Source organism: Lathamus discolor, chromosome 2 (assembly GCF_037157495.1).
Source record: "Lathamus discolor isolate bLatDis1 chromosome 2, bLatDis1.hap1, whole genome shotgun sequence".
NCBI lineage: Eukaryota > Metazoa > Chordata > Aves > Psittaciformes > Psittacidae > Lathamus > Lathamus discolor.
The window spans coordinates 128,117,112-128,189,200 of record NC_088885.1 but is presented as its reverse complement, the minus strand read 5'-3'; the positions used below and the strand labels follow the sequence as shown (position 1 = coordinate 128,189,200).

Below are 72,089 nucleotides of genomic sequence, written 5' to 3'. Positions count from 1 at the left end.
GCAGCCCTGCAGAGAAGGACTTTGGGGTCTTGGTCGATGAGAAAATCAACATGGGCCGGAAGTGTGCGCTCGCAGCCCAGAAAGTCAACCCTATCCTGGGCTGCATCAAAAGGAGCATGACCAGCAGGTCAAAGGAGGTGACCCTGCCCCTCTACTCTGCTCTTGTGGGACCTCACCTGGAGCAGTGTGTGCAGTTCTGGTGTTCTCAACATAAAAAGGGCATAGAACTGTTGGAACAAGTCCAGAGGAGGGCCACGAGGATGATCAGGGGACTGAAGTGCCTCCTTTTATGAAGACAGGCTGAGAAAGTTGGGGCTGTTCAGCTTGGAGAAGAGAAGGCTGTGTAGAGACCTCATAGCAGCCTTACAGTGTCTGAAGGAGCCTTATAAGGATGCTGGGGACTATTGATTAGGGACTGTAGTGATAGGAGAAGGGGTAACGAGTTAAAAATTAAACAGGGGAAGTTTAGACTCGATATAAGGGGGGAGTTCTTTACTGTGAGGGTGGTGAGGCACTGGAATGGGTTGCCCAGGGAGGCTGTAAATGCTCCATCCCCGGCGGTGCTCATTGCCAGGTTGGACAGAGCCTTGGGTGACATGGTGTAATGTGAGATGTCCCTGCCCATGGCAGGTGGTTGGAACTAGATGATCTTGAGGTCCTTTCCAACCCTAACTATTCTATGATTCTATGATTCTATAAATCTGTATGTCTTTCCTCTTAACAGATAGGGCAAACTTATTCTCACTGCTCATTGGGAATAATCTCTGGGCAATGTTATTTCCAAAATTTTGGCAAGGCAGTATATAAAAAAATCCTACCGTTAGGAACAGCAGCTCTAGAGCCAACACTGGCAAAAATAGTATAGACTACTGGTACTACATACCTTTTGGTATAAAATAGCATATCATAATTTTACAGCTTATGTCGTAGGCAACAATGTAATAATGTCTATAGTGATAGATTAGACACTCTAGACACATTGATTAGAGTTATGGGAGGCCCAGAAGCAATTTAGTTCATCCCAAGAGCACATCTACTAGTCTGTTCCCAAGGAGTTTAAATACTGTGGCTATACTAAACATATTGATGAGTTCTGTATAGTCTGTAGTGGGGCCTGGCGTGTAAGTAGATACCCCTAATTTTGGGTCAATTTTATTCCATCTAAGACATAATTATTATAAGGTTTATCTGCTTTGTGCCTAAGACATCACACTTGAGGTAGTTTTTCATAATACGAGGAGAAGCAGAATGATGTAGACTTCAGCTCATGTTTCATGGCTTTCTTAAAGAAGATAATGAATACTCTGCTTCTTCCAGCTCCTCAAATCCAACTGGGCAGGTCTGGGTATGAAACTATCTACAAGCAGCAAATGCAACAAAATTTATTCTCACGAAATAATCTGTGTTTTTTTCAACAACTATAATTCAGTTCCTTACTTTGGCTTAGTTCCTAACTCTGGGGGGAGGGGTTGATTAATATTTACTTGAAAATTATTTGAAACCTGGGTCCAGCATCTTGTACAATATTTTGATCTCAGGTTAATAAAACTAGGGGCCCAGTACAGCACTAAGCAGCACAGATCTACATATGCCCTGATACTTCTACTGAGACAAATCAAGCAACATAATCAGAGAATGTAAGCTATCACAACTTCACTGACTTTTGCAATTTATTTAAATTGTGTAAGTGGTGTGTTTGATCTTATTTCCCTAAATTGGAGGTGCTGAACACTTTAAGCAATAAAAAAAAAATTTTTGGTGGTATAATGCATCATCCCCACCTAAAACTGTTGGAGTACACTGTTTTAAACCAGCATTTCTGTGTACTGCTAAATGCCTTTACATGTTTGTCTGGATAAAGTGACCAAGAAATTCAACAGTTAAAGCCTTTGGTAGTCTTCTGGTCTAAAATTGCACATTTTTACTATTGATGATTATTCCCTGAAAGGGAATAAAGTGACTAATTGAAGGCACCTATGTGTGTAGAGATAACAGCATGCAGCTTCCATAAGACCTTGTGTACAGCTGGCAGCACACAGTAAGATTATTGTTCATAATAGATACTGATTATTAAATGATGTCATAAATTAGAATGGAAAAACACAGACAGTGAGAGAGACTGCAGCCACTGTAACAACTTAGTTTAGAAGGGGATTTGCCAAATGACTGAAGAAGACAAACAGCAGCTTCAAATAGCACAAACATTAATTCTCCCTGCACATATCAATGTGGAAAGCAGCCCTTCTGAAAATCTGTAACAGTGATAATTATTTTATATATCATACAAACTAACTCTTCTTCTACCAGTTAATACCTTATTAGGACATAGAACAGTTTTAAAAGTCCCATTGTATAAGATGATTTGCTGAGGAGGCCTTTTTCCATTTTACTGGCTTTTGATTCTGCTGTTGCTTATGAAAAGGCTTCCATTAGGATGTGTAAAAATAAATAAGAGTGAGCCAACAAAGAAACCTATTTTGATTTTGAAATTCAGAAAATAACACTGGGTATTCAAGTCCTGAAATGAACTAAATTCTTATGCAGGGTGCTTCCTAACTTGACCTAATAACTGACACCTCTGTTAGTGTGAGAATAAATGCATGAGGTTAAGGCTTATATCTTAACATTCCTGAATGTCATTACATGTTACATCCTTGAGAGTGGCATGCCAGCTTTGGGACACATTTACCCTTGTCCTATCTGCCTCTCAAATGTCTTTGATTCCACCAGAACTAAATGCAACTTCCCTTTACACCAGAAAAGCTGGTTTGTGGGACTGGGGCATAAACAGAATGCCTTTAATGAGTTAGAGTTTTAAAGGACAGCATTCTGGGGAAGGGAGCTCAAAGGCAGACTGAGGAAAATGCAGTATATAGCTGTTAACTGAAAGCATAGTAGAAAACAAATTCCAACTACTACGTTTACATGTAAAATCTAGACAGAAATCTTATCAGTCACATACTGTGTAGAGTGTACAGCACTGTCTTAAAGGACATGCCAAACCCCTTTCTATGAAAAATGGGAGATATTTCCATAAAGTAAACCAAGCAGGAACATATGTGTATAGAGTAAGACAAGATTTGCCAAGACATTCTTGTGAAGAGGGGAAACGGAAATACTTGGCAGATCACCCATCCAGGAAAATTTCTGCCTGAACTATTCTGCTGCTGGACGAAGCAAGGAAGTGTGTCTCTCTCAATCATGTACCTTTGCCACACCTTCCATGGGGCATTAAATAAGAAAATCCATATGAAAATAATCTGCTACATTGCTTTAAAGCAACTTAAAACATAGAGTTAACTCCATGGCGACAATGGCATCTGAGGTGTTTAAAAAATGAAATAATTTAATTTGTGCTTGAAAACAGAAACAATTTTTGAAAGAATAAATGGAAAGGACTAGGAGGTCCAAAGCAGCTGCTGGGGAGACTGTGGGTCTGGGGCTCAATTGAGAGACCATCTGCATGCTTGTATGTGCAACTGAAGGCCAGAGAATCCAAGGCTGGCTACTGGGTAGACTTGATGCCTAAGGCCGCTTGGTGGAGGGATCCATAGTGTGCATGAGGTGGTGGGGGTGTGTATGTATGTATGTGTGAGAAGGTCTGAGTACCAGCAACTGGAGTGGGGCTCTAGCCCTGGGGACTTGCATCCTCTGGTGCTAACAACTGAGGAAACTGGGACCCAGAAGAAGCTACTAGGTTTCTGTGTATCTTCTTAAAAATTAAATTTGTATTAATGGATGCACTATGAACAATAAAAAAAATCAATCCATTACTGAATATCAAATCCAGGAAAACAAACAGCAGGTTTAGCCCCTCTATCTATGAGCTCTGGAGGTCTGTATTCTGCCCTCTCTCAAGGAAGCTTTTCTCCTGAACTTGCCAATAGCAGTTAAGGGGAGATATCTACTTTCCTAATCTAAAGGAAATTAATTGGCTATTTAATTAATCATTTACTTGGAACATCTTTCATGGGAGTAAAATTAGCTGTCCTGTTTCAGGACTTGTTCTTTGATATTCATCCATGTTATTATCAGTTATATTGACCTTATTTTGATGTGTTAAATGTAACTGCTTAGAAAGATAAAATCCAAATCTCATACCTACTTATACTTGGGCAAATAAATCTTTTGGACCTATTTGAACAATTCTCCACTATTTCCTGCTCTGGTTCATCACAGATTTAATATAGTTGTCTTGAAGTGTTCGGCTGTCACAGATTTGCTCAACATACAAGGAAAGAGAGATTTTGCTTGGCGTGATGATTGCCTTTCCCTGGCAGCAGACAAGGTGCGAGCTGGGAAACAAATGTGTGGGAAAAGGTACAAGAGGAAATGTCTGTATTCTGTCAGAGGAAATTGGTAATGGACAATTTTAAAGGAGACATAAAACATTAGATAAACCTGTTACATAATTTTCCTTACATCTCTATTGCAACTCAAATATGATTTTTCATCTTACCTATATGTTTCTGAGCTAGCTTCACCTTTCTTGTTCACTGAGTGAAAAGAAGCCTTAGAATACCCTGGGTATTCTGACTGAAGCAACCTTTCAATGAAGTAAAAAATTAAATGGACAGTATATGTACATAGATAAACTTTCAAAGGGACCATCTTACATTGTTGTTGCAAAGTTCCATATCGACATGTTGGCAAAGGTGTTCCAAGAAAATGCATGTGCAGCTGGTACTGATTTGACTGTTCAGTTGGTTACACAGATGTACAGCATTCTTCAGTGCATCTAGATTTTATCAGTTTAAATTTTTTCATGCTCTTGCTCTGAGTACAGCCCAATACATCTTTTTAGACATATGCATACCTTTGGAATTGTAATGCTAAATCAAATGAATACCAATCTCAAGCCAACAATGTAAAGATGAATAAATTGCCATTTGGCTAACTGATTGCCAAAGTCCTAATGGAAATAATTAATCAAAAGCTATTTTGAATAAATTAAAAAAAGAAACCAGAACTTGTATAAAAAAGTTCTGAATGAATTGCAGTTATCTGAATTATTTCTCCATCACATGTATGTGGAGACAGTTCTAATATGAAAATAATATGCATCCACATAATACATCAGATTTTTAAACACATTACAGAATCACAGAATCACAGAATCCCAAGGGTTGGAAGGGACCTAAAAAGATCATCTAGTCCAACCCCCCTGCAAGAGCAGGGTAACCTACAGTACATCACACAGGAACTTGTCCAGGCGGGCCTTGAATATCTCCAGTGTAGGAGACTCCACAACCCCCCTGGGCAACCTGTTCCAGTGCTCTGTCACTCTTACAGTAAAGAAGTTCTTCCTGATGTTAACGTGGAACTTCCTATGCTCCAGTTTACACCCATTGCCCCTTGTCCTATCACTGGATATCACTGAAAAAAGCCTAGCTCCATCATCCTGACACCTACCCTTTACATATTTGTAAACATTGATGAGGTCACCCCTCAGTCTCCTCTTTTGCAAGCTAAAGAGACCCAGCTCCCTCAGCCTCTCCTCATAAGGGAGATGTTCCACTCCCTTAATCATCTTTGTGGCTCTGCGCTGGACTCCTTCAAGCAATTCCCTGTCCTTCTTGAACAGAGGGGCCCAGAACTGGACGCAATATTCCAGATGCGGCCTCACCAAGGCTGAGTAGAGGGGGAGGAGAACCTCTCTTGACCTACTAACCACTCCCTTTCTAATGCACCCTAAGATGCCATTTGCCTTCTTGGCCACAAGAGCACATTGCTGGCTCATGGTCATCCTCCTATCCACCAGGACCCCCAGGTCCCTTTCCCGTTCACTACTTTCCAGCAGGTCAACCCCCAACCTGTACTGGTACATGGGGTTGTTCTTCCCCAGATGCAAGACTCTACACTTGCCCTTGTTAAATTTCATCAAGTTTCTCCCCGCCCAACTCTCCAGCCTGTCCAGGTCTCGCTGAATGGCAGCACAGTCCTCTGGTGTGTCAGCCACTCCTCCCAGTTTTGTGTCATCAGCAAACTTGCTGAGGGTGCACTCAGTTCCCTCATCCAGGTCATTGATGAAAATATTAAACAGCACCGGTCCCAGCACCGACCCCTGGGGAACTCCACTAGTCACAGACCTCCAGCTAGATTCTGCGCCATTGACCACAACTCTCTGCCTTCTTCCTTTCAACCAGTTCTCGATCCACCTCACTACTTGATCGTCAAGCCCACACTTCCTTAGCTTATCTATGAGGATGCTGTGGGAGACAGTATCAAATGCCTTACTGAAATCAAGAAAAACTACATCTACCGCTCTACCATCATCCCTCCACCTAGTCACTTCCTCATAGAAGGCTATAAGGTTGGTCATACATGACTTCCCCCTCATAAAACCATGTTGGCTGTTCTTAATGACCCCCTCATCCTTGATATGCCTAGTGATGGAGTCAAGAATAAGTTGTTCCATCATCTTTCCAGGGATGGAGGTAAGGCTGACCGGTCTATAATTACCCGGGTCCTCCTTCTTGCCCTTCTTATAGATTGGTGTGACCTTTGCCATCCGCCAATCCTCAGGCACCTCGCCCGTTTCCCACGACTTACCAAAGATGATGGAGAGTGGCCTAGCAATGACCTCCGCCAGCTCCCTCAGCACCCGTGGGTGCATTCCATCTGGACCCATCGATTTACAGATGTCCAGTTTGCATAGCTGATCCCTAACCCAATCCTCATCTACCAAAGCAAACTCCTCCTTTGTCCTGACTCCTTCTGGGGCTATAGAAATCCGGGGCCCTCGGGGAGAGTCTGCAGGAGTAAAGACAGAGGCAAAGAAGGCATTCAGCACCTCTGCCTTCTTTATATCCTCTGTCTCCAGGGCACCCACTTCGTTCAGCAGTGGGCCTATATTGCCTCTTGTGTTAGTTTTATTTGCTATGTATTTGAAGAAGCCCTTTCTATTGTCTTTAACCCGACTAGCAAGATTGAGTTCCAAGGAGGCCTTAGCTGTCCTAATTGCCTCCCTACATCCTCTAACAACTGTCCTATATTCCTCCCAAGCGGCCAGCCCCTCCTTCCATAATCCATAGATTCTCCTTTTCCACTTGAGTTTGCCCAGCAGCTCCTTGTTTAACCACGCCGGTCTCCTAGATCCCTTACTTGACTTCCTACTCATTGGGACGCTCCGATCCTGAGCTTGGAAGAAGCGGTCCTTGAATGCTAACCAACTATCTTGAGCCCCTTTACCGCCTAGTACACTTTCCCATGAGACTTCCCTTAGCAGTTGACTGAAGAGGCCAAAGTTGGCCCTTCGGAAATCCAGAACTGTGGCTTTGCTAGGTATTCTATTCCTCCCACACAGGATCCTAAACTCCACCATCTCATGGTCACTGCAGCCAAGGCTGCCTTTGACCGTCACCACTTCGACCAAACCCTCCTTGTTGGCGAGTACTAAATCTAGCAGCGCTGCTCCCCTAGTTGGTACGTCCACCATTTGCATTAAGAAATTATCATCAATGCACTCGAGGAACCTCCTAGACTGTGAATGACTGGCTGTGTGAGTCTTCCAGCAAATATCGGGGTAGTTAAAGTCCCCCACGACGACTAAGGCATGTAGTCGCGAGGCTACTTCCAGTTGCCTGTAGAAAGCCTCATCAACTCCTTCGTCCTGATCAGGAGGTCTGTAATAGACCCCCACAACTGTATCACCCGTGCCAGTCAGCCCCTTGATTCGTACCCACAGACATTCCACTTGCTCCTCATCCGACCCCGGACAGAACTCAATACATTCTAGTTGCTCTCTCACGTAAAGAGCAACTCCACCACCTCGCTTTGCTGACCTATCTTTCCTAAAAAGGACATAGCCATCCATGACCACATTCCAGTCATGTGAACTGTCCCACCATGTCTCTGTAATCGCCACTAGATCATAACCTTTAGCCCGCACACAGACTTCTAACTCCTCCTGTTTATTCCCCATGCTGCGTGCATTGGTGTACAGGCATTTCAGGGAGCCAGTCCTAGTACCCTTTTTCCCCTGCGGGACAGGGTCTAAAGAGCTATCCTTTCCCACAAGTGAAACAAGAGATTGATAGTCCTCCTTAGCCCGCCATCCTTCAATCCCTAGCATGTTCCTCTTGGGCTTGTCCCCAACAGGCCCAGTTAAATCCCCTCCCCCCTTAATAACTAGTTTAAAGCCCTGTCAATAAGCCCTGCTAACTCCTGCCCCAAAACCCTTTTTTTTCTCTGGGACTGGTGTATCCCGCCTGTCACCAGCAAACCAGGTGTCCCATACAGCAGCCCGTGACTGAAAAACCCAAACCCCTGCCTTTGGCACCAGTCACGTAGCCATACATTAACCTGCAGAGTCTTCTTATATATCCCTTCACCCTCGCTTGCAACAGGTATGGAGGCAAACACCACTTGCGCTCCAGACCCTTTAACCAGCCGTCCCAGGGCCCTGTAGTCTCTCTTCATCGCCCTTACGTTCCTCGTAATAATTTCGTCACTGCCAACCTGAAAAACCAGCAGTGGGTAGTAGTCAGACGGCTGCACCAGTTCAGAGAGCTTCTTTTTAACATCTCTAATCCGAGCCCCAGGCAGGCAGCAGACCTCCCTGTGGGGTGGATCCGGTCGACAAATGGGCCCTTCTGTTCCCCTCAGAAGGGAGTCACCCACCACAATTACTCTTCTTTTCTTCTTGGTTGGGGAAGTTCTGAGGCATGGGGGTGAGTGACTAGCCCTGGGTGACTCACTAGATAGATTTGCCTCACCATCTCCATTCACCTGGCCCTGAATTTCCAAGACCTCGTACCTGTTATTCAAGGGCAACTGGGAGGGAGGAAGGGATTGTGAGGGTTTTCGCTTACCTCTCCGAGGAGGAACCTCCCTCCATCCATCCTTGTCCATTAAGCTCTCTCCTTCTGTCTGATGGTAGGAGGGAAGGGGATCCATAGCTTGTTGAACCACTTCCCTCTGCCCTTGCCTTAGGGTGTGGTTCCACCAATCTATTTCACTTTCACACTCTCTAATGGCTCTCAACCTTTCTACCTCCTCCCTCAGTTCAGCCACCTGCCTGAGCAGGTCATTTATTTGCTCACAGCGAACACAAGCAGTATCACTGGCTCCCTCCAATACAAGTGCCAGGCTCAGGCATTCGCTGCAGCCAGAGACCTGCACAGCTGCATGTCTGCAGGAAGGCTCAGTCTGGATACCCACATTAGTACTCACTACAGCTTTTTCATACCTACCTTTTTTTTTTACATGCTTGAAACTGTGAGCAAGTTTGTAATATAAATCTATATACATATATTCCTCACAAAAATTAATTATAAGTGAATTTTAAGTCAATATCATTTTCTGTATAGATAATTTGTAAGAGGGTGGAGATATACAAAAGGCATTTGAATTGGTTTCTTAGAATTATGTCAGTATTTATCACTGTGCAAAATTAGTCTAAGACCAAAGACACACTTCAGCCCCACCTGAGAACTAATAATATAGTGTAAGCGGCTTTGGACAGTCACATCCTTGTAGATAAGGATGAATTTCATGCACAAATCTAAAGATAAATTGATTTTGCAACACACTCATTTAGAATATGCCTTAAATCTTCTTCAGAAAAGACAGGAAAAAAAAACAGGTGCTGTGCTTTAAGCACAGAACTTATCAGTCCTTACCAGCAGTACAAAAAAAAGGGGGTTAAGACATTCTTCTTATGGACAGAAGGCATAAAAATGCCAGAAACAGACAGATGAAACAATGAGAAGCTGAATGATTTCTTCCTCTTTCTCTTATCTACAAATATGAAAAAGTGTTCTGAAATAAAAACCTAGTTTAGCTTTGGGTTTTGTTTATATAAAAGCATATAAACAGGCATGCAAGTAGTCACAAGGTAGGGATTTATGCTGAGACATATGCAGAGTAGTAACAGTAAATACCACAGAGGGCACTTTAAATAGCATTTTAAAAACAGATTCTGGGGTAGGAAAGAAAAGTTATATGAAATGTGTTTGCTTACAGTCAAAGAAATATATAAAATGATTTGGAAAACTGGTTTTGTAAAATCATCAGTGTTGGGCATTGAGTCATAATATTTGTTATGCCTTTTAACCTTAGCCATGGCATGTGAAAGGGCAAAATAAATTCATGAAGGGAATTTTGTATAAGAGTCCTTTCATTCCTCTTATGGAATGAATAAGATTTCAAGGATGGTTTAGTATATATTTCATTATTTTAAAAAGGGCAAGGGGCAAAGGCAAAGTTTCATGATTTGATTGTCCTCTCCAATCAAAATGTTCAATGACTGCAATGAAGTGAATTCTGCTAATACTGCTTTTTTTTGTTCAAGGGACAATAAAAGGACTACAGATGGTTATATTGCTTATTAAGCCCAGTAGTGCAAGCAATACAGTCTTTGCGCTTAGTGTCTAAACAGGGGTGAATTTCACCTGGAGGCAACTTTGTCCTTTTGTACTAGCAATTATATTATTATAAAACAGATTTTACAGATGAACTAAATCCCATCTAGAATCTTCACCCAGAAAAAATAGCACTACTGTGCTTTGTTCAATTTTTCTATTCCAGAGCTGGCATCCAGGTGTGTACTTGAAAAACATCTTTGATTTTACATCTACAATAAACATAACACAATTTAAAAGCATAGATGCCACAGAGCTTAATTTAGAAACTGCTGCTTTTATTAAATTTAGCTACTTTTCCCCTGCAGCTTTACATTAATATTGACTTCAAAGTGCTAGTAGCTCTCATTAAATTGAATTACTTTCTCCTGTAATTTGAAAAGTAATGAGGCAGCTACTAAATGAAGCTGTTGACAAAACAGGAGCAGAGGCTATTAAAAATTGCATGGCAAAGTGTGATTCATAAACAATGATGGTTATTGTTCAAGGGTGGTTTCTGAACAAAATTACACAAACCCCACAAAATAAAGAATTCTACCTGATTCTTTTATTTCTGTTCTGTTTCATACATGTTCTATAATGACCCTCTGGCAATTGAATTCAAATATCTTCCAGTTGTGCATTAAGTGATACAATCAGCATCTGCTATGATTAACATCTGGTTTGTGTCATTTCGTTATTTCCTTCTCCCTAGAGAGAGAAGGGGAGTGTCTTGCATTGTTGTTTTGGTGTGCTTTGGAAGTGCTTTTCCAGGGGAAAGTTTTTTTAGATTTACATATACTTATGAAATTCTACAAACCTGATTAAAAATACTGCAAATGGTATAGGAAAAAGAGGAAGAGTACGATGCACTTTCTGAATTTTCCATTGTTTCACATGTAGTGGCATTCATAGTCACTGGAGTTTTTCAAATCCTAAGACATTTATACCTGAAGCTGATATTACTGGATTTCTGTAATCCTTTGCAAAGATGCAGAAGTGGGAAACTAAGGCCCTGTCCTCTTTTATCAGGTTAGAAAGAATTGCTCACTCAAGTAAAATTAATCTGAGCATACTTTCTTTTGAATTTGAGTTTATTTCTCACTTGCTTGGGGTCAGTGCTGTTTGCTAATTTCATTCAGGCACTGACTTTATCTTAGCAAATAGTCATTTGGCTGTAGTATAGCAATCCAGTATGATGGAGCTTTTTAGCAGTAACACATGATCAATAGAACATTGGACACATAACTTTATTGAAAAGTCTTCAGGGGAGGAAATGGATGCACAAATGAAGTGACGAGTGACAGAAAAGAATATGCCCATTGATACTCTTCAAGTATGTCTCCATTTCCAAATGGTACAGGACAGAAGATTTGATTTCCTGTGTTCTTTTATGGTTTCAGGACCAAAAGTCTACATCACATTTTTACCACCAAGTAAGTCTACATCATTTGACAGTTCTAGTTTACAGAACACGTCCATAATGAGAAAATTGTTGAAAAACTCTGTGTACACATTGCAAGCAGGGCATTCTAGACAGCACTTAGGTGAATGACTGACCAAAAGGATATTCGATACCATATGACAACATGCTAAGCGTATAAAGCTGGGGGAAGAAGAAGAAAAAGGGAGACACTTGGGGTGATCACAGAATCACAGAATCACAGAATCACAGAATCCCAAGGGTTGGAAGGGACCTAAAAAGATCATCTAGTCCAACCCCCCTGCAAGAGCAGGGTAACCTACAGTACATCACACAGGAACTTGTCCAGGTGATCACGTTTCTTTTTCCAAGTAACCATTACCTGTGATGGAGTTCTGCTTTCCTGGAGGTGTGATGGGAAGTAGTGAATGAATTCTTTGGTTTGCTTTGCTGGCATGTGGGGCTTTTGCTTTACCTATTAAATTGTCTTTATCTCAACCCATGTATTTCCTTCCATTTACCCTTCTGATTTTCTCCCCATCCCATTGGAGGCAAGTGAATGAGAAGCTGTGTGATGCTTTGTTGACAGCTGGAGTTAAACCATGACAAATACAAAAAATTAATTTTTGAGAATCAAAGAAAAATACAAAAATCAAAGGAAAATAAATGTTTATTTAGATTTACTTACTTTTTATTCATGTTCTCATTAATACTAAAATTCATGAAGAAGCCCCAGTGCTCAACAGATGTAAATGTCGAGTTAATCACTCGGTTGCCTGAGTATGGATTCAAATACTTTATTTTATTTCCTTTAGAAAAAGTAAGATTCTATGTCTTTCCTTAAGAGTTTAAATTTGTGTCAGTGTATTGCTCAAAAGAAAGGGTGAGCTTCTCAGCTGGTGCATTTCCATTGACTAGTGCTAATGCACCATTAAAACCTCTTAGGGTAATCAACTCCCCACAACCTACCCCCATCACCAGTGTTCACACTATTGTTTAAATGGCCAATTTAATAACATGGCTGCCACCCTGGATCACTCACAAATACTTGAACTGAATGCGGTAATTGCTCACTATCTCTCAAAGACCTTGTCCATTAAATAAGAAGCCTGTTCATTACTTCTAAGCTTGTATCACAAACAGGTCTTACTGATAAGTAAAGTATTGCATGCTTAGTGTTTGTCTCAAAGTTTCTGAAACAGTCATAGAACAGGGAAAACATAGTATGCTTCATATTTGCTAGACTGTAGGGAGATTTACTCATGAAAAATAGTTCTTAATTATGTGCTTCATGAGTGATAGCCAACCCCACTATGAGAAAATTAACGTATATGACAATATTATTGACTCTTCTTTCCAGAAGATCATGTTGAATGCTTAGTGTAAAGCCCCATGTCTGTAGAGGGCTATGGATTAGGCAGGAATTTCAAAGATTTTTCAGTAAATGGCTTGTTAGGAAGTGCAGAGCAATAGAGCTGCACACAGCTGAATGCCTTCTTAATAGACACTCTCCAACCTTAGATCTATATAGAGTATGCTATAGATAAAGTACCAAAGAGGGGAAAAGAAAAGCTACTAGTTAAGTGTCTAATTTGCCTCCCATTTACATCACTGTCATTTGATAGCTCCTTTTATGGAAGTTTCATCAAGACTAGAGGGGTTTGCTTTATTTTTTTTAAATAACAGAGCATAAAGTAATTTCTTGAGTAACTTTACTAGGAAGAAAAACTTTAAGGGAGGACTCAATAAGAATCTAACAAACAAAACCTCTTCTGCTAGCTGAACATGACATTGACAGTAATAGGTTCTCCTGAAGAACGGCCTGGTGCAATATTTCACAAGTTTACATTCAAATAAGTAATTGCATCTCTCAGACATAATGCATTCTGCAAAACAGGACTACTGAATTTTTGTCATGATATGTATCCTCCCTATTTTCACTGTTGTAAGTCGTATCAGGCAGAGTACAGATAAAATGAAGAGAGAAAGGAAGGAAAGTACATCTTTATAGTAACAAAAAAAAAAAAAAAACCAACCCACAAAAAACCAATAAAAAAGGGAGGAAGAGGACAATGAAAAGCAAGGGGCTTCCTCCTAAATCTGTTGAACCCACCCACACTGCTTTGCTGTCCTGCAGGGGGCTAAGGAGGAAACACACTCTCACCAGAAACAACTGGCTGATGCACTGCTAAAGAAGATCTCTACTGGTGTTGCCAGGAAAAAGCAGCAGGTCATAGTAGTAGGGGACGTTACTTTGAAAGGAACGGAGACACCCATCTGTAGCCCTGACCCAATCTCACGGGAAGAGTGTTGCCTACCAGGGGCACGGATCAGGGATGTTGCAGAGAGGCTGCCTGCTCTAGTAAGTCCCACTTACCCACTTCTAGTGATCCACGTGGGAGCTAGTGATATAGACAGCAGTAGCCCGAAGTACGTAAAGAAAGACTACAGAGACCTGGGAGAGGTGGTTAGGCGCTCTGGAGCTCAGATTGTCTTTTCATCAAATTTCCAGATAAAGGGGAGGACCTTAACAAGGCAAGGAGGATGGGCCAAGTTAATATATAGTTAGAAGAGTGGTGCCATAGTCAGGGGTCTGGGTATCTAGAACATGGGACTAAGTTTAGTAGGCCAGGACCACTGGGGGCTGGTGGAGCTGATTGAGCAAAGAAGGGGAAGAGTGGTTTTGGTTGGAGGCTTGCCAGGCTGGTCAAAAAAGCTTTAAACTAGATGTGTTGGGGGATGGGTGCATCATTCCATCCCAACACACCCAGTGTGTTGCCAGCACCTATAATAAATGCTTGGAGCAATGTGGAGATATTTCAGCCATTACAGCCAATGAGTCGGCTTCATTTTGATTTTGGCTCCGATGACTCTATACAAATGCCCGTAGCATGGGGAACGAACAAGAGGAATTAGAGATGTGTGCAAGTCTACGTGGGTATGATATAATAGGCATCACAGAAATATGGTGGGATGGCTCCTATGACTGGACTGTTGGAATGGAAGATTACAGGCTCTTTAGGAAACACAGGCCAAGCAGGCGGGGAGGGGGAGTTGCTATTTATGTTAGGGATAGGCTGGAAAGTATGGAACTCTGTCTGGGGACAGGTGAGCAGTCAATAGAGAGTCTGTGGGTCAGGGTTAAAGGGAGAACAACTATAGGGGACATTATTGTGGGGATCTGTTACAGACTGCCTGACCAAGAGGGATCTGTGGATGAAGCACTTTATAGACAAATAGGAATAGCCTCATGCTCGCAGGTCTTTGCCCTCAAGGGAGACTTCAACCACTCTGACATCTGTTGGAATGACGGTACTGCCTGGCACAAACAATCCAGGAGGTTCCTTGACTGTGTGGAAGACAACTTCCTTCTGCAAGTAATAGAGGAGCTGACAAGGAGAGGTGCCATGCTTTATCTTGTGCTCACCAACAGGGAAGGGTTGGTTGGAAATGTGATGCTCCAGGGCAGTCTTGGTTGCAGTGATCATGAGATGATCAAGTTCGAGATCCTCAGGACAGTGAGAAAAGCGTGCAGCATGGGACCTGATGAAATTCACCTGCGGGTCCTGAAGGAGCTGGTGAATGAAGTTGCTAAGCCACTATCCATCATATTTGAAAAATCATGGCAGTCAGGTGAAGTTCCCGACAACTGGAAAAAGGGAAATATAACCCCCATTTTCAAGAAGGGGAAAATGGATGACCGAGGGAACTACAGACCAGCAGATTCTCCTGGAAGGCATGCTAAGGCACATGAAAAACACCAAGGTGCTTGGTGACAGCTAGCATGCACTAGGGGGAAATCCTGCCTGACCAATTTGGTGGCCTTCTATGATTGGGCTATATTACTGATGAACAGGGACAGAGCTGCTGACGTCATCTACCTGGACTTGTGCAAAGAGTTCAACACTGTCCCACATGACACCCTTGTCTCTAAATTGGAGAGAAATCAATTTGATAGATGGACCACTCGGTGGATAAAGAACTGGCTGGATGGCCACATGCAAAGAGTTGTGGTCAATAGCTCAATATCGAGCTGGAGACCAGTAACGCCTGGTGTCCCTCAGGGATAGGTGTTGGGACCGGTATTGTTCAACATCTTTGTCGGTGACATGGACAGTGGGATTGAGTGGGCCCTCAACAAGTTTGCCGATGACACCAAGCTGTGTGGTTCAGTTGATAAGCCAGAGGGACCTCGACAGGCTTGTGAGGTAGGCCGATGCGAACCTTATGAAGTTTAACTATGCCAAGTGCAAGGTCCTATAGATGGGTCGGAGCAATCCCAGGCACAGCTACAGGTTGGGCAGAGAAGAGATTCAGAGCAGCCCTGCGGAGAAGGACTTGGGGGTGTTGGTTGATGAGAAAATGAACATGAGCCGGCTTCAGTGTGCACTCGCAGCCCAGAAAGCCAACCGTATGCAGCGGAGGGCCGCGAGGATGATCAGGGGATTGGAGCACATCCCTTATGAAGTTAGGCTGAGAAAGTTGGGGCTGTTCAGCCTAGAGAAGAGAAGGCTGCGTGGGGACCTAATAGCAGCCTTCCAGCATCTGAAGGGGGGCTATAGGGATGCTGGCGATGGTCTCTTCATTAGGGACTGTAGTGATAGGAGAAGGGGTAACGGGTTAAAACTTAAACAGGGGAAGTTTAGATTGGATATAAGGAAGAAATTCTTTACTGTAGGGTTGGTGAGGCACTGGAACGGGTTGCCCAGGGAAGTTGTGAATGCTGTGTCCCTGGCAGTGTTCAAATCCAAGTTGGACAAAGCCTTGGTTGACATGGTTTAGTGTGTTGTGTCCCTGCTCGTGGCAGGGGGTTGGAACTAGATGATCTTAACGTCCTTTCTAACTCTAAATATTCTATGATTCTATGATTTATATATGGAACTCTTTTCTTAGTCTTACACAAATTATATGTAAATTTTAATAGCATACTTGATTTAGTTTCAGAACTAAAATACTTTTCAAGTTTTGTAAAATGGCTTGTAAATGGTTGTAAAATGACATTCTGTGGAAGCTATAGCAGACAGAATGGGAAAAGTCAATCTCCAAAGGCACTGCACCCATTTTTACTGAGTAATCTTTATTAAAAACTTTCTTATGGCAGAAAAACATTTAATTCAGCTTTAAAACTGATGCATTTTGAACTGCTGCTATCCATCAGCTTTTTGCCATTTCATAAGTGCCTTTAGGGCACCATCAAAAAGCTGTAATCCTTTTGTAGAAAGTTTCGATATCATTGCACCTGGGCTCTGATAAAGGCTTGCATGGAGCAGGCAGTTTTGTAACTACACTGTCACCATGCTTAACCAGACAATGCCTAATGAGAAGTCCCACAGTAGGGCTGGTCTCCAGCTTCCCACATGTCCAGCAATGGGGCCCTCTGAAAACTCTGTGAAAACTCATGTGAAAATCAGTACTCTGTTGAAACACATAATTGTAAGGAAAAAAAAAAAAAAGTAGATTTTTATTCTTTATACATATCCTAAAGGACAGATCTTTATTGCAATGTCTTCTTGTGACAACTTTTTACGTTAAATAAACTCCGAATTTTTCAAATTCACATGTATCCAGGAAGGAAAATTTTAAGACAACTGCCAGATATCAACAATTAAAATTTGACAGAACTGACAAATAAAAACTACTAGTTTCAAGTATTTCTTGTAAGAATAGGATCAGCATCATGAACCAAACTAAACTTCCAATCTGAAATAATTTTGCTATTATGTAATTTATCATGATTCAACAAGCCTCAGGCTCCTAAAATGAAAAGAGACCTTAAGTGCTCTATATTCACACCCTGACATACATCAATAGGCTATATATGCACTGCACCAAGCAGCCTGTTTGCAACTGCACTAACTTTTTGGCAGTCTTAAAGTCTAAGCTCAGGCTTCCTGTAAATCCCATTTGTCTTTCCAGGGCATACTGCAGAAGTGGGCAATGTCACAGAAGGCAGAAATACAAGAATAACTCCTTTCCTTTACTCAGACTATTTTGTCTGGCAGATAGCAGTCCTGTAATAATAATAATACAAAAATTGACGGGGTGCATGGGTTTGACTAGCCAGAGTATGTGGAGGTGCCTTGAAGTGTATGCAAAGCTGTGTCTATCCTTCCAGGTTCCTGCTGAATTTTGCCTCAGGAAATGCAAACTAGAGGTGTTTTTAAAAGATTCCCATACAGGCAAACAACATGGATTACTGGCAAATTTCATCCCAAGTCTTCTCTGACCCAGCCCACAAGAAATTCAGTGGAAATGTAACATAAGATTTTTTGCTTTAAGTTCTTAGGATATTGGAGGAGGGTTCAAATTCACCAAGTTGTTCATTTGACTGGTTTTGAACACTCAAAACAGCTGTTCTATATATTTTGCAGTCTTTCTACTGATTTCTATTTTTCTTGTCAGTAGTCTGGAAAAAAGGTAACAATTTAACCACCTTTCAAATCCATTAAGGCAGTCAGAAAAAGAAAATACGTTATCCTGCTTTGTATGTCCGCTGAGAGACTTCAGTAGCAGCAAATCAATTCACAGGAAATTGTAACTATGTTGTTATTACATCTTGGAAGGAAGAAATCTGGGAATTATTTAAAAAGATGTGCTGGAAAGCATTTGAGGGAAAAACAGGACAAAACCAAACAAAAAACACTTCGCCCCCCCCCAAAAAAAAAAACCAAAAGAAATAATTAAATAAATCAAAATCAGTTCACTTAGATTTTTTTTTTTTTAAGGGTGTGGAGACCATAGCTAAGGAACATGTTAAGAGTTTCCTGAAGGGGTTACCACCAGTAGAGTCAGGAAAACTCAGTGGGTTAATGTGTATTTATATTTTTGGAATTAAAGAAGGTCTTTCATCTCATTATGGCAGCATTAGGAAAGTTTGAACAATAAATAAAATAAGAAATATTAGACAAGGTGGGGGAAGGAAATTATTTTAATAGCAAAAGGCATTACAAAAATATTTTTCAAAATGAAAAATACAGGAGTCAAATTTTTGGCCTTACTCCAGATACAGAGAAACTAACTCATAAATTGGATGAATGTATCATAAATGCCATCTTTGCTTTTCGTTCAGATTTGAAAGTCCTGTTTTCACCTTGCTTTATGTCAGCTGTATAGCATCCTTGGATTGGTGCTGCTTACTTTAGTACAGGTAGGAAAAAAGAAAGATTTTGTAATACAGGGTGGTTCACCAGAAACCAACCAGAACCTCATGATATTCTGCAATGCCTTTTCCTCTTGAAAGTGGCGGTGTCCTGTATGCAGTGCTTTCCATTGTATGCTTGCATTAAACGATTGAGCAATGGCACAGGTTGGCCAGGGAGGTTGTGGAGTCTTCAATCTTGGAGATACTCAAAAGCCAGCTGGCCATACCCCTGGGCAACCAGCTGTAGGTGGCTCTGCTTGAATGTGAGTGGCAGTGGACCAGATGACCTCCAAAGATCCCTTCCCACCTCAACCATTTTTTGATTATGTGAAAAGTTATGGTTAGTAATTCTTATATGAATTATAGTATTCCATATACAAAGTTATTACTGATATTTAAAAACCACCTCAGTAGATGACAGTATAAATATTTTTTAGAGTGTGCAAATGGTTTGATTTCAAATAAGTAAATGCCAGACCAATTGTTAGCTTATTTTATTTATTACTTAATTAGAAAGTGCTTCTAGTTATCCATTCCTAAGGATCAGCAAGATTTCTGAAGTGAGGTGGGGAAAATCAGTAATCCTTAAGACAAGTGTTAAGCTGCTTCAAGTATTACATTGCATGAATCTCTGAGACAGAAATAAAGGAAAAGAAAAATCAAAGCTGAAGAGAAAGGGGAGTCAGATTCCCAGCTGCAGACTGCACTCAGGAAAAGCAATACCCAGAGATAAAATTCTGCATAAAACCCACCTGTGAGAGCCACAAGAAAATGCTGACAATCTTTCAACTTTCTGAAATTAATGGACAGCCTCCTGGAACTGATAAAACATATAAAGAACCTTTTATTTTTTTTTTTTTTTTTCATTTTTTCATGTCTGTCTCTCAAGCTACTCAAGCTATCAACCACTTTGTTTATCTTAGTATTGTAACATTCATATTTCCTTGTAACAACATTTCTTCCTGACCTTAAGGGTGATGACTGGCATAACTATAGACACGCTGTTCCTGGCTAAGAGTTCTATGAAACTGGCCCACTGGCTGTGTAGCCCTGTCCAACTCACCTCAAATATCAGGTCAACCTCCTGTAAAGGTTATTCATGCATGCACAGCAGTTTTCAGGACTCCTCATTATCCTTCTTTTCTGTTGTCTCTTTGACAAATAGTCGCAGAGTAAAGATACAGTGGAAAGTTGGAAAAAACAGAAAGACCAAAATTTATCTGCAAAATACCAGTAGAATTCCTGAGAGTAACAACCACAGTTACAGAAAAGCATGATCAGTTTGTGAGAAAATATAAAGCACAACAATTATCACACATCTTTTAATTTAGAATTAATATTTCTAGTACATAAAAGATATCTTTTTTTCTCTTTCCTCTTATCTTCTTTCTTTCCCACCCTTGAGTATTTTCTGCATAGATATACATGCTATTACCAAGAAACAGAAATATGCAAACAAGACAAGCTGACGGAAATGAACAGGAAAAAAAATAATTATTATCACATTGCTAGTTTCATTACTGCAGTTTAAATGTGTTCATAATTTTGTGTAGATATTTTTCCCAGAAGAATGTATTATAATATCTAGGTTTTCAAAAGATCTCTGATCTCAACTAGTGCCTTTTACAAGGGACAGATTTTCGAAAGGACTAAGTGCTTTAGGTGGTGTTTTATTCTGATACTATATCCTAACCTGCAATTTCTAACACCATAGTCCAGAAATCTGACTTTTTAGAAAATTTGTCCATAATATAAGCTTGCAATATAAAAACAAAAACAGATGACTACCTATTTAATTAAAAAAATCACTATTATTGCTTCATTAGGTTCAGTTTGGAACATTTGCGTCATTGGATTGTTCTCACCATAAATAGGAAACGAGTTGTATAAATTTTTGCCCTCTGAGTGTTCCTGAAGCATTGCTAATGAGAGAGGTTTAGGGTTTGCAATGCCATACATAATCATAGGATGTAACCTATATTCCACCTAATAAAAGCAGAGAGTAAATCCACACAACTAATTTAAAAAGGCCCTTATTCAGAACCCATAAATATTCACTAGATGCAGAGAAAACATCAGAACAGTCCCATGGGATCTGGGACACTTTTGGTTATATTGAAGAAAATATCTAGAACTGACTCAACATGAGTCCCATATGTCTATAAAAACAAGTATCCATTAGTTTGTGTGAGACTGCTCTAAACAGCCGGCTTTTTACATTATCCTTGATTTTTATTGTGTTTAGGTTAAATTCTGTCCCTGCATTCAGCCTGCATAAATAGGCTGTGTGCTGGGGGCTCTGCAGAGGTTGCCAAAAGAGCTCAGTCAAAGAAAATTAATGACAGTAAAATTGCTTTGCAGTGCAGGCTGGAGTTTCTCTCCCATCCATGCAGCAAATCCAGTTCTCTCCTGCATTGTTCCCTGAAATCTTCATGCTGCAAGAGATATTCCATTGTATAACCAGGTATTCATGAAACATCTATTTCAATAGTACTAAATCTTTTAAAATAGCATCAATTTTAAGAGAGTCTTGTTTGCTTCCTGCATTAACATTTTGTGGTTTTGACCAGGAAATGAGGCTGGGAAAAGGAAATCATACATGCTCTGTTGTATAAGTTTGTGGAGGTGACAGACTATGAAATCAATTTAGATGTCCCTTTAAGAAGCTTTGCCAATGTTTATTTCTGTTGTTTTTGAAGAATGCAGACTATACCATCAGCTTGGGTGAATTAGCAAATTTCCCTTGAAATCAAGGTTGTTGGCCTGATTGATGCCAGCTGAAAATCTGTCTTGAGCTTTTAAAAATAACTGTGATTAAATGTTGGTGTTATTTTTTTGACTAATATTGTTTGCCAAAGTGGAAAATGAAGCAAAAGCTTCCAGGATAGAAAATTTTCAGCTATGTATCTCAAAGGCAGCTAAGACAATGGGCCATTACATGTAGTTTCTTCTTCCACATGACAGCAAATTTAGCGGATTTTATTTTCCTAAAGCTGTGTCCCTTAAACCAATAAACCCTATTTATATTTGCACTGGCAGAAACGGGTCAAGGGAACTGTCAGCTGTGTCAAGCATAGAGATTGTCCGAAAGCCAAAGAAACTGTAGCTTCACTCCCAAAAAATTCAGGTATGCCAAGTTTGAGAGCAGCCCACATAAGAGAATGCCAAGCTCAAAGCTCATCTTGGGCAGAGAGGCCCATTGCAGAGAGACCATTCCCATGCCTGCACTTTTCCTTTGGGTAAAGTAAATTCTACCTTGCTTGGAAGAAGATCTTCCTATGCCTTGTTGTACTAATGTTATTCATAGGAGTCGGTGGCACCAAGATTAGTCAGCTTGCTGTGTAAAAAAGCTGGCATCCAGAGGGTTATACCCAACTGGATCATAGCCTAGCACTCCAAAAAGACATGGGGATAAGACTGTTGAGAAGATGTGTGCAGTGGAGGGAAAGGAGCAAGATCTGAGAAGACTAAGTTTACTCATGGAACTATAAACAGTCCTACTCAGGCTGTTTGAAGTAAAATGAGAGCCAGTCATTCTTACATAACTGAGAAGCAAATGATCTGCCTCTGAAAGAAGCAGTTTGAATAACCTGTATACCCCTTTGTTAGTATCTTTTTCCTCTGAAATAATCTCCCATTATTGTGAATGTTCTATAATTCATGCTCTTTCCCCAAACATTTCTAACCCTGAATGCTTCACTTCCTCTTTTCCATACAGAGCTGTTCCAGTGCAATCAGGCAAAGAACATTTTCTTACATCAGTTCATTCATCACACTCAGATCTCTCTGTTTTGTTTATGGAGCTAATGTAGAAAAATTTTGCTTTTACAGAGTATTATCTCCTGGTGTTGCAAGGCTTCCCACCTTTACACCTACTCTTCTGAGTCGAGCCGTCAGCTGATGTAAATAGGCATTAATAGACCAAGCATTTTAGGTCTGAAAAGGTCTGCCAATAATTACAAGACAGAATAACATCCATCTGAAACAGCAAAACTAGCCATCACTTTCAGCAGATTTGCTCATTTAGTAAAGGACGTGTTCTCAGGTAGGTTTTTCAGCTCCTACAGTGGAAATCTGGGACATTGTTTAGAGCTAGATGAAGGTCAGAGACGTATACCCAGCTTGAAGAGTCATACGATGAGGCTGTAAGTTTTTTATGGAGAATAATGTCAAAATATGACTGCAGTATAACATCAAGAATAGTGTTTGTTAGTGTGTGTAGACTGCCCCATCTAAAGAATGAGAAACATCAATTAATGCCTACCAATCCCTGTATTAAACTTCCTGATCCTGCAGCCACCATTCAAGCAGATTATTTGCAGACTAGCAGGAAACACTACAGGCAAGGCACAAAGAAGGTACTTTCTAGCAATAGATCGACACTGTTTCCCTTAAGATCCTCACAGAGAAGCTAATGAGTTATGTCCTTGATGAACAGTGAGGTAGATGGTTAAAAACTGAATGGCCATACCCAGAGAGTTCTGATCAGTGGCACAAAGTCTAGTTGCAGGCTAAAAATTAGCAGTGCACTCCAGGGGTCTATACTGGGTCTAAGCCTGCTTAACATCTTCATTAATGATCTGGACGAAGGGAAAGAGTGTACCCTCAGCAAGTTTGCTGATGACACAAAACTGGGAAGAGTGGCTGAGGTACCAGGAAGTCATGCTTCCATCCAGAAGCTAAACAGGCTAAAGAAATGTGCTGACAAGAATTCATAGAAGTTCAGGAAGCAGAAGTGCAAAGTCTTGCAAGTGAAGAGGAAAAACTCTGTGCACCAGTGTATGCTGGGGACACACAGCTGGAAAGCAGCTTTGAAGAAAACAATTTGGGGGTCCTGGTGGACATCAAGTTGAACAAAAGTCAAGCAATTTGCACTTATGGCAAAAAGGGCTACCATTATCCTGGGCTACGTTATGCAAAGTATTGCCAGCAAAGTATTGAGGGAGGTGATTCTTTCCTTTAACTCAGCACTGGTGATGCCACACCTGGAGTGCTGGACCAAATTCTGGGCTCCCCAGTGTAGGAGGGACATGGACATACTGAAGAAAGTCCAATGAAGGGCCACAAAGGTGATTAAGGCACTGCAGCATCTCTCCTATGAGGAAAGGCTGAGAGAGCTGGGAGTGTTCACCCCGGAGAAGAGAAAGCTCAGGGGGATACTACCAGTGTGTATAAATACCTGATGACAGGGTATAAAGAAGATGGAGCCAGGCTCCTTTCAATGGTGCCCAGTGACAGCACTAGAGGAAATGGGAATAAATTAAAATACGGGATGATCCATCTGAACATCCGGACACACGTTTTTACTTTGACGGTGACAGAGCACTGTCACAGGTGTCCAAGGAGGTTGTGGAGCCTCTGTCCTTGGATATATTAAAAACCTGTCTGGACATGGTCCTTGAGCAGCCTGGTCTAGGTGGCTCTGCTTGAGCAGGGGGCTTGGACCAATTGACCTGCAAAGGTCCCTTCCAACCTCAGGTGTTCTGTGATTCTGTGACCACCCTACACTTGAATGTCCCAGTGATATGGATTAGCTACCTTTTTATAAAGATTTCTTCTTAAGTCACTCAGTACCAACATGTTGTTGAGAACAGGCAATGCTTATCCGTCTTCCACTAAAAACATCTGGCACACTGGTATAGTTAATCTGGCAAAAACTTGCTTCTTACAGAAGTATTCTTACAGTTAGGAAAAGCAAAGCTATCTGTACTTGATTTTGAGGAGCATCACAAATGGTGGTGGGATTATTCTTTTATATGATTTACACCAGTTTAACTGAAAAGATAACTCAACCTTCCATTTATCATATTTTGCAGCATTATATCTAGCAATTAACAGCTTGACTACTTCACAATTACAGTCTGCTAAATTTCCCAGTGCACAAAACCTGCCTGTTGTCACTGCTGTTACTGGGCTGAAGATGCCTTTGTTATCATGCTTCCTTGTGCATGTTCATGGTATGGTAAGACTCCCTCCCTCTCCTCTCTGTAATTTCACATGAACATTTCCAGTGACAGAGCCCTGCAAGGAGTCTGCCATCCCTCTAGCCCCGCTGTGCAGTGCAGTATCGCCACAGACATCCTCTCAAGATTTTCTCTTTCTTTGTAAATGCCACCTTTGACTGGGAAGGAAAAGAGGCATTTATGCTCTTGCTGAGACTCAAAGCAGCTGGGTTAGGTGGGAGGAGAGACACTACCTCTGTTTCACAGTCACTTCTGTCAGTAGGCATGAGCTATGAGTGAGAGTTGGGTAGCAACTTCAACTGTGCAGATGCTTTTAGTAACTCCAGGGTCAAACCTAGAAGTTGTACTGAATAAGTCTTTCAGCTAACACATACCATTTAGTCGGAAAAAGCTTTTTAGGGGCACAAACTGCATTCCTCATGAGCAGACTATCTTGCTTACACTGTGAGGATAACCCACATATTATTGTTTCTTTTGTAACTTTCTTAGCAATGCAAATTCTCTGATTTTTCACTTCTAACACACTGCTATCTAGCAATATGTATGTATGGAGAGTATTGCTGACCAATGAACTGGTAGAGATCTTCAGTGAACTATAGTTTGGAAGAACAATCAAAGTTGAAAAGATTATAGGAATTTCAGTTCATTTTTAAGTTCTTAGTAATTAATAAAAAAAAAAAAGGGTTGGCATATTTATCTACAAATTTAAATAATTAAATATCTAGCTGTAGAAATTAAGAGAAACTTGATGATTGTTCAGTTTAGAAGACACAGTAAGATGCACTTTCTAGCTAATCTAAGCAATTTGGGGAACTTTCTGCATCAAAATTGTAAAACAAACCACCCTCCATTGTGCCTTCTGCTTTAGTGAATACTCTTCTGAATTTGACCTTCATGATCCATCATCTCCAGATTCTTTCAGCAGTTCTAAAAGGTACCAGTTCCCAATAGTTATTATTTCCTTAGAGAATACTAAGGGGAGTAGCTCTGTATTATAAGCATTTTCAAGCATAAATACGTATTTCTGACATACAATGGGGAATATTTCTTATTTCATCTTACAGCTATCACTAAATAGAGCCGTATCTGCAAAAACTCAAAAAAAAAAAAAAAGATCAGTTTTGTCTGCCTGTCCTGCAAAACAGGTAAATGTAACATAAAAGGACACCAATTTACGTGATTTGTTTGCACAAAGAACAAAGCTTGCTAGAAAGCTGGTCACAAAGAGTTTGGGTGCTTGTGAATGAACTTAAAACTTGCATCAGATTTTTGTGCATCAGTATACCTTAGAAAGCTCTTATTCACCTACTAGTCAAACTACACACAAAGTTTCCTTCTCAGCCCTGCTGACCTCAGTATTTGCCTATTTTTACACAATGAAGAAATACAATGAGCTTTGAAATGTTATTTGAAGGTTATTTTGTTTGGGGTAGTAAACAGACAGTACTGAGATCACTCTCTATTAAGATTTATTCTTTGTACTGTAGCAGTAACAACCATTTCTACTCATGAACCATGTGACACAGGCATGTAAGTTTGTCTCCTAATACATCAAAGTTCCCTGCTTTCCTTTAAAAGGCATTTCTTGCATTCTGAGACCTCAGCTATTCTAGCTTTCAGCTGCAAATTAATCTCACCTTTCCTGTTAAATCCTGATTCTTCAACTGACTACAGATGTTAAGTTCTTCAGCATATTACAAGGGGCAGTGAGTCTTTTGCCTATGCTTTTGACTAGTGCTAAATAAGAAGATGGGTTGGAAACTCAGCCTTCTGGAGAATCATAGACTCCAGAGACTGCAATTTCTATAGCAGTGATACTGAGTTGTACTGATGTAAGATAAATAAGCACTGAATGTCTTCTGAGAGACCGTTGTAGATATGGTGGTTTTCCTGAAGTATATTTTAGGTGTTTCGACTGGACTGTACTTCTCCATTGATTGTAAAGAAAACTACAAATTGACTTGAAGTATTAACTGAAGTCCTAAATCAAAAAACTATATTTTTATTGTGTAGGAGATGCAACAGCACATCTCATTCAAGGTGTGACTTGTTCATTTCTAGGACAAGTCTTCAAACCTTTACACATTACAAATTAACACAAAAAAAAAGATGAAATAACTTCTAGAAAACGGCTTTAGAATAATGTGGGCTTTGAAGCTGCTGGAGCAGAAGATTTCTGAATATAAATTGTTCTAATATTACTGCCAAGGGAAAAAAAAAATCACAGTGATCTGCACATCACTGAATGTGTTTGGTATAACATCAATGAATGTGTTTGGCATAACATGCTTAAACCTTGAGTCAGTGGCAAAAGGGCAAATCTTTATCAGCAAGCCACGAAACCCATCTGTCTAGTTATTCCTTTTATTTAAAAATACAAACTGATCTAATCTGCCCCATAATTCTTATTGGGTAAGACAGAAGGGGTCAGAGCTTTTCACAAAACTATTCCTTGGCTCAGTTATAGCTCTCCCAGAGTAGGACTATCACCTCCAGTACAGCAAGCACTAAATCAATTCATACAATGTCCTTCTTTGTGTACTGAACTGGGCTATATCCAAAATCTGAAACTAAGTCTTTTTGCACAAAACGATTGCTCTGTTTCTGTGCTTAGTGTAGCCTGCAGCCCCAAAGGTCTTAGAATCGTTCTGACACAATAAAAGAAATGCTTATTCAGAAGACATGCTCTTTCAGTAGGGAAAGAACACACACCACCACCACCAAGAAACAGATGGATTTCAGAAGATAAATAGGGAATGAAGACTGGACTGACTACGGGGAGATTTATTTAGCAACTGTTGCCAATTTATCTTCGGGATGTACAGTAGCAGCAATTTATGAGAAGTCAAAGCCAGCTTGCTATTTACATTGCATATAAACAAGCCTAAGTGAATAATTATGCAACTGAAGTACTTGTTTTTCAAAATGTAGGTTAAGTCTGGAAGTATTATTAACTCCCTGGTCTTCTTGTTTCCTTAGCACCCTAAAGTAATTAGTATTATTACAAATTATTAGGAGTCTATCAGCTTTTGGAAGTAATTGCAAACAGATATGCAAGCAAATATAATGCAAGTGCTTGTATTTATTCTAAGATACTCCTAACAAGGATTTTGTCTTATAAAAAACATTCTTGCAGAAATAACTGCAAACACATCAAATAAAGCTTACTGAACTGCATAAATAAAATTTGAAGGAGACTATTGCTAATACTGCTGGTGTTAGCTACAGCAATTTCTGTTCAGCTGAAATAAATGGGATTTCAAACAACTGAATTTCTTACTAAAGAGTTATCATGTGCTGACATTTTTATTTTGTTTTAAGGCTTATGCTTTAAATGAAATTAGGGAATTAAAAGACCAAGAGTTATTGCCATTGGCAACTGCAGTCTTTTTTTCTGCCTATTAAAAGACATAGTATTGCAAACTTAGTCACATTGTTTGGCCAGCGTATCTCAGTTCTTAACCAACAAATTTGCTGCTAGCCTTCAAACACTCACCCCATTGTTAGTACAGACAAAACCAATATTGCATACAGCACTGGGGGCTGATACTAAACTGAATAACTAGGGTAATTATTGCAGAAATCAATGTGGATAGTAAGACATGGAGCACCATGACTGCCTGCCTGGCATTTTCTTTACTTTCCTTCTTCAGTCAGTTGCATTTTCATGTGCTTTATTATATTGAGTTAGTTCAACTGGGGGACTTTTGCTAGCTTCTGAAAATTTAAGAGTCATTACTAGTACTTTTTACAAAGTGCTATGAAGGCTTAATGACGTAGGCATCTGTCTCCTAGCAAACAGGCTAAGATGGACAAGATATTTGACACAGATCACTGATGGCAAATTTCAAGTGTCACATTACTATCCTGTGTTAACATGAAGTAGGAATCACATTTTATTGTATTTTCATTGTCCCTTAGCACACACCAAGGGCTCATTTAATAACAATAATATTAGTATTATACTAGTTCCATCATTTATTCCTGACAACAGAGGCAGGCTAAAGCTAAGGCTGACAGCATGGCTTCTTTTCCCGTATGCACAATGTCTGTCTTTATAAAGTCACATGCAATTTTCTGAATACTAAAGTACACTAACATTTGTATATCTAAAGCTCTGTAAGATGCATATTATACACTGAATGAAACAAAACTCTTCAGGCCTTTCATTCCTTGTATAATTCCCTAGAGTTCCACAGACGCTATAAAAACCCTTAAGACACAGAAATGTGACAGTACAGTATTTCATACAGTATTTATATAAATTTTCAAACAGAATATTGCACTGTATAAATAATCTTTGTAGCTTCCAAATATTTACAGTTCTAAATCTGACCCTTTGTATGACTAAAGGAAATAAACCTCCCCTTGTGTATTCACAGGAAACTGGGTTATCTGACTTTTAAGCAAATTCAAAACATACTTTAAAAGCAATTGCCACACAGAAGACACTGTTTATCTGAGTAACTTGGTGACACATCTGCCATTTGAAGTAAAGTGCTGTGCATTTTCCTCAGCAAATGTATCAATACACACAAAAGCTGACGTTCCTTTTCTTCTTTTAAATTTGCTAAGAATCCATAGACAGCTGACAGTCTAGACGTATACATAAAACCTGAAACTGAGTACTTCATCAGTTAAAAGCCTGTAAATCCACACACATTATCCCAACCTGTTTCAGGCTTGGTTCCAAAAACAGTCTATGTACAAATTCTAGATCAGACAGTCCCCTATGCAGAAATCAGACACAAGGAAGTCTGTAAACCCCATAAAACTCAGTATCCACAGAGTTTAGGAAAAGTTTCTTAGTTTCCGAAGTTCATGTCCAGCTAGATCTACAAGTCATCTGCTGACATGAGTATGCATCCCAAGTTCCCTAAAACTAAAGTATCCACATACAGCTATCAAAATGGTGAGATACTGTTAAAAAATTATCTGTTTGGATCTGACCACTTTCTTTCATACTCACTCTTGTTTAGTTATGAAATTAGCTACTCCAGCTGGAAGAGATGCAGCATAGCAGACAAATGCCTCCTTACTGAAAAGCTCACCAGGCAAGGGAAATATGCTTGACAAATACTTGAATCCTCTCCAAATGATTCCTATACTTTTCACTTGAAAAGATTCCTCATGGAGCAGGTCATAATGGGAAATACCACAGGATTATGGACAAAGGTTCATATGTACTCTTCCTTGATTCACACAAGCTTTTAAGGACCTACTGTATTTAGTGGGTTTACATTCCCTGATATTTTAGCCCTTTCAAAAGGCTTTGCTTTCACATTACCCCCCCTTTTTTTTTTCTGATTTCAAGTTGAGAACATAATTTTGTAACTGCTCAGTTAACTTAATGATTCTTCAGCATTTTAAAGTTACTTTCTGCTAATTTTTTTTCATTAGACTTCAACAAGTTTTCTGATACTGCAAATGAGTGCAAGTTCCTACTCATCTGGTCTTTGTGTGAATTAGTTTTGACCATCTGGCATACAGTTGCTTCTGGTGCAGACAAAAATACCAGTGTGTAGGTCCCAGTCTACAACTGCTTAGAAATGTCTACTCACTGACTCATTACTTACAGTAAATACATGACAGAATTTCTCATAAAGCTGATGCTGGCTGGAATATATTATAACAGAATAGCATCATTGCATGTGGAAAGGCAACAGGAGTCCAAAATTTATACAACAGATGTGGAGAGAAAGAATTGCTTGCCTCTCATTATTCATGTCACTGTGCTGCTTATAGAGCTGCTCACACCAACCATCCACACACACTGATGTTAGCCCCCACTTCTCCTCCCAAAAAGAACTAACTTGGTTGTTAAAGCACCAAGGATCCACCCCTGCCCCCTTGCACAGGAACTCCCAGCAAACGTAGTTTGGACTTTACAGATGAGAGAGGACAAGAAGCAAAGATATACAGAACAAAAAGGTATCAGGAACAAATGTGGGGAAAAGGGAGAATTTTGGTGCAGCAACTCTTTCTGCATGGGACTCCACTCACCCACCTAGCAAAAGTGAGGAAGGTGTGCTTATGACTGAAGGTGTGACTGTCTTGGTCTTTTCCTCAGCCCAGGCTCTGACCTTGCCAAAGAAAGGCATTCACTCTACTGCCTGGTCATCAGAGCCAGGCTCTGCAGCACCTTACAGGCTTCCCATGGGCTTCTGAGGCAACCGCTGGGACCACGGGCCAGGCAGGGGACATGGAGAGCTGCTGGATGGCAAGGCCAGGATGCAAGAAAGTGTCTTGCCTGTGTGGAACACTACTGCAGCAGTTACACTGTTTTTTTTTACAAATGTCTCCCTCAGCAGTTCTTCATGGCCTTAATCTCAGCCTTTACTCCATTTTATGTTCTGACAATCCCAGCTGTAGGTACTGCAAGGCCTTTCTGTGTTACTGCCTTGGCGCTTTCAAGAAAAGGAGATACAAGTCTACCTCAAGCCTTTGACAAAGATTCCTACCACAGTCAAGGACTGCTTGCACTTTGCTTTCAATTCTTCAGAACAGTTAATGACAGTATTGCAAAACCTATATAAAGCTTCTTTCAATGGCCCTCTGCCACCACCTGCAAAAAAATGGGTTATACATCAAAGACTCCTTTTCTCCCTCATCAATTAAACAGATTTTCCACATGGGACCCTCAAGTTGACCATGAGTCTTATGAAGCAAAAAAAGCACGTGTAATATAAAAATCTGCTTCTTCCCAACAAATATAGGTAGGAATGTTTGCACACCACAACAGGATAGAGCTGCACAGAATAAAAGGTGGTGAATTTTTTATAATCACTTATGACACAGCATTAAATATCCCATTAAAATGAGATAGCAATCTGTTCCTAAAGACCTTGGTCAGGACTTGAAAAAAATGAGCAGAAGATTTATCCATGAAATCCCCAATGTAATGAATGGAAGTTATGTGCCTAAATTGACTTTACAGCTTTTAGAACTTCAGATTATGTCTACGGGTTGGTCCTACACTTGCAATGTTTAGGTCAGAAAAAGCAGATTTTGGATGCCTGTTACTTTTGTCTTATTGAGGCAGGACAAATAATCCAAAAATAAATGCTGTCAAAGGTACTCTTACTATGTAAATTAATTTTATTCAAAACAGACTAAAAAATCTAACAAAGCTTGCCTAACTACATGAGGTAGTACATGTAGCAAAACAGAAAGCAGAATATAGTATTCTGAAATAGAAAGAATGTGAATAAGTTTACAAGTTTGAAGGAAATAAATTCAACAACAGAAACAAAATATACCAAAAATAAAGTTTAACAGCTTTTCAGTTTTAAAGCACCAATACACTTTTCATAGAAAGAAACAGTATCATCACTACACGTTCTTCATATACCATAATATGGTAAAATTAATGCACAGGGCTGTTCACCATAAATGAATTTTTTTAAATGATGAAGCAACAAATGACATAATAGTCACTGGGCTCCGTACCACTATACTTCCTGGCCTGCAGGAGTATTTGCCAGGTCATAAGGAGCAAGACTAGCCTTTGTTTTTTGAACATTTACCCTCATATTAATGTACAGTATATGGATACCATGCACAGCTTAAGGCTTCAAGCGTGCAATTTTTATGTGTACAATTCTACATTTTTGATGCAAATCAATTTAGGCAAATTGAAGGAATTACATGGCAAAAATAAAGCATGTATACGTGCAGAACTGCATTGCAGAACGGATGGCTTATTCCTTAATTTCAGGTTACTCAGTATGAAAATTTTCTCAGATCTTTCAAGATTATGTATATCTATCTTTCACTTTCCCATTCCAAGACAGATCTGTGAAGGACTGGGCTATAATGAATCGGTTATTCAAACTAAAGAGCTTAGCAGCATCAAATAGACATTTACGAACATATTTCAGAAATAATAAACATGAATGATCCAGTCTAATAAAAATATTTTTGTGCGAAACATGCTAATATGACCCAGGACTTCCCTATATTTTATATTTTCCATTTTATTTCAAAATAGGTGTTTGTACTTGTCATGATTAGTGTGAAATTGAAAACAGTCTATCTCTTCGTTTGTGCTTGCACAGCTAATGCTACGGTAAATCATCAAAAAGTTATATATATATTTATTTTACTTTGAGGCATGATTTATTTTATTGAATTATTTGGATGGCTTCATTTATGTACATTGGAAATAAAAACTCAGACCTCCCTATGGTGTAGCTTTAAGGTCATTGTTAGTGGCATATATAAAGCACCATAGAATAATATATTCAGATGAAGAAAACAAAGGACATTTATGAGTTATGAATTAACTGTATAGGAGTAACTGCTAAGAAAATATAGCAATCTTTAACACAGGATTCCAAATATTGTTATATATCATTATAGATTTTAAAATGAATTTTTCTCCCATGTTTACTTTTACAGATTTTTTTCATTAAGATATATATATGTAATTTAAACTTTTTGGTGGAAAGCAGTATACATCTTCTGTACAATAATGTTACAGCTTTATACAAATTTTAGGAATGATAAGAAATGGTCTTCATTGCTCTCTTCTAAGTGCTCTGTTTTCACTTGCCTGTTTTACATTTTACTTGCCAGACTCAAACAACAGCAAATACTCTGAATGCCTTGCTTCCTGGAGGATTCTGTAAACTGAAACATAAAAACATGCCTGATGTTATTTTTAAGACTGCAACACTCCAATGACATTTCCTTTTAATTGTTAAAGACAGTTCTAGAATCCTGCGACTCTTCTTGTGACTACTCATAACCTCAGCTAAGAATTAAAAAAAAAAGTTACAAATAAAAATTAATTTTTTTTCCAAGCAGTTTATTATAAACAAGTAATAGCATAAAAGAATTCAAGTGATCCTTTATGATGAGATTTTCATTTAAAGAATAATGCTCTATAAAACAAAATGCTAAAAAAAGGTTTTTAGGAAGAAGAGAAGCCATCTATCTTATACTCACTATTCTAATAACTATATTCAGAGAGCGCTTGCAGACCTAAAAGAATCACTTGTTAGTTGCTTATATGATGAACAGATTTGTATACAGAATTAATATTTTACAAAAACAAGGAAATTCTTCTGAATGAAGATCTGATTTCAAAAGAAATGAAACTGAAGAACTCTACTACAATGAAATTTCGTTAGAATAAATATTTTTTTGTCTTACAAACTGAACTAGTATATCACATTTAATGTGCCATTGTTTTCTCCTTTGCAAACTCTGTCTGAGGCATATCTGGGAACAAAAGGGAAATGGAGGTGAAAGTAAGGAAGGGCACAATGAAACAGGTTGACTGCAAGGGCATTAGAATGAAACCATCATTTGAAACTTGCATGGGACTGTTTCCCAAACCGCTGATGTTCCTAACTTTACCCAAATAGTAAACTACAATAAATGACTAAATTTGCATCTCTTTTCCCACCTACATCTCTACTCAATAAGGAGATTAATATGGAGAACAAAAGTGTCAGTAAGGAAGCTCTCTTTCCGAGGTAACTGGAGGGTCATTGGGAAAGGTCAAAGAATATGTAAAATTAAGTCATTCACTAAGCAAAGGAAATCTGTATTTCAGAAGTTTCCAGGCCTGTTGAAAGGTTTGAGGGAAAGAGGCAACACATTCTCCCACCCTCAATGAAAAATAAGAAAAAAATACTCTTTCCCTACTTTCAAGTTCTCTACAGAAACTTTGAGGTTTCTTCTCACTCAAATTTCTTGGAAAGCCTACAGTTTTAGAAGCAACAATCACTCCCAATTTCACAGGACTAAAAGACTGGTGCAAGAGGGATTTTTTAAAAATGTAATTTCTCTTTCTTCCTTTACAACCTGGAGAACTCTTTCGGGGTTTAATTTAGCCTGCAGCATGCACCATTCATTATCATCAGAGAATGCAATACACAGCATCATCTCCATGTCTTTCAGAAAAACACTGTTAAAAATAGTTAAACCATTAAACAAAAAAGTTTGAATGATAGCAAATGTCGTAGTGGATTATAATGCTTTTTAATATTATTTATGATTCAGGCCCACTAATTCAATACTATGGAAATCACTAATGAATTTCATCATGAACCTGCATTAGCTCTTAGTAGCTACCTATTGCAGATCCTCTAACTTGGACAGAATAAATCACCAATGTTAATTTAAAAAACATCCCAAAGAAATCAAAGGCAATTTGCTTATCAAATATGTTAGTTGCAACAGAACCAGCAAAGTAAACAAGAGAGTTATTTTATATCATAAGCAGCTTTCTAGAGTAATGATTTATGAGCTTAGAGGAGGCAGGCAGCTCTGGTACCACAGCTTCTCCAAAGTCACCACAACTATTACACAAGCTCTGTAAATCACCCATGTTGGCCTATTTGTTTTCTAGCACTGCCCAGGTACAAACAGACACAAAGCAAGACTTTGTAAATCTTACTAAGGTGAAGATTAAAATGTAATCTTTGAAACTGGGCTCTGTACCTTTCTGAATATATCCCATTTTGAAAGGAAGCGACGTACACCTTTCTTTTGTCGACTGGCATAACATCAACATAACCACCCTGGTTGCGGACTACACCAGCATGTACTGCTGCCCGGCAGATACTGGATATCTAAGAAAGAATGAGGAGAAGATTAGTTTTCATTCATCCTTTTATTTTAAAATTGTTTAGAAGAAACTAATAAAGACATTTAAACCAAATTCTAGGAAACATAAAATAATTACATTTATTGCATGATTGGTTTTATTAATCTTACAGTATTTAGACTTGTTTCATAGGAAATAGGCCAGTTTATAGGAATACAGACATTGCCTCTTCAAAGATCTCCTAAAAAATCATTTATTTCAGACTGTTTCAGTTCAAAGATCAGGGACAAGTTTGAATTCTTGAGCCTTCCAATGAAAGGCTCTATCAGCCTTCACTTCAACAGCAGAGAGGCAGTGAACTCCAAACCTTAGTCAATTGTTATAGAACAGGAGATTCAGTTTAATCCCCAGCCAAAGCTGAACAGGAGAACTGTAGAAGAGCAAAGGCACATGCAGTTATGTTTCTAGGAGAATGTCCTACCCCAAAGGTGAGGGACTGACTGAAATAATTCCTTCTTTAGGTACATTACCAAAAGATAGGCTCCTATTCATATAGGTGGACACATAAAGACAGATTTTAAGTAGAGACAGGCTGAGAAAGTTGGGGCTGTTCAGAGACCTCATAGCAGCCTTCCAGTACCTGAAGGGGGCCTAGAGGGATGCTGGGGAGGGACTCTTCGTCAGGGACTGTAGTGACAGGACAAGGGGTAACGGGTTAAAACTTAAACAGGGGAAGTTTAGACTCTATATAAGGAGGAAGTTCTTTCCTGTTAGGGTGGTGAGGCACTGGAATCGGTTGCCCAGGGAGGCTGTGAGTGCTCCATCCCTGGCAGTGTTCAAGACCAGGCTGGATGAAGCCTTGGGTGGGATGGTTTAGTGTGAGGTGTCCCTGCCTATGGCAGGGGGGCTGGAATGAGATGATCTTGAAGTCCTTTCCAACCCTAACTATTCTATTATTCTATGATTCTATGATATATGCATACATGCGTACATACATACATTTATATATATACATATGCATTTTTGAAAAAAGGAATTTGCAGGAATGTCACAAAAAAAACCCATCTGTTTTGTGGACTCAATCCAGTAGATCACGAACTGCAATTTCAAACACATTTTCTATGACATGGGTAAAAGAATTCTCTGTATTTATGAACAAACCTGACTGTGAATACACGAAAACATGAAGAAGAGGACACACATTAAACAAATATTCTCTGTAAGTACTTTACCTGAAACTAGTTCAGTAACATATAATAATGCACAAAATACCCAGTTATATTATTTAGTGAAAATTTCAATTAGAAGTCTCTTCGTTTTAAAATAATTTAAATGTTAGCTACAAAGAAACATTGCGGAAAATTGCATAATGCTGATATCATCAATGGAAACTACTGTACAGATACAGGTAGGACACATCTGTCTATATCTTGAGCTAGATGCCCTAGAACCCTTCTGTAGGAAATGTAGAGGAATAGACATCTATTAGGCAATTCACCTCATACTGAAGCAGACACTCTGAAAAGGTCAAACAAATCCTGCGCTGCAGATGCTTTTATCTCCTTTACCACTACCCTGTATGTACTGCAAGCTACTGTCAGTATAACTTAGACAGGCACCACCAATGTAGCTACCTACCCTTGACAGCATCTGAAGTTGGTAAGCTGACTCCCATCCCTGGTTTCTTACCTGTATTATGTCCATTTTTTCCTAAAAGCAGTATGGCTGCACACATTTCTATACAATGGAGATGAATAATGAGATAGTACATCTAAAATTATTTTAAAGCATAACTTTATAATACTAATGAAAGTCATCTGAGACTTCTCAAACCACAGCAAATACATATTCTGAGATATTCTCTTCTGTAAGTTAAACAGAAATGAGTCATCTTTCCCCTACAACAAAATCTTTTCTAACTCACTGGGAAACTTTGGCTGTAGCCTTTGATTGCAATCACTGAGCTGAAAGAAAATAGTCTTCCACAAAATGGGCTTTCATTTGAACCTGTTTTCATTGCCCCTCTTATTCACATTAAGGACCAAGTTCCACATGCACAAATCAATTATCTTCCTGAATTGGAAGTACTTCTGAAACATTCAACAACATTTGTGGACAAGAGTGTTTTCAGGACAACTTACCCAGGTAACCTAACAGACATTAGTTAATTTCAAAATAATGGTGAATAAATATTTGCAGATTATTTTCACACATTTCAAAGTGATGGACAGTAGAGAAAATAACCATCTGACCCTGCTGGTTGCCACACTATGACAGTTGAAAGACAGTTAAAACATACAATATACTAGCAGAAAAGTAAACTGTGCTCTCTGCCACTGCATCCTGGCTTCTCCATAGAGAGATGACATAGGAGAGGCATAAAAAAGAATTCTCCCTTCATTCTTTCTACTCACTTCAGAACTAAATATAGAAAGGACAGGAGAAGAAAGTTGACTAGTAGACAGAATGACAAAAAAACCCCAACAAAACCAAAACCAAAAAAACCCAGTATTAGTCTGCTAAAATAATATGACAGTGTGAGATACTTTCCACAAATATATCAAAATCCTGCTGCAAATATTTAGCTATCTGCACAGTTAAGAAATATCCAAAATTTTGAGATGTAGACATTTATTCTCAGATTATAATTTTTTTTTTGGTTACTTTAATCTGACAGAAGTTTTGGTTGCATTAGGGTCTAAAGAGAAAAAGTTTAAATGAGTATACACTGCCAATACTGAAGAAGTTCAAAATATAGGTCCGGAGACTACTGAAGTTTTCAAATAACTTCCTGTATCTTCAGCAGCTAAGTACTAAGTTAAATTGAGAGCCTTTGAAAAAGAATTTTTGAGAATACTGTGTAAAAAATGAGGATATGGAGGAGAACCGGATATCTATATTATATCTTATTATCTTTACATTATAGCTTTTCACAGGGTTTTATATTTTATTACATACTACAGTGTAACTCACTATACTTACATCAGAATAAATTCGTGTTCCAATTACACGAGCATAGTGTGGATTTGCCTGCATACAGTTGCGAGGACAATACACCCTGGAATATCAAAAATAAACCACACACAGTTAGAAAGAATGATATTGGAATACTACTACATCATATTTAACATCAGCATTATTGAGTATAAATCAAGTCGATGCATACCCCTTTCCTGGGATAGAGGTTGGACTTGATTATCTTAGAAGTCTTTTTCAACCTTGCTGATTCTATGGTTGTACACATATGGGTCTACGCCAAGGCTAAAAGGCTGCTAGCTTTCAAGGTTTTGACAATACAGGTGAAAGCATTGCTGATGTAAGTTGTAGTTTGTAATGAACTGCTTGAAAACATATTTCTGTTTTCAGACAGGTCAGGTCTTCTTCCCTTTCAATTAGCAGATCGTGTTTATGTTCAACATACGTGAGGCCAGTAGACAAGGCAGTGAGAAGAAAGGCTCTTCCCTTTTATATTATTGTTTCTACAGCATCCTATATAAATTGCTCATGTGCATACCTTCTCAGGAGAGGCAGATCTGAATGAGGACCTGCTATGATGTTGATGTAGTGATGAAAGACAATTTAGGAACTTAAAATGAGGGTCAGCACTTGGTACCTGTGGCTAAACTGAAAAACTCTGGAAAGTAATGAGATTCCTGGCTGATTCTAGGATATCAGAAAGCTATTGAAAAAAAACTGTCTTTAGTCAACTGCATATTGTTAACCTTTGAGAAAACTCTCCGATTCATGCCTGATACAGCTCCAAAATGCACAGTAAAACCATGTGAAATGCTAACAGTAGTATAGAAGGCATCAAGCATCTTATTTGGTAATTCCAATATTGCTCCAAGGAATAAGTCAGCTCTAGGACTACTCTGAGCTCTTTCGTTTGAAAAATGGGTCATGCCCTAATGGCTAATGCCCACACTCCAATCAATATGTCGCCCCACTTGGGCATGCTACCGTCTTACCAGATGGGTAACTCAAACAGGCTAATGCAACTAGGAAAAAGATTTTTGTCAGAAGGAAGCAAGATGTCAGAGGCCTTCTGAAGGCCTGCTGATTAATGATTAAGGCATGAGAGGGAAAAATGAGGTTGTGCACTTGATGCCATAGCTGATTACTGCTTGAAACTACGCAGACTACATTTTCACAATTAACTTAAGTGCATTCACAGAATCTTGAATGAATTACTGTTGCTATCAAATTCCTTCAGCTGATGCATCAGAATTAGTAATTCTTAACCTTATTTTTATTTTCAGATTTTCTTAAAGATAGACCTTATTTTGCCCTTAATTAAGCTAGTTTTAGTTTTTAATGAAGAAAAAAAGATCGAATCATGAGATTGTACCCATCTATTCCTGCATTCCACTCCTTTGCTTACTTCTCCATACCTTCCAGCAAGAAACCTAGGAGTCATAGCGAAACACCAAACAAGTCCATGGACTCAAGTGCTACATGAAGGGATGTTTTCCTAGCAGTTCTGGCTTTGTACCTGCTTCCTGTATTGGCTGCAGGATTGCAATCCTGTGGATATCTCCAGCTTAGCTTGCAGTAAATCATGCTATAGTGTATTTACCTTTGACTCATCTATGGTTTTAAGAACTGTTACCGATTTCCTTCCTCCAAACATTGTGGCACAGGCTCCTTTCAAAGAGTTAAAATGTAGGCTTCAAAGTAACGGTACATCAATTAAAAATGTTAACTGATTTGCAGACCACACCTTACCTTAAATATACATACTTCACATTTTTTGCAAAGATATTTGCTCACTCTATCCTCCAGAACTCCCAAACAAATGGATAACTTCTATGATAAATACCTGTATCATATCTTTTTATTTTATCGGGTTTACAGACAAACAAACTGAAATAAAGGGTATTTTGCCTAATATGCACAGATATAATAGTGCTCAACAAAACACAAAAAGGAATTTTTCTTTGCAGTCTATAGTCTTACCAACGATGATTTCACTAAGATTTGCCAAGGGATATTTATGGGTAAAAGACAGATTCTCCAAATACAAAAAGCCTGCAGATCACCTGTACCTACCTGGCCTTCTATTTAGACCAAGGAACAAAATACCAGTAAACCATTTTACAGCTACTTTTCCCACTTTTATCAATGAAAACTACAGATAATAAGAAACTGACAGAAAATATGTCAGCACTTTATATTAACAAAAATCAGAGAATTTCACCTTGGACAGTGTGAGGCTGGTTTTTGAAATGGGCATAGTTGTTCCACTGTTGTTTCACAGGTGATAGCTTGAACTGAAGAAAGTAAAACAGAAACAAATAAATGTGTGATATTTAGAAAAAACAAAGTAGTACTGAGTTTATAGGAAATAAATGCTAACCTGTTACTTTAGAGACAGTGAAGGAGTTAGCAGACTGGTATTTTCTGAAGAAGAAAAAATAGTCAATAAATAATGTATCTCATTGGTTCCTTTAAATAGAAGAATTTTGATTAGAGAATCTAAAAATCAGCTCAAGACATTGTTCCAAGTAAGTTTTACTCACTGCACTCCCTCTCACCAGTTGCGAATCTATTTATTGCAATGACACATTTACTTTGTACTCCCAGTGAATCTGAAAACCAGGAATGCATGTTAAAGTCTTTCAGTAATTGAATCTGCTAAGAGATTAAGTGTGCTAGGAGCAAATTATGCAATCCATTTGTCCTTCAAAATGTAGCAACCAAAATCTGTGATTGGTCAGAAGCATCCATCTATCAGAAGAGATCATTCACTTCCCCCTAAAGGCACATTCTTACTAACAGCTCCAACACTTAAAACAGTTTCTCCTAGCAGTCTTTTTGAAAAAAATAATAAAATTTTACTTTTGGATCCTGTGTCTATGTTAAATTATCACCAGTATCATGAAAACCCCAGTATAACAGTACCTACAGAGGGCCTACAAGAGGGATTTTTTACAAGGGCATGCAGTGATAGAACAAGGAGTAACGACTTTAAACTGAATGATGGTAGATTTATATTTGATATAAGGAAGAAACTCTTTACTGTGAGGGTGGTGAGGCACTGGCACAGGTTGCCCAGAGAAGCTGTGGCTGCCCCATCCCTGGCAGTGTTCAAGGCCAGGCTGGACAGGGTTTTGAGCAACCTGGTCTAGTGGAAAGTGTCTGCCCATGGCAGGGGAGCTGGAACTAAATGATCATTAAGGTCCTTTCCAACCCAAACCATTCCACTTTTCTATGATAAAACACAACAGTCTGTTTTTCTCAGTAATTATGTGCTACCTGGATGTATCCATTTCCTGTTACTATAAAAAAAATCAGGTATACTCTTTCTGTTGTGAGAATTTATGAACACTTCTATTTCACAACTTCTTCTCTTCTGTTTTCCTCCTCTTTTACTTCTCTTTTAGCTCGTTGGATATGCCTCCGATTCTAGTGTTTTTCATCTGTAACAAGGAAGCTGGTGGTGCTTTTGGCACTCATGAAGTCATTGATTATTAAAAAACACCCCAAACAAACCAAACCAACCAACAAAAAAAGCCAACAACAAAACACCCCAACCCCCCAAAAAAACCAAACCACAAAACCCCAAGGAAATTATTCCCTATCCACCTTTGCAGCAAATTACTGACGCGTGCTCCGCAGCATGGTGATTTGCTTTCAGAAACTGTTTGCTTGCATTGGTTTATTTAGTTGTACAGTCCACCAATTTCACATTTGCTCATTTAGTGGCTTCCAACACGCTTTCACTGAGTTAGCTCAAATTTCCGTTGCCCTTGCATTGTCAAACACTGATTCTATCTTTGATTAGTTTGTTGTAATACTATTAAAAATGTAAAAATATAAATCAAAGGAGCTGAAGATTAGGAGACCTGTTGTATGTTGCACTGGTATTACATTTTCTGTCTTTCCGTTCTGCAATATGCATTATTCATTGAATTGATATGCAGTTTATGCATGGCTCCATCTAGAGACACTAGTGAGAGCCCGCTAGATGCAAGGTATCACTGGCCTTATTGATGGGCCTTTTGAAGGTTGAAACTTTGGTAAATCATCCTTATTTATCCCAAACCTTTGGTTTACAGATTGAATTATGAAACTGATGCCTGATCATAAAACATTGTAAATTGACTCTAAAAGGTAATATGCTAAATACTATAGGACATTAATGAAGAATTACACCATCCTTTTGCACACATAGCAGCAGGAATTTCCCGACATACGTTTATAGATAGGAAGGTACAGATTTGGTCCTTGAACAGCCTTTTGTGTATGCCATCTATTTTTAATTTTTTTTTTTTTTTGCAACATCTGAATCACAGAACAAAACCAGTAATGTTCAGCAATGACAAGATTAACCATGCCCATAGCAAACAAACCCAAGTGTTAACACCTTGTTCTGAATTCCAGCTCTCAGAGGATAGGTGCTAAATACACTCTGTAGACCAAACACTCAATACAGTTTTGCTTCATACAGCACAGAAATACAGAGATTTCAAGTGATGGGAAATCAATTCCTTCTAGCTTCATGATTTTCTACAGTTTAACTACTCCTACATTTGTTAGAAAGCTGGCTCCTAATATGTTAGTATTGATATAATCAAGATTTACTTCTCTTTTTTTCTCACAGCATTGAAAAAAAAGAGATTTGTGTGTGTCTTCATTTCTAGAGGAAGTAATTTAAACCACAGTCAGATCATCAGACGACACAAAGAAACAGATTGATATCAATAATTTAAGTGCTACCCAGGTAGCCCAAACTATAGGCCACTGAATTTAGTCTACCTGGTCAGTGTGTTTCTCTGTATCCTGGCTTAGGTAAATCTGTTGAAAAGAGAAATTATGACAAGTGTCATAGTATGTGGCATTTGTTGCACGTGAGAGCATAGCCTCTGATGATTACATATCTCCTTATCCTTGTTTTCACACCTGAGCCAAATACATCAGCAAAATTATGTTTTTTCTTAGGTAAATATTACTCCTACATTAACTGTTATATACATACTATTATTACATACATACTAATGATAGACAGAAATAAGGACAGTAATGTACAGCTCTGCAGAATATATTAAAACATAGTGAAGTGTAATTTGGAAATCCTGATAATATCTTAGATTTAAACATACAGATACTGATGTTGTCCCATCACAGGATGATTACATATGGAAACAGGCAAGTATTCACTTCTACGCCCTTTTTTCACTCGTTTTCCTTTTAGCATGTCAACAAGTATTTGGATCTGTTTCTGTACACCTGTCTTAAGGCAAGCACCTGAACGATGTAGTACACTTCCAAATGAGGCTTCCACAGTATGCAGTATTATTTCACCACTGGCCTAAGCAGAAATTGTGTAAAATACTGGAGCACAATATGTAAATTGTGGAACTGTGATGAAACTATCAAACATATTGGAAGAGTTATATTATGTACTTGGCTCATACCATTCATATGCATGGTGCCCACGGTCCAACCTTGGAAATATTACCAGCTTTGTCCAAAACAAAGCCACTTCAGTGACAATATAGAATCACAGAATAGTTAGGTTTGGAAAGGACCTTAAGATCATCTAGTTCCAACTCCCCTGCCATGGGCAGGGACCCCTCACACTAAACCATGTCATCCAAGGCTCTGTCCAACCTGGATTTGAACACCGCCAGAGATAGAGCATTCACAACTTCCTTGGGCAACCCATTCCAGTGCCTCACCACCCCTACAGTAAAGAACTTCTTCCTTATATCCAGTCTAAAATTCACCCGTTTAAGTTTTAACCCATTACCCCTTGTCTTATCACTACAGTCCCTAAAGAAGAGTCCCTTGTTTTCTACGATAAATATATACACATAAAAAATCAATTAATTTAATCCTTCAAATACTGAGAATATTTCTACAAATACTAACTTACTGCCCAAGTGATTTTGATAATCATTTCACCTTCTTTCATATCATGACTGCATCACTTTTCTGCCCATCATTAAACACTAGGCTGAAGTTTCAGAATAGATACAATACCTGCATATTCACGTGCCCTTTTACAGCATTCTTTAGGATAAAAAGTATGAATAAAATGCTATTACTGTGAAATATTTTGTATGAAATACAGACGAACAGGTGAAAAACTTTCCACATATTTTAAGAAAACTTACCCAATTGACTGAACGCCATTTCTGTAAGACTTGATAAAGTAATTTTTCCTTCCTTGCCTAGTGACATCAACCCAACCACCTTCATTATCTAGAATGCCATAATGTATGGCAGCTTTGCAAATACTGGATTGCTGAAAAACAGAGCAAGAAAAACAGTTCCACGTCAGACAAAGCCACTATTTTACTTTGAAATTTCTTTGTGAAAAACCAACCAACTAACAAACCAACCCCCACCCCCACAAAAAAACAAAACAAAAAAAAAAAAACCCCACAACAAAACACCAAAATCCCCCAGGGTTTAACCACAATGTGTCATTAAAACCTTGGTAGATAGCCTAATAAGCTTGACACTGTCTATGTAGGTATTATTTCAGACAAAGAAAATACCACTTTGCCTCTACTTGGAGACAAACTATACTCATTTCTGGTATACTTGTTCACAACAGCTATTACTTCCTACACTGTTTTTCTAGTTCTACAGAAAAAAATTACATATTTTCAGCTACCATTAAGCTTACACAAGTAGGCCTATCTTTCTTACTCAAATAATTTATGAGTGCACCCACAAATTGCTGCAGCATCTTCACATATTTACATGCAAATATGTAGACACAAAAAAATCTACTTCTGTCATGTATAAGAAGTATAAAATATATCTGGACAATATACACAGAACAGCAGATGCAAACTTAGACCATCTGATGTGATCTTAAACATTTGGTGTAGGCTTTATTTTTGGTAAATATTGATTTCTTCAAAATCCATTTTTAATATGTTTTTAACCAGCATTCCAACAGAGAGATATTTCATTAAACATTCTACTGGTGTGGAATCTAATTTTAAAATATTTACCATTTCATAATGTACACTTCCAATAACTTTGGCTTTGCTATCCAAACAGCCAGCAGGACATTCATACCTAAGAAAATAAAATACAACTTGGTCTAAAATCCTGGGATTACAAAAAGGGGAAATATTCCAGCTCACGAACAAATAGAGCTTTTAAAATAATCTCAGAATGACAACTGTAAAATTTACCATACCTATTGCAAGTTGTTCCTTTGCACTGATCTCTTAGCCTTACTTCACATGAAACAATCTGAGCTAAAACAAGCAAAAAGCAATTTCACTGCAATGAATTTGGTACTATGTAATTCAAATCTGTTGACCGCTTGCAAATCAGGTAAATTCCTTACACATTTGCTGTGTGCTTATTACTTCATTTTTCTCACTGTCATCAGTGCCTGTGGAGCCTGAAGGTGAATGAGCTCTTGGCCGGCTTTGTGTTGTTGCATCCTGGGCTTTGGATCGCTGCCGTTCAATCTCATTGGTTTCCTCTTCTGGTTCATGGGGAGAATAAGACCTTTCTGAATCATCTGTTTCAGAAAACAGGAAAGAAAATTAAAAAAAAATCTCAGGAAAAAAGAAATCAGTGTTTGTGGAATGTAAATCCTTTACCATGTTTTGGTAACATGGCTTTGTCCTCATAAAAAGGTGGATGAATAAAGCAAGAAAAGTAAGGAAAATTTTCTACTGTTTCATAAGATTAAGACCTCAAAATTAATCACACATCTCAAGTATTTCTAATGTTAACAAAAGTTAGTTTTTTATTTCTAGTACACGCAGCACAACTGAAGTATGAAAATGCTCTTAACACTCCTGTTTTAGTATCTTTATGCCATAAGAAAAGCCAAAGAACAAATATGGCATCTCTATTACACAATTGTAAGAGTTCTACCAAGCTCATAGATAACTTGTAATTAAAGAAGCTGGTTTCATAAAAACATACATCTGAAAATTAAGCCTTCTATTCAAACATAATGAAAATAATTTTTAAATACTCATCACTGAATCTAAATATCTCGCTTAAGCAAAACCATAAGGAAGGTATTTTGTCACACTCATCCAGCTCTTATGGTCTATATGAACTTTCAAAAGTTATTAAGAAGACCTGCAAGACTACTTGTACACATGGTAAACAAACAAAAAAAGCAGCTTCATTATATTTTGTGTTTCAATCCTCTAAAGTATGAAAATTGTAAGAAGTTAATAATCATCCCAGCTGACGTTTTAATTAGTAATATCTTCTAGTCTTGTTCTTGATATTCTTATAGTAATGCACATGGCTACATGCCTGAGATAACATTTGCCTATAAACAAATGACTGCACAGGCTCTCACTATAATTACAGAAAGGCAGAGACAGTCTACATGTCTGTGTACTAAAAGCCCTCAATCAGCATTTAAATCATCAGGAGTTCAGCATACTCCATTCCCTCTGGTGAGGCTCAGCCTCACATATCATAATTACATGATCTCATTCATCATAGAAAAAGTAGGCCCCTACCAGGTCTTTGGGAACATGCATAATGTATTCTATTCCACTAGGCATAATGAGGAAAGACGGCAAAATAAAGGTTGCATTTCTCTTCCCATTTATAGTTGTACTGTTGAAATAGAACATACCTTTGTAACAAAGATTTTCTCTGCAACCTCCTCCAAAACTAGGGGGACAAGCAGAACAAGGACGGCCAGGTTTATAAGGAGCATGACCCCACCAGTTACCCCTTTACACAAACAAACAAAAAAATAATTAGCAAAACATGGCTTAATAAATAAATATATTAACATTAAACTGCATTTAGTATGTGGACAAATGATGAAAACCAGCAGACACTTAGACTGTAACTTTGCTTTGATATTCCCAAGTAACAAGTGACAGTATGAGAGGAAATGGCCTCAAGCTGTACCGGGAAGGTTTAGACTGGATATTAGGAAAAATTTCTTTACCGAAAGGGCTGTCAAGCATTGGAAGAGGCTGTCCAGGGAAGGGGTTGAGTTCCCATCCCTGGAGGTATTTAAAAGGTGTGTAGCTGTGGCACTTAGGGACATGGTTCAGAGGTGGACTCGGCAGTGCTAGGTTTACAGTTGAACTTGTTGATCAGCAGGGTCTTTTCCAACCTAAATGATTCTCTGATTCTATGATTCTATACAAAATGCACATGAAGTAATTAAAAAGTCCATGCAGCAAAATCTGAAGTACTGCCATAAACTGCTGTTAAAATCCTTTTATTTATGCTGTTAAAATCTTTGGCATAGCACCTTAAGACTAAACTCCCCAACTACATGAGCTCAGGCTCTGCTTTCCTAAAAGGAATATCCTACAGAATTTTATCTTAACCATGGGCTTCATGTTACACATTCCTTAAAGTCACACTGGGGAGACAGATACATTTATTTTTCAGACAAATACCACACAAAGATTTCTGATGTTGGATGCTAAAACACAGGCCACAAAACTGAAAATCAGAGGAGTGTTTGTGCAGGCATAAGCTGCATTTGGAAACATGCTCTACTTTGTAAGAGTACAAAAACCAGAAAACCCAGACTGATTTACTTTCAGATTTCCTGTATTTTTGTGAAGTATCTTGCCCCCTCAAGATATTTTTGGGTGTCAGCCTACTTACTTAGGAGAGTAATTGCATACAAGATAGACTGCTTTTGGCCAAATCTGCCCCCAGATGTTCATGTTGTGACACAAATTAATTGCACAACCAATTCTGCTACTTGTAGCCCAAACAACCTATGGAAAAATGAAAGAGAAATATATGTGAAAACCAAAGCTGATTAACATAAAATCAAAACTGTCTCTCAACTTCAACATACAAAACTCAAATCACAAAAGTGATGTTAAATTCAACTCTGTTATAAATGGGTTGAAGTGACCTAATTACAACTGTCAAAAGGCCATTCGGTTATACCCTTGTTAGAAAGAAAACCTTTCCGTTCATAAAAATCACATACCTCTCATTTCACATAAATGGTCTAAGCACGTATTTGAAAGTGTAGCAAAATATTTACAAAACATGATCTGAAAAACTGATTCTTGGAATTACATTAATAGATAATAATGTGTTAGAAGTTAGGTTCCTATATCTTGGAGCTCTCAGTACAATCTAAGGACCCAGGAGGGGTTTAGGTTGGTTAGACTGACAGAACAGATGTTTGTCAGCAATGAAAGCAGGTAACATAAATGATAAAGCTATTCAGAGAAACCACTAATAAACCAGAAAGACTCAATACTCTGATTTTAAATTAATATGCTTTCATGTCATTGTAATCTAATGTGGTTGTGCTCCTTTATTCATCTCTTGAAACAATTTTCACTGCAGATCTCAAAATAATCTGAATTACAAAGTCTGTAAGGTTAAAATTAAGACAAATATGACAGGTGGTAAATTTGTATTAATTCAAGATAAGACAACTATGTAGTTTCAGCAAGACTTAGGAATTGATAGAGATAGGTACTGTGAAGAATTAGTACCATAAAGAACCATATATATGTATCGCAGATTTGTCATGCAGTTGATAAGTGTAATTACAGGTATTTTTACAGAAATGGTAAATAAATACATGGAGGTATTTTTGTCTTAAAACTACCTACAATTGTAAATTGCTCAAGTAAACAAAATAAATATTTTAAAATTAATCATTTTGAAGTTTTCTAATATTATATTGAAAATTATATGTGGATCATGTACTTCCAATTCACTGAAAATATGACTGCTTCCCCTCTGGAAAAATTCAGGCTAGGCATGCAGATTTCAGAATTGCCAAATAAAATGGTTCTTAAGCAATTTAAAAATCTTGCTAAGGTTAAAGCAACATGTTAAAAAAACTGTTGTTCGAGCTGAGGAATTCACCTAAGAAAACCTTTTTTCTCTTTTTAAAATGTGTGTTTCTTCAGCATACTACAGAAAGAAGTACTGACATACCAGCAACAGAGACTAGATTCTATAAAGTGCACTGAGCAGTAATACTCAGTTCAACAACAGGGCTTATGAGCTTTTTCCTTAATCCTATTAAGGAAGTGGCATTTATGAGGATGGAATCTAAAGATTTGTATGATAACCCTACTCTATGTCACGGCTACCCAATGCTTGTAACTATGGAGTCGAATAAACAAGCCCCATTTGTGCTTTAGTGCTATGGTATATGATGCAAGTTTAATGTTCTACATTGTCATACAGTAACATAACTGGAAGTCTTGACCACTCTTTTCCATAGCTGAGAAAACCCAAACCCATCTACATACCTGTGTGTAATGTGTACAAACAGGACCAGAGCATTTGTAAGGACAATATGGGTTGCATTCATGAGGATGGGGATACGTGAAATCTCTCACTTCATCATACCATGCTTGGACATGAAATGTTGGAGGTCTGTACCTATGAAAGCCAGCAGTAGTCTATTAGATCATTCAAAAGTTGTAGCTTCTATTATTCCCCCTTTAAGTAACAAGCAAATTTTGTTAGATTTCTAAAAAATATAGTATGAAACAGTATCTCAAACTACCTTCCCCAGTGTGCACCTAAATTCTGTCCAATTGATGGAAGAAGGCTTGCAGGCCCATGCTCCCACAGGCAGGTTTCAGCCCATGATTCTGCAGATCTCTCCAGTTCTGTGTCCCATGTCTGAAATTTGAAAGGAAAGAAACGTACATCTTCTTAGAAATATGTATCTCCTACTTTAAAACAACAAAACAGCATTGTCTGGTTTTGAAGCCTCTGTTACCAGCCAGGGCAGAGGAATAAATAAAAGAGTAAGACTTGACAATTGTATGGAAATTTGTGTTACATAAGAAAGAAAAAACATTTTCACCAGAAGAAAAAAAAAAGTTTCAGTCCCTTCACAGCAGTTCCTTTAGAAAGCATGCGAAGCAATGCTGCAATGAATAAAGCACAAATATGAAACTGAAAGCCTTAGTTCAACTTTCCAAGCTAAATTAAGTGCATTTTCTGTCTTGTGAGAGTTCTTTTTAGTAATAGGTACTTTTCTTAGCCAAAAGGGTGTTATCCAGCACACTTTGAACATAAGGCTTTATTTCCTTTAAACCAACAGTTTATCTGAAAGTGATTTTCTCTCCCTCTTCTGTAATCAGCTTTTGTTGAAATAATATAGCACAAACACAAAATGTGAAAAACAGAGTAAGACTGTCGCCAATTTGAGTTTTATGACAGATTGGCAGAAAAGGCATTCGTGTTAGCAAGAGGCATGCTTAGGACAAGTTAAAGATTGTGAATTATTGTTTCTCAAAATTGCTTATTCTTATTCTTTTATTCTTAAGGGACATGGAAGAATAGGCTTATAGCTGAAAGGCAAATGAAAGTTTATTTCTTTTAAAAGCATACTACAAATGTACTCCTACTGCAATAAATTGTACAATATTATGTATGCACATTTTCACTGTGCTAAGCTGCGGTTTGCTCAAAGTGGTCCCTCCGGTGCAAAGTATCCATACCACTGCTGGACTTTTAATAGATACAGTTTCTAGATACTTGACCATTTGATATCAATGCTCAGGTTAGCAAACTGAAACACTTCCAGGAAGGAAACACTTTTCCTGATAGAACCTCAATTACTTCATCATAAGTTCAGACTGAATTTCTTAGAAAGCGACTGTTATCTAAATCAACATTAATTCAGTATTTCCAAAACCAACTCTCCATGCAGACACTGAAGATCATGTCTAAGCCAAAGAATACACAAACATAAAAGACAAATTCCATGCGCTAGAATTTATTTTTCTAATTATTTTGACATGCAGTTTCTCCCCTTATTAATCAGATTACTCATTAAAAATAAATATATCCTTGGTTATGCAAGACCATGATTATGTAAAGACTTTAATATAACTCAGTTTAATCCTAGCATATCTGCTGTTGCTTCTCTTCTTCAGAAGTCTCTCATGCATTGAATTCAATTTTGTCTTATTAATATCATCAGCAGTTAAAAAATGTATAGGGTCCATTTTGACTCACAAAATGCAACATTTATTTTGACAGCATTACTCTAGCATGTAATAATGACACAATAAAGCTTTTAACAAGCATATGGATACAAACCCCACTGACTTTAAACAGTAGGAATATTCTGTTCACCCTACTGGGCCAGTATTTCAGTGTCGTAAGACACAGCATTCTTTAATCTCGTTAAGAAAATATTCTAATCTTAAATCAGAAAGTTTTATATGACAGTCTGTAGAAATCTTTTCCCTTTCTTTGTCTCACCATTATTAATAGTTCTTCTTTCTATTGTACCCACTGTAAAAACCATCAAGATTAGCACACTTTTCCACATGTATTTTTGTTTTATAAATGATAGTACAATTGCTTCAACATTCTGCAATACAATCATGAGACTGTAACATTTTGAAATAAAAGCCACTATAGTTTGTCTTTGCTGAATATATTATATGACGCTGTCGGATTAAAATCCTGTAATACTTAGATTTAGCTCTGAATACGAACAAGTCATAAAGTCAGGATATTTCCCAAACAACTGCTCTTTAAAAATGGTTTTACCAACCAGGCACTGAAATACAGATCTAAGGTAAATTAGACTTACATTAGACCAAAATATGGGCACCTGCTCATTTTTAGAAATTCCTGCCTCCAAAGCCAGCTAAAATTTCTTGTAGCTCTTATAAATCTCAGAATACCACAATCTATTCTCTGGTAAAGCATTCCCCTAAGTTTTCAACTCTTAAAACAGCAGTTGGGGTTAAACAAATTGTACTGTTGTGTTGGGTGTTTTTCTCCACACAACTTTCAAAATATTTTATGCAGCTATTTCAAAGTAAAATAATGAGTTTTTGAAGTTAAGCTAGGCAGTCAATGGTAGCTGCTTGAATCAGCTCCTCAAGCTCGTGAAGTAGTTACCTTTAACAAAATTTTCCTTTAAAGAATGATGATAGCTATGCATGACAGAGCCTTCCAGAACTCTGCAAGAATAGCTTTTTGATGAAAAACTTAAATTCAATCTTCCTGACAGATGAGCACCCACACTCCAAGGTACTGTTGTCTTTCAAAAAGCTTCTTCTGCTTCCCTGCCTTCACACACACTATGAAATATTGTCCTTACTTCCCTCTGCTTTGCCTAGCCAGAGATAAGCACAATTCCAAGTTTCTAGTCCACAACCTCTGCTGCAGTAAAGAAATAATCTTCATGACTAAGTAGATGGAATGCAGCAAAGCTCTTTGCACAAAGCAGAGCAGGAGATAATATCAACAATGAGACTGGGGTATTTGGGTATTTTTACCCATTGCAGTCATTCCTGACTGCACAAAAGGTTAGTGCATCAGCCAAGAGGAGCCGACTCCATTTTTTTTAAGAATGGGTATATGCGCACAAGATTATATCAGGTAGGAATCTGCACAAGTAATTAAGCGAAAAAGGTCATAGCTTAAGGCTCACCATGAAGTAATCACCTTATTTCTTTTTACATTAAGAGTTTTAATTTGTCCCATTAGTGCTTTCTGTGGTTTTTATTTACTACTGTTTATGGTGAAGTGAGCCTCATCATAGTGCACTTTCCTTGTAGCAGATTCATTATTGATTCTGCTCTGGTGTCCATTAAGACAGTGATAACATCATCCTTCCTTGATCACTGTGTCCATCATTATGACAGGCCTAATGACAGCAACTTCACAGAGACATCAGTTTATGACATATATGAAAGAACAACAGGAAAGAATGAAGCAATGGGAATGTTAGAGCTCAACTAATCACAATTTTTGGTAGTTTTCATTAAACGCAAAAGAATATTATTCTCCAATAGATAAAACCAAATTTTGTTTCAATTGAAATTTTTCAATTTTCCTTTCTCTAATCAGACTTTAAAAGTATTATAATAGGCTAGACAAATGTTGTTCATTGGTGCTAATCTAAAACAGCTTTAGCTAATCTTTGTAACACTGGAGAAAGAGTCTGATTTTTAAAAATTGAGTAATTCATATTTCAGTACCTTTGTAAAATGACTGTGATACTATTTCATGGGATCTGTTTCATATATCAGAATTTAAATTTAGGAATGAAAAGACAAGTTATATTTTTATAAAAAATACAATACAAAATTTCAAAGCATACATTTCATGCACTCATTTAAGTTTAATCACCTAAAATTTTGATAAGAAATTGTGAAAAAGTTTTATGATAAAAATAATCAGAAATCTTACTAAATAGTTGCTGCTGTATAAGGATTGAACTAACCCAGTCATACTGCACAACTCAAACACACAGTATCAACAAATAACCCCAAACTGCAACATGTTCTGAGACATGAATCAGATGTCAAAAGCCTTGCATATATGTATTTTGGGTTTGCAGCAAATGATGCGACTTGTCTTGCTTTCCTCCTCAATTCACACACCACACAACCAAGTCAGCTATCCATGGAATTTTCTCTCTGTGCCATAGAGGAAAGGACCCATTCATTTATTCTTCAGCCTTTAACACCTAACCCCCTTATTTTTAGTGTCACACAGAAAAACCACCTGACATGGATGCCATGCACGTACAGCTAGCACAGTCTGTCGTAAGAAAAAACTACTATTATCCTGCCAGCCAATGCTTAATTTGATCCATTTTTTTCAGATGAGGTCATGAAACCTACAGTACGATTTACCATTGTTTCTTCTTCAAGACTATGTTAGAGTTTAAAAGTACTCAAATAGAGATGAAATATAGATACAGAACGGAATATAATAATATCTCCCTAGTTATGGCCAGGTCCATAAACTTGTAAAACTGTTAAATGACTTGTAAAAGCCGTGAATGTGTGACTTGCAAGATAAAGTCTGCAGACTGCAGTTGTAAGAAGTTAAATTGTTATACACATACAGTTAGCTGTGAAAGCTGAAATTAGGAAATATTCAAAGCCTAAGTATGATATAGAAAGGAAATAAAATAATGGGATCAACTTTTCACAGAATGAAATTTCACTTTTTAAATTTATATACGCAGAAGGTTAGAAAGCACTGAACCAAAGGCTATCTTGAAAATTTTAAGTTGAGAAAATGTAGTTTATAAGACAGAAAGCTCTATTTGTAATGATAATCCTGTATTCAATAGTATCATGGAAGAAACTATGGAACTGAAGAGACTGTAGTGCACAAAATGGTGTAGCATATACCATTTTCTTAGTTTTGAATATCGTCGTGGTTTAAGCCCAGACACACAGCTCATTCATACACTCCCCCCACCCTTCTTCCCACCACTCCTGGAGGGATGAGGAGGAGAATCAAAAGAATGTAACTCACACAGGCTGAGATAAGAGCAGTCCAGTAACTAAGGTATAACACAAACCACAACTCCTACCACCAATGATAATAATCATAAGGGAAATAACAAGGGGAGAGAACACGATACCACCCGACGACCGATAATACCCAGCCCGACCCGAGCAGTGATCTAGCCCTTCCAGGTAACTCTCAGTTACATCCTGGGCATGACGTGCTGGGGTATGGAATACCTCTTTGGCTAACTTGGGTCAGGTGTCCTGTCTCTGCTTCCTCCTGGCTTCCCCTCCTCCTTGGCAGAGCATGAGGCTCAGAAAGTCCTTGGTCAGCCTAAACATTTGAGCAGCAACTAAAAACATCGGTGTTACCAGTACTGTTCCCAGGCCGAAAGTCAAAACCACAGCACTGCACCAGCTACTAAGAAGGAGAAAAAATAACTGCTACTGCTGAACCCAGGACAGATATGTATTGATCTGTACCTGTCTTGCCCTCCGGTGTCCAAAGTACAACATGAAATTCTCAAAAAAGGTGCAGATGTAAACTTGCTCAACATGAGAGGGAGGGAAAAAAAGGTACGTAATTAGGTAGCTACGACCACTCTGACATCATGATAATGGATGAGCAAAAAAACCTCCTTCTCTTTTCTCCTCATGTCTGCAATAGCTGTCTACTAGAGGAAGTAGTCTCTTCTCATTGCAAGGTAACATGTTTTGGTCTTTACAGTTAGCATCATCCACATATACAAACCAAGGGTCAAGGCTCAGTGCTGCTCAAGACTTAATTTTATCATGTACTCTGAAGAGTCTACCACTCACAAGGCATCATAGTCAGATGGCTATAGATGCTTCAGCTATCCACAACAGCATACCCATACAGCAAAACTGCTATTTTAAAAGCTATTTCACCTGAGCCACTACATGCAGCAGGGGCATTGGCTAAGTTTCCAGTCCCTGCAAACACCTATTTTACTGTAAGAGAAAAAAACATTTAGCTCTATATACTTCAGCCTTACTTACAGTAGCAGAAGTGTGTTCCTGCTTCAGCTCTGGAAAACAACTTGCATATCATCTGAGTTATTATTTATGCTATTTCTGCTGCATTTCTTAGATTTCACACTGATCTACTATCTACTATATAAAACATTCACTTCCATGTAGACAGCAGCCTGAAAACAATGCTAATCTTTTAGGCTGGATTGCAATACCACCACGACTGAACTCAAAGCGAATTAGGGTTTTGGTTTGTTTTGAGTTTTGATTTTTTATTTAATTTAGAACAGGAATGTGCTTTTGAAATGGAAGTCCTGATCACTCCCACTTACTGTGTATCACTGAGCACTCTTGGAGTACTAACTGGATCTCTTCCAGCTAAAATGCAAGTTGTGCTCCAGGAGCGCATCTAACACTTTGCAGTTGTTCACGGGTATTCAGTCCACACAGATTAATCCCAGTCGAAAATAAAAACCACTGAAATACAGACAGCATGAACGTCAAGTCCTCAGCACCAGTTCTTTTGCTCTACATACCTGCTCCTGTGGCACCACAACACTCACTAACACAGGCATCGCCTTCATCAGTATCCTATTAAAACCCAGTGTAACATCAAAGACATTCCCATAGATATGACGCTATCAGCATTTCACAAGCTTTCCACACATGCTAGATCAGCTGAAGCTAAAACCCAGAGGTTTTCCACCACCCAGGTGGCATATTAAACCGAATGGTAGTAACAGTTACCGACTTCAGCTTCCCACTCTTCTTCTACCCCAGAAGGTTACAAGTTTTACAGCAGGAATGTTGCATGCAATAAGGATCTTCTGAATGCTTCTGGTTTACAACGGACCAGATTAAAATAAACCACATCTAACACCTGTTTAGCTTTATGGACTGGACTACAAATTGTGGTATTTAACCTCTGTCAACATGGGGTTCAAGTAGCGCGTAGACTGAAACCAATGTTCTGCTTATGGAGGAGCTGATGTTTTGGTGAAGATACCGCAGATTAAATTACAATTCATCAACAGCCAAACTAATCACTCCACACAGGGATTAACCTCCCCTGAATTTAAACAGCCTTAAAGCAGATACCTACATCTGAGCTAATTATCCAAATTAGCTTTGCAGTTACATAGACAAATAAGCATCTGTAGAGGTAATTTTAGCTACCCACCTCTAATTGAGATAAACTGTGTGTTGGAAATTCTCATTTTTCTCTACTAATTATAAAAAAAAAATGGCTCAAATGAAGACATATATACCACAGACATCAAAAGCTTGTGGTCGGAGATGACTCCCACCATTTCTGTTGTGTGAGCATTAGACCAAACAAGTAAATTCTCATCCAAAGCGTTAAGTGAGCCTACCAATTATACCAACCAGTACTGCAACAGAAATGACAAGCCCAGTAGTTCAAAAAACGTTTTCCAAAGAAAAAGTAAAATATAAAATAAAAAAATTAAAATAAAATAAAATAAAATAAAATAAAATAAAATAAAATAAAATAAAATAAAATAAAATAAAATAAAATAAAATAAAATAAAATAAAATAAAATAAAATAAAATGGGTAACATTTTAATTGGAGAGACTTTCACATATATAGGAAAGAAGAAAAAATTATATGGAATGGGACTATAGAGAAAGAAAAAAAAAAAGCTAAAATCAGCTCAGGAAAGATGGAAAAGTAAGTACAGTGGGCACCACTGAAAGTAAACATTTACCATGGCATAGTATAAATACCTCATTGCTGTATATATTCTAAATATAGAGAGAGAGTGGTAAAGTAAATACCACAGTACAGTATGGGTATTTATTTACTTTTTAATAGAATCCACTGTATTCTTTAATGACACTGAGAACAAAAAAAAAAAAAAAAAGGAAAGATGAAGCATAGAATGAGAAATGCCATAAGCAAGTAAGCCAGAAATACAGTGAAGAACTAGAAATCAGCTGCAGGGCACCAGTGCAGAATGACAGAAAGGTACAACTGAAAATTACTTCAAAAGACTGATGTTGACTGTATCTATCTAGCCTCTTCCTCTAAGCCAGAATCAAATATATGTGTATTATCCATATTTTTTAAACAAAACTAACAACAGCAGTTTCAGAATAATATTTAATAATAATTTTCTTCTTGAATATTTTTATTGTAAGAGTAAAGAGGATTTCCTTGGTATGCAACCCAAACCTCCTGCCCTGCAATGCTAGTTGATGTTTTATTGCCAAGGAAAAAAGAAATCACTCTCTCTCCTGTTAACAACCTTTATTTATTTCCCTAATGAAACAAATTCAGTTGCTTCATTCCTTCACTCTGACTCCTAAAGCACATATTCTGTCTTTATAATTAATCCCCCTCATTCCTTCTAGAATGGCTAGACCATTCTTAAAAAAATGACTAAAACTGGATACTGCATTTCAGACAAGGTCTCACCAGCTTCACATAGAGAAGTCTCCCTTCAAAGACTGCTGCCTTATACTAATTTTTAAATCAGTGCGACTCCTGTATCTTCTTACTGCAGTGTTACCTCTACGTTTTATTCCTTATATTTTGCCTGTTTGATTTCTTCCTTATTCCATACCTTGCAGTTAAACTTCATCATGTTGGTTCCAAACCACTACTCCCACTTATAAATTTCTAATTTATCTTGTTTTCTGAAACAATTCTAACCTGTGCCCATATTAATGTCTTCTGCAATTTTCAAGTGTATTCTTTAAATGTATGCTCACACAAGTCATAACCCAAGTGCTTACCCAAAAAGGCATGGGCTCCAGCAGCAACACCTTCCACCATCTGCCAGTTTAACAAGAAGCTTGTCAATTTTCACTTGCAAAAACGTCAGGGTGAAGAGTGTCAAAAGCTTTCCAGGGTCAAAAATATGACACCTACTACACCCCTCTGCTACACCGTGCTGGTTAATTAGTGGGTCATATAAAAAATAGAATAGATTGGTTTGACATGGTTTCTTCTTGATGAACAGACATTGGCAGTTTTCATCAGCTTGGCCTTCAGTTATGGTTAGGTGACGTGTTTTGATCCATACCAAGGCTGCTGAATGAAAGCCATAAAAACTAATGAGAATTAGCACATGACTGAGATGCTTACTTTAAGTCATTTGAGTATGAAAAAAATGTGGCCTCTGTACTAGCTCAAGATCCCTTACAGTATACAGCAGAGTGACCACAAAAGCTCAGGAATACTGAAACACGAGACAACTCTCCTTGAATATACAAAACCAACCATAATGACTAGTACTTTTACATCGTTTAAGCAAAAACAAAGAGAATAGCTGAAATTGTTAAACTTTATACTACCAAGGAAGTTAGGCATCTATTTTTCATTGGAGAACTACCACCTGTCTAGAAATAAAATGGTAGGGACCTTACATGCTACCATGTGGCAGACTAGAGTTTATAGAACTTTAACTGGGCAGAGATTCCTGAACAGACCTTGAGGTTTCAGCTACTCCTCTGGACAAGAGTAAGAAGCAGGAAAACTGTGGCTTTTGCCTGGAAACATGAAAGTGGTATGAGGCCAAAAATATTGTTCCCGAACACTGAATACATTGCATCAATATTTAGAAGTATCTCCCTATTAGAGTTTCATGTGTTTGAGCTTTTTGTGTTCAAAAGTAAAACCAGGAATAGGAACCAGCAGACATGACTAATCACATTTAATTCTGTGTGTACTCAAAGCATATTAAAAAAACCTTGCTGGAATATTCAGCTTTCCAAGGTGTTCTGAAACAGTGCATTTATTTTGCTACTTTTTAAAAGCACTGCATAAAGACTTTCTATTAGAACATGACTAAAAATCATCTATTCACTTCTATATTTTGACACGAATGGAAAAGAAGCAAGAGCGTAAATGCTGATCTTGATTTCTGAGTTTTGTTGATTGTCAAATTATGAATTACACATATTCATTACAAATAGTAATCATAAATATTTATAGCTAATCACAAACCAACCAGAGCATGGGCCCTTACCTCAAATCCTAGTAGTGATAGCTACGACAAACCAGCTATAACAAATTGCTTTCATACAGCAGTTTTAGAGAGGCTACAGAATTTCCTGGACTCTGAACAGGAATTAGCTGCAGTATCTCAAATATGTGTCACAGTGAATTCTTTGAGAAGATGATCACTGTAATCTGACATAACTGAATTGAACTTACTGCCAGAAAGCACCCATTGATCATATGTGACTTGTTACTACTGTTAGAAATATGTTTAAATAAAACTTAAAAAAAATACAAAAAAAAAAAACAAAAAAAAAAAACAAAAAACCCCCCAAACCAACTTAATAAAGGATTAAAGGAGTTCTTGATCATTTGGAGATCCAACAGGGAATTCAGGGCAAATATATTGTGATATCTATCAGGCAGTCAAAATTCTGGATTTGATGAGTGAAACAGCCTCAACAGAAACTGTTATCTTCCTTTACTATAAAATAAAAACCGTCCTCTCTATGGACAGAAGATAGTCTTCTTAATAAATCACACTTTTCTAACTATGGGAGTGTCCTGGTTTGAGGACACTGTACTTAAGCCAAATCTACAGTTGAGGATAAATTCATATTTAGCATTTCAATGAAATTACGTTAAAAAATAAGTACTCCATATCCATTAAAAAAAAAAAAAGTTAAAGAAGATTCCTAGGCAGATATCATCATAAAGACTAAGGCTACATGGATCTACTTTTATAAATCTTATTGATTCTGTGTTCAGACTGTATTTTGTATTTACGCTTTTATACTGCTACCACTGATTAATTTTTAATAATCTTTTTGATATGGAGGATGAAGAATGCCTCTGACAGCAAAAATACAAGATGAACAGTTTCTGTCCTATGCTGTTAATTATTTTGGGAAGGCTTCCTTAAACTTTGAGACAGTGAGCCTTTCTGCTACTTTCCACTTTCAGTTTCTTTACTTGGAGTTGCTTAGTTGTTGTTGGCATTACATCAGTAAAAGTCATACCACGGACTTATCCACTTGCTTTCTTGGACACTTCACACTGCACAATCCTTTGCTAAAACTGCCAGAGAGAATAAGAGGATAAGTCAACGTCAATGTATTCTTTGATGCAGTGTCAATAGCCTTTGAGCACAGGCAAAGGAGCTGAAGCACTTCCACCAGTCTTTGAAGTGGAGCAGAAAAGTGGAAAAACAGAGGGAAAGCAGGCAGGTTCACTCTAAAAGAGGTGCTCTGTTCTTGGCACCCAAAGTGCTCTCCAGCCACTTCAGGGATTCCACAAACCAAAGTCCTCCACTCAAAAAGAACATGTTTTTTTTTTTACAAAGTGTCCCTGAAGAGTTTTGGCAAAATGGGCAAGATACGCTAAACACAGACATGAACAAGTTTTGTCAGAAAGGTCTAGGAAATTTAACAGGGCACTTCTATTCAGCATATAAAAGTTCACCAAAATGTGTAAGTGCACTACACTAAAATGTGTAAAGTACACTACAAGGCTTTCCTTTATTTTTCCTAACGCTATTTCAATTCTCCTAAGTATACTGCAGACAAAAAAAATCTCAGCTGGAAGCTGACAGATGCACAGAGAGAAAAACTTCTACCTTCAGACTTACGCCAATCATAGGATCTAAAAGCATCATAAAATAGCCAATAATTTATTTCTATCCCTGTTCAGTCACTATGATGACATGAAAGTTTCAGTATTATTCATGGAAGGCCCCTCGGAAGTCATGAGTCAGTCATGGTTTTGAAAGGAGTTACATGGTATCAGCACTTTCATCACATCACTATCAATTTTTAAAATTGAGACCTTCAGAGGTACCATAACAACACAAAGTAAGAATAAATATATTTTTTTTCTGTAAACAAAATATGGATTCAGTACTGATTCAGATACACATCCATAACTGCCCTTAAGAACCATGCAGCTACAGCAAATAAATTACTGCATTCTGAACTTTTTGAAAAGTACCTCTAGAAGACTGTATTTTCTTCACAAGGTTTGCAAAATAAAACTTTATAGAAGCAAGGCACAAGCTTTTCAGTGACATCCCTAGCATTTATCAGTAGGATCTGGCCAAAAGACAACTATAAATAAGCAAAGACTTCCTTGTTCTACAGGACACCAATGTTCTCTAATTACAGTAATTACAAAATGCAGCGTGTGGCTAATTGCTGAGAAATATCAGGTTGAAATGCATTGCTATCTATCAAAATAGGAACCTAAACACTTTTCAGCACAACAGAGGCACATGCAAGCAATATAGGTCTCACATGAGCTATCTGACTTACTCATTTGTTTGGGAAAATATGCATAAAGTCACAGAATCAGTACTAAAAGAATGATTTAAAATGGAACGCATGACATACTGTGTCCAGTTCTGGGCTCCTCCATACAAGAAAGACAAGGAGCTACTGGAAAAGGTCCAGTGGAGGGCCACAAGGATCATCAGAGGTTTGGAGCATCTCTCTTATAAGGAGAGATCTCAATAAACATATACAGCACTTATCTGCCATTCATTTTCATGACACATTGTTCATCATCACCTTAAAAAATATATTTTTTTCCCCTGTTTAAGTCATAATGTTGACAATTCAAGAATTCTCTCAGCATTGAAATAAAATGTTTGGGAAAGAATGATCTAACATGCAGTCAGAAGGTCACATAAAGCCAATGCAGAGAAGTTAATTGAATTGGTTGGACTACAGTTTCCTACAGAGGAGCTCACACAGGTTCTCTTGCCAGAATCCTTCTATACAGAGAAAGCGACAGAAGGAGAGCTGGAGGATCCGTATCAGACTTAAAACACATTAGATGGAACTGAATACATTAACAGCATCAAATTGCCAGGACCAGACAATACCCTTCAAGAATCTGGAAGAACTTGATCATGGAACTTCAGAATTACTATGTGGCACACAATCTCTCCTAAAATGGACTCATTACCACAGTAACAGAAAACAGAGTGTGAGTAGTAATATTTTAAAAAGTGTCAAGTAGATCCTGAGAAACTGCAGACTAATAGCTGACTTCCATGGAATGATTCCACAGAGAACATTAAAAAACGTTCTAAATACACAGCTAATATGAAATCCTCCCTGAATGTATTAAACTTTGAAGATGTCAACATGTGGAAGAGGATTAAGAGCAGTTAAGCTTCCTACAAAGTTCCTAAGTTATTTAAAAATTAATAAATGACTAAAATTAAGATATCATGAGTTTAAGAAAAAAAGTGATAAAAGACAGAAAACAGAGATAAGACTACAAAATAACATTTCAAATTCCCTGCAAGATGTGTCCATGGTTCTCTGCTGTATACCTTCTTCACAACAGCCCAAGAAAAGGGAATGCAAGATGGTATTCACTACTTAAGGTACGTAAAAACAAGACAGGAGAATAAAAGACAGAGTTAGGGAGCCTCACTAATAATAAGTGACTGAAAGACAAAATGACAGATAGCATTCAGTATGAACACATGCAAAATAATGAGAACGTTGCTGGAGATTACAGACAACTATTCATACACCTCTTATTCATGCATGACCTCTTAGCACACTGGAAAGATCTTGGAGTAATTGTGAGTATCTTTATGAAAATGTCAGCTTTAGTTCAGTCACAATGAAAAAAGTAAAAGAATTTTAGAAATTATTAGGAAGCAAAAAACTGTATCTGTGGTATGCCATAAGTATCAAGAGTTTGTTTTTTTCCCTTTGAATTAAAATGAAAATCGACAACCATAGCAGATAGAACATTTTTCAAGTAAGAGGAGTAGGACTCTCCAGCTGAAAAGATGCAACCATTGAGGAAATTACTATTTTACAAAAAAAAAAAAAAAAAAAAAAGTACTTTTTCCCACAATCCATAATTAAACATATAGCACTCTGGAATTTGATGCCATGGATTCAAACAATACAAATGGACTCAAAAGCATTCATTTTCATAAAAGAAAATTCCACCCAAGACTACTGGCCAAAAAAATTATAACAGCAGATTTTGGAAGTCCCTAAGCTGCTGTTTGCTGGAAGCTGGGGGGTTTCACTGCAGAAGTTTTCTATTTTCACATGCTCTTATCTTATCCTTTCACCCTATGAATCTATTACTGCTCACTGATAGAGTCACAGTACTTGGGAAGATGAACTTGTCATCTGGTAAATTCAGCCAGACAACCATGAGAACATTCTGTTCCTTAGACGTATCTACCGTGAGTAGATACAAACTGAAAAAGAATCACAAAACTAACCCAGAGATCACAGATCCTTGGAAAAACAGATCTAAGAGTGCTTATCACTTCACCTGGAAAAGTGGAACTTGTTCATCCTATTATTGATATGAATCTAGAAAAATAAAATCACTATAAAGTGTCAAAACAGGCATTTGCTTTAATTATGGACAGAAAACTAGCAGTAATACAGCTATATCTGTCAAAAGTTATGAAATGACAAAATAGAGTTTGCCTCCAGTAATTTAATTATGCAATAAATATAATGTGCAATATGAATAATGCATTATGATTATGATACTAGTTTTTCCAAAGGAATCACTTTACACAAAACCATGCTTCCTTAATGAGCTATCATTTATCGTTCCTTCTTTGCTGTTCAATCTATGGCTCCACACAACATTTGCTATTCTGTACTCAAATTTCACTCTTATTAAACAATACATGCAAACAAACAGAAATCCCATAATTTCCTCCTTCTTTCAAGCAGTAGAGGGTTTCCACTGTCTCCTAAATTATCCTCTCAGTTCCCAATATTGACCCTGCCAGCTTCTTCCACATACAGTCTCCCTTACCACTCACTCACAGGTTCAGTCTTTTTGTGTAGCCTCTTAGTGAAATTCTGTGCTGTTAACCTCCCTCCATAAACTCTTGCTTCCAAATTTTCTTTGACCAGGAAGTCACAGTTCTTCCCCCTAACCACATCTATTCATCAAATGCTCTTTCTCTCCATACCACTGATTTCTCTACACCTTCTTGACCAGACACTCAGCCCCCCTGCATGCCCTTCTCATGGGTCTCTGTCTCTGAACACATATCCATTCCTTTGGCCAGATTCTTTACACAGACCCTTCCCATTCATAAATCCTAAACTTTTGCCCACCCCAATCCCTGATTCCCTTGGTTATTATCCAAAAATTGAATTCCCCTCTCTTGAAAGCTGCTGTCCCATTCCGAGTATCAGGACATAAGTCTATCTCCTTAATACTAAAATTGTGTAATCTCTTTTCCATGCTACTTGTACTCTGGGTCAGGGGTCACAGTGGAGCACAGAAATAAAAACACAACAACAACACCACAACAAAAATTTGTTCCAGATGTAGACCTAACACAAAGTCTAGGCCAATGTGTGCGCAGTGCAGGAGGAATCTGTGAGGAATACAGCTGTCAAAAGTGTAACTCCAAGGAGCATATCCAAGTTCTTTTCAAAATATGTAATGCAGGTAAATGTAGAATATCATTAGGAATGGAAAAAAGCACATAACTAAAAATCAAAGCTACCCTTTCGCAGAATCTTGGGGAAAAGCATTATGGTATTTTAACATAGGAAAACAATGCAGTTTTCCCTATTCTTATTTTACAAAAATTCTGGACAGCTTTTTCTTAAGTTTTCCAGAAATAAATCAACTTAGGTTATTGGAAACAAGAAGCTAACCTATATTATAAAAAGGTCTGATAAAGTCATAACAGAAACATACCAGTTCAAAGATACGTGCAGACTATTTTAACTGAAGGAGTTAAAGGGGTTTCAGATATTATCATCCCCTTATTTGGACATGAAACATGGTAACTAATTCTCTGATGGCTCTTAGTCTAATATAGTAACACTCATACAGGTAAATTTAAGTTAAACTGCCTTTATTCATGGCTTAAGTAAGCACAGTTTCTCCAGGGCACAGTTCAATCAGATCTCCAAGCTGATAAGACACCACTCCAAGCTGCGAAAGACATCTACATCTTGAAGTGTGTTAGTATGATCTTCTGTCATAACCTGACAATGTAAAGTGTCAGGGAAACCTGCGTAATATTTGGTATAAACAACCCAACCTACAGTAATGCTATTTCCTTGGTGCCTGGACAAATAAACAAATAACACACAGCGTGGACACAGGAAGAAGATTTGTGCTTTTCCGCAGAAACAACAATACTGAAGAAAAGTTGTCCATTCTTGTCAGACCTCTGGACTTCTTCAAAGCTCTAATGACCTGATTTGATTTAATTAGCAAGGACAGACAGAGTTAGCCTTGAACTATGGCATAAAATCAAAGTTCAAAACCATGGGAGATTTAAGTCTACTAATAATAAACCAAATATAGATGCTTCTTAAGGGAAAAACACAAACAGTAATTACGCATTACATTATTAATCTGTTTAACATGGGAACATACAGGAGTCCAGTCCAGGAACAGATGCCAAATTAAATAGAAGACTTTCTTGCTCAGAAATTCCATCTAACCTAGAAGCATGGGAGAGTATTCATGTTATTTTGAAAGTTCAGAGTTCAGTAACTCTTCTTAGATGGTAACTTCTTGGGTCACAATCAACTACTTTGAGCAATGTAATTTTGGAAATTGAATCCTACCACTGAAGAATTGCCACTTAAATTCAGGAGAGCTATGAAAGATTAAAACCATTAGTATCAGTAGAACATGGCATTTGATCCACAAGCAGCCACTTTTATCTCACAGTTCACCTCTGTACAAAAGGAAAAAAAAAAGGACAAACAAGAAACAAGTGCTTTAAACTGGAAAACAAGCAAGCCAAGACTGAAAGTATATTGTGTTACAAAGTGACAGCAACCATTCTAAGAACATTTCTTTCTGCACGTCACTATCAGTTTTTCCTTACCATATATTCCATATTGGAAGCTGGTGGATACACCTGACCCCGTAATTTATTATGAAGATCCAAGATACTTTGCATATCACTGTCTGTGATAGCCCTTTTCCCTCTCTGCTTGGCGATCCACCACTCACCATCTTCATCCATGTACTTTTCCAAAAGTTCCTCTAAGAGCGTGGCATTGGGAAGAACCATTGCGGAAAGTGCTTGAGCTATGAATAGCAAGGTGGTGATTCTGAGCCATTCCTGTACTACATACTTCATGATGAATGATCTCAAAATGCTCAGGAGTTAGCTCCAAGACAAAGTCTTTCTTCCAGGTCTGTTGGCTGTAAATGCATAAGAGAGAGTAATGCAATTTGGAGACTGAATCGCTGGCCTGTATGAACTTACGAAGCAGCAACTGTAGTTTGTATAGTTTGCCTCTGCTGTTTAGGGGGAGAAACCAGGATGCTACTCTGTTTTTACTCTAGTGTATACATTGTTGATTTGGGAAGATAGTTTATCTTCAACCTTATGAACTTCAGTCTGTTCAAGCTGTTTTATATGGTACACTGGCATGCACATTTCATTGCCTTCATGCAGGAAAGCATGCTTTTCATAGCTACTTAAAAAGAGCCAGACATCAATGAAGATTAGACTGTAGATAAGGTTTTCCAGTACTGGAATATAAGAACAAAGTAACTTAAAAGGCTTGCATCCATTGCCAAAATAGTAACTGAAAAACACAATGAAGTTTATATGAAATATCCCCTGTTGGTGCATTTCAAAATACGACTTTGATTAAAGTTTTTTTTTTTTTTTTAATGATTTCCAAAAACCTAAAGTAAGTATTCAACTCGAGAAAGCAAATGGGGGTTGATGAGGTTAGTCAATTCACCAAACAAAGGAAAGCAAAGAAACTCTGGAAAAGTAGTACCACTTCCAAGAACAGCATATACCAACACTGCCTACTACATGACTGAGTGCTCTAGGTGGGAAAGCCACAGTCACTCCTGCACCACGGGTGCCTGGGTGAAAACGCGCGGATCCCGCAGCACCGACCGCGCCGGACCCAGCCGCTGCGAGGGAAACAAAAAGCGGCGAAAGCGGCAGCCCCGGGCTCTCTTCGGCACGCTGCCCCGGCCCCGTTCGCCGAGGGGCTTCCGGCCCCGACGACCCGCACCCTGGCCGGGTCGCCCCGCATGCGCCGGGGTCTGTATCCCGCCGTACCCCTCCGCCGCACGGAGGATGCTGCGGGGAGCCGCCGGGAGCCCCCCCCCCCCCCAACCCCCTTACCCTTCCGGCGGCTGCTGCCTCCTCCCTCTGCAGCCAGCTTCGCTCCGCCGACCACCTCCTCGCCAGGCCAGCGCAGGAGCCGGGGCCGGGGCCGAGGGGCGCAGGCACGGCCTCGCCCCGCTCACTGCAACGGGCAGCCGCGCTGCGGACACGTCCAGCAGCGGAGCGTGGCGAGGGACTGCCGCTGAGCGAGCCGCCGCCTCCCCCGCCGGCCTAAAGCTCACTGCCGCCCCGAGCAGCTCCGCGCTTCTCCCGGCTCCCTCCCCTCCGGGCTTTTATCGAGGGCGGCGGTGACGTGCGGCGGACACCCCTCCCCGGCACCCCTCGGGGCGGGACGCGCCACGCTCCGGGCACCGCTCCCGAAAGCGGCCCCGCGTCAGCGCCCGCACCCTCGACCGCACTGCCCGTCCCAGGAGCCCCCCCGGGCGGTGTCTGGAGCGTGGAGGCAGGAAGGGTCGTCTGGGTCCTCTGCATCCTGCCAGAAGCTGCCCTTGGTCCCGCCAAAGCTGTCGACCATAAAAGGTGGAGACGAGCCCCGACCCCAGCCGCCTCCATCCTCTGGTATCTGAGGAGAGGATGCTAAAGCAGCACGCTCCTGCTGAGATACAGCAAGGAGAAAAAGCTAGGTGCTCATACACGAGCTCCGCAAAAGGCCAGAACATGTCAATAGGGATGGAGGTACCAGGACAGGAATTTTACTGTGGATTCAGACCAGCAGCATGAGATTTGTCTTTAAGAAGTAGAATTCAAAACTGTAACCACTCTCTTGTGCTTCCCACGAGATCAGGGGGTAGAGATGTACTTTTTCATTGTATTTCATCGAAGTCTTCTAGCCTGAATTTTGTATGTAAGAGGACTGGGACAATGTTTCATTTATTTGGTATAATTTGGTACATGGAGCTAACAGCAGGATTGACCAGATTCCAGTCTTCACAGGATTGCTGTACCAGCTTGCAAAGGTTTTCTGTATTTTATTTTTCAGAAATTGAGAGGCTGAGGTTAAAATTCATCAGAATCCAGCTGGCTTCAGACCGGCTCTGTAAATGCTTCCAAATTTCATGGGCCCAAGAGAAACAATGCCATGCAAGTAACACACTGCTTCTTATTGTACTCTCTCTTTGTTCTAGTTATGATTTCCCTAAAGACTTTGAAACTAACCTGTCTTGCAGAATTCTATAGGTACTCTGTTACACGCTGTGATATGCAAAAATCGTTATGCCCTATATTGGTTGATCCTTAAGACTTTTTCTTTGCAATGTTGGGAAATGGACTTATGCACCGGGGTATCGGGCAATACTACACTTTCATCCCAGCAAAACCTTGTTGAGGTAAAATGCCACTGTGCAGCTGCATGCACAGACTAGATGCAAGTTTTGTCAGGGTTTATGCACCAGGATGCCTTAACATCAGTAATTTTTGGTGCAGAAGAGTGAGCCTTGCTTATAGTCTGGCCTTCTAAGAGTTTGAAGAAAGGGGAAGGAAACAAAAAACTATAAGAACTTGCTGGAGACTACATGTCAGATCTGGATTTTTATAATATTCACATCCCATTTGTCTTGCTACATGGACTTTCATCCTCTGTAGACCTCTAAACTCTAAACCACTAAGGTAGAGCTTCATCATCATCACCTAGTAAAGAATGTGTGTCATACCAAGCCGCTTATTCTGTGTACAGGCACAAGTGTTATTTCATTATAAAGCTGCAGAAAAGGTTTACTGTTATAGCTATTAATGGTTGCGCACAAAAACTGAAAAATTTGAAAGGAGTGAAGATATTTATGGAATTCCCATCAATCACTGGAAAGCACAGAAGCTGCCCCTTTCACTCAGCACTGGACATCTGCTGGGTTTCAAACATAATATAGATCAAACGTCTTTCATTCTGAGTATTCATCATACTTCTTAGAAAGCACTTGATCATATTTGGTCTTTGTCAGATTGAAGACCTTATTATATTGAAATAAAAGTTTTAGATTAAATAAAATAAATTCTAATATAAAAAGAGCTAGGCCTCATTGGAATTGATTACCTCTTTCTTTTTGAGTTATCAAGTAATTTATCAACAAGTGAATAAACCCTTTACACTCTGTGAACTGTGCTCTTTTTTTTATTTGCTATATGGCTGTAAAATTTGTGACCACGTAAAAGTGTTGTGATTGCCAAGTTATATTTTGACCTAATTTTGTATATATAATTAAATGTAACTGCCTGGATCTGTTGACTTTATCAGCTTGGGGGAGACCCTTTTCTCCTGTTTTGTTAGTCTTAATTCTATGAAACCTTTGACACTGAGGATGTAACTGCCATCTGTATTCTAAAATTGTTGCAATAAACATTTAAGCACCATTACATCTCCTGAAGCTAAAACTAGCTATCCTTTCCCAAAGGCACGTGCAGTCAGATTCAGTAACTGTTTTCTGAACAGCTGTAGCAGCAATAACAATTGCGACAAGCAAAAAACACACACAAAAACCCCCAAACTGCTTGAAATAAATTAGAAATGGGTCACCAGGTATATGCTGTACAAACACTGAGAATATGGCTCCAAGAAAACCCTAGGAAAGAAGATTTTTTAGGGAAAGAGCATCTTCTGCTGTTTGGTTCTTCCAGAGCTCCAGGAGGCAGAATTCCAGCAGTCATTGTAAATAAGCAAAGACCTGAATGAAAGACACTTTACTCCTCATCAATTTGTTTTCCTAATAGAAATAATACACAGGGCCCCCACGTGTGGGTAATTGGGTTGAGAAAGAGTGACAGGACCAAGTGAGGAAGAGAGAAAGACTGTAAAACATATACACACATACTTAGCAAACCTGCTAAATTATAAGAGCTGAGCTTTTAATTGATAACAGAAGGAGGAAATAAAATTCAGGCCACCTTTCTGTTGATTTTAAACATCTTCAGTTAATATACCTTCTGCTTTTCTGCTTGACATTACAGTGTCACAGCACTGCATTGACCTAAAGGAGTTATTAAAGTCTGATTCATTACAGGACTTTGGTGCCACTTTCCACTTTTTTTTTTTTCCTTCCAAAAATTAGGCCTACAAAATCAGTGTTTAGTTGTTGCCTGGTCCTGTAGGCAACTAATAACCATGGGAACAGTTTTTGCCCGGAAAATCCTCTGTACACCCGAAGTTCAGTCCCTGGAGTTTGTACGTTATTGTGTGTATCACAAACCTCCTGTCAGGCATGTAAGTAAGCTCCAGTGACCTTCAAATTAGACACCCCTCTGCGTATATGTCCTAACAGTGTGGAAAATTGATCCAGACCCTCACAAAAAATGCCCAAGCAGGAGACCTTTAAGGGGAAATGTCTATAATGTGGGAGACAAGTTTTCGAATTTAATCTCTTCCTGATGTAGAGCAGGCTGTTGAATGCTCCTTTGCTGAGATCTAATAGGCCCAACACGTTGCTGAGTGGTCTGATTTGATTTTGCTTTTTGATTAAACTGTTTCATTTTACAAATAAATATACATAGATCTAAAAAAGGGCAAATGTATCCAACTGCAAGTTGGTGGGTAAAATGGAGGAACTGCGCTCAAAGCCTTGCTTTAAGTTTTTGCCCAAACTGCCCCTGCAGTTTTTTGACTTTCTGCCTGGTCACAAAAGTCACAAAAGACTTCGGTCAGGGACAACAAATCATAGAATCATAGAATCATCGAATAGTTAGGGTTGGAAAGGACCTCAAGATCATCTAGTTCCAACACACCTGCCATGGGCAGGGACACCTCACACTAAACCATCCTACACAAGGCTTCATCCAACCTGGCCTTGAACACAACCAGGGATGGAGCACTCACAACCTCCCTGGGCAACCCATTCCAGTATCTCACCACCCTAACAGGAAAGAATTTCCTCCTTATATCCAATCTAAACTTCCCCTGTTTAAGTTTTAACCCATTACCCCTTGTCCTGTCACTACAGTCCCTGACAAAGAGTCCCTCCCCAGCATCCCTATAGGCCCCCTTCAGGTACTGGAAGGCTGCTATGAGGTCCCCACGCAGCCCTCTCTTCTCCAGGCTGAACAGCCCCAACTTTCTCAGCCTATCTTCATACGGGAGGTGCTCCAGTCCTCTGATCATCCTCATGGCCCTCCTCTGGACTTGTTCCAACAGTTCCATGTCCTTTTTATGTTGAGGACACCAGAACTGCACACAATACTCCAGGTGAGGTTTCACAAGAGCAGAGTAGAGGGGCAGGATCACCTCCTTCGACCGGCTGGTCACGCTCCTTTTGATGCAGCCCAGGATACGGTTGGCTTTCTGGACTGCGAGCGCACACTGCCAGCTCATGTTCATCTTCTCAATGACCAGCACCCCCAAGTCCTTCTCTGCAGGGCCGCTCTGAATCTCTTCTTTGCCCAATCTGTAACTG

At 38.6% G+C, this 72,089-nt stretch overlaps 1 protein-coding gene across 2 annotated transcripts; it reads right to left on the bottom strand.

Moving 5' to 3' along the window:
• Positions 1-32,005: 32,005 nt before the first annotated feature.
• Positions 32,006-67,990, bottom strand: CRISPLD1 (cysteine rich secretory protein LCCL domain containing 1). 2 transcript variants are annotated; one of them, XM_065668466.1, is made up of 15 exons: positions 67,714-67,990; positions 66,442-66,764; positions 49,902-50,020; positions 49,642-49,774; positions 48,014-48,129; positions 47,013-47,113; positions 45,744-45,923; positions 45,591-45,651; positions 45,400-45,466; positions 44,548-44,678; positions 40,785-40,828; positions 40,626-40,698; positions 38,411-38,486; positions 35,323-35,453; positions 32,006-33,501 (listed from the first exon to the last, which is right to left on the bottom strand). In XM_065668466.1, exons 2-15 carry the CDS (start codon positions 66,697-66,699, stop codon positions 33,450-33,452), a joined length of 1,542 nt encoding a protein of 513 aa, XP_065524538.1. In that variant the 5' UTR covers positions 66,700-66,764; positions 67,714-67,990; the 3' UTR covers positions 32,006-33,449. The 2 variants fall into 2 exon arrangements, with proteins under 2 accessions (XP_065524538.1, XP_065524539.1); XM_065668467.1 differs by lacking the exon at positions 67,714-67,990 and having other exon boundaries at positions 66,570-66,657.
• Between the last annotated feature and the right edge of the window lie 4,099 nt (positions 67,991-72,089).

Excerpts from the sequence above, each read along its gene's own strand:
- CRISPLD1 (XM_065668466.1), bottom strand. The coding sequence starts at position 66,699 with ATGAAGTATGTAGTACAGGAATGGCTCAGAATCACCACCTTGCTATTC. Across the intron at positions 45,924-47,012 it reads AGAAAATCTTTGTTACAAAG|ATGATTCAGAAAGGTCTTAT; the intron begins GTATGTTCTATT and ends TTTCTGAAACAG. Across the intron at positions 45,652-45,743 it reads AATAAGCACACAGCAAATGT|CTCAGATTGTTTCATGTGAA; the intron begins GTAAGGAATTTA and ends TGCTTGTTTTAG.